At 40.9% G+C, this 72,089-nt stretch overlaps 1 protein-coding gene and 5 pseudogenes across 1 annotated transcript; 3 read left to right on the top strand and 3 right to left on the bottom strand.

The window, feature by feature from the left end:
• Nucleotides 1-3,656: 3,656 nt before the first annotated feature.
• On the bottom strand, nucleotides 3,657-5,125 carry LOC130136603 (structural maintenance of chromosomes protein 4-like). Its single transcript, XM_056306708.1, has 4 exons — nucleotides 4,442-5,125; nucleotides 4,270-4,356; nucleotides 4,100-4,173; nucleotides 3,657-4,009 (listed from the first exon to the last, which is right to left on the bottom strand). Exons 1-4 carry the CDS (start codon nucleotides 4,574-4,576, stop codon nucleotides 3,976-3,978), a joined length of 330 nt encoding a protein of 109 aa, XP_056162683.1. The 5' UTR covers nucleotides 4,577-5,125; the 3' UTR covers nucleotides 3,657-3,975.
• An 11,888-nt stretch (nucleotides 5,126-17,013) lies between these two features.
• Nucleotides 17,014-20,560, bottom strand: LOC115668848 (probable aquaporin PIP2-5; annotated as a pseudogene).
• Nucleotides 20,561-30,756: 10,196 nt separating this feature from the next.
• LOC130136634 (protein kinase PINOID-like) lies at nucleotides 30,757-34,791 on the top strand (annotated as a pseudogene).
• Nucleotides 34,792-35,341: 550 nt separating this feature from the next.
• LOC130136633 (protein kinase PINOID-like) lies at nucleotides 35,342-38,029 on the bottom strand (annotated as a pseudogene).
• A 15,899-nt stretch (nucleotides 38,030-53,928) lies between these two features.
• On the top strand, nucleotides 53,929-55,894 carry LOC130136665 (pentatricopeptide repeat-containing protein At5g03800-like; annotated as a pseudogene).
• Nucleotides 55,895-57,660: 1,766 nt separating this feature from the next.
• LOC130136632 (V-type proton ATPase subunit G 1-like) lies at nucleotides 57,661-60,012 on the top strand (annotated as a pseudogene).
• Nucleotides 60,013-72,089: the final 12,077 nt, after the last annotated feature.

The raw sequence follows: 72,089 nt of genomic DNA, 5'->3' as shown, positions 1-72,089 counted from the left end.
GATCAAATCTGGCCGTTATTTAGACCCCGAACTTGGCAGTCGATTTTTGGGAGTTTCAGGACGAAATAAATTGGACGGTGTCAATATTATCGTAGCCAGCGTTGAGATTGTCAGGAATAATGGAAAAAGGGGAGTTTTTGACCGGGTGCGAATTTGGACTAGTAAACCTCCCTCGCTATAGTTTGATTTAATTAATTCAGCTTTTGTCCCTTTTTATATGCGAGGCTTATTTTGGACCGGTAGATCGCTTTCGATTTTGAATTTGAGTCATCGGATCGCATTTAATATTTGATTGAAGTTAATTTTTTTATTATTTTTCTCTCTCCTCTCTCCTTTCTCCTCCGCGCGCACGTTCTCTCTCTCTCTCTCTCTCTCTCTCCTTTCTCTTCTCTCCTCTCTGACCGCACGCAACCCCCCATGCAGAAGTCCACTCACGCCCTTGATTGTACGCACGACGTTTCGCCGCAAAATCGTGTGGAGGCCATGTGACTTGCATGTGATGCATGACCTAAATGAAATGCAAATGCGAACTATGGAAAAAAAGATTTTTTTTTAGGGGTCGATTCCTTATGCATTAAATGACTAAATAGATCAATATTAGGTGTCAATAGGGGTCGATCCCTAATTATTCTATGCAATGAAAGCCTAAATGAGTCGCCAAAATTTAGGTGTCGACACGAGTTTATATAAAAAAAAATTTACGTTCACATAGTAACATTAACACAGCACCGAGTTGTAATATAGTTTTTTAGCATGTACACAACTTGGAAAATAGCAAGAGCCTGTACCCACTTTGATATCTGTAAAAGCTATTTTAATTTGATATCCGTAACTATTTTGAATTAATATATGTAAAAACTAAATTCATTATCATCGACATTAAAATTATAATTGTAAAGTAGTTCAGTTCATATTTCTAAATTTATCATTTAATTATTATTTTTGTAATCGATAATAGTGTGAGCCTTGTATTTATAATTACAGAAAATAGAAATCAAATCATGATTCCATTTATTAAAGGAATGATCATTTTTCTTTGGACTGTTCAAAAGGCAAAAGAAACGGGCATTTCTGGTACCAAACATGAAGCAAGAGTTCGGTCTTGAGATTATTCATATGTGGAGTAGATCGATGTGAACGAATGAAATGAAAATCAATTCCGAGTTAGGGCTAAAGATGAAAGTCAAAAGGTCACTCACCTGAGTAGAAAGTATTGAGATTCTCTTATTTTATGAAGTGGAACAACATGCTTTAATTTACTTCCTTGAGAGGTTGAGACATTAGACACGAATAAATTGGGATTATCAGTGTCTATTTGGTGTGATCCTAAGTTGGAAAAATTGTCCAAAAAGTTCTAAATCAATTGCGTTTTTACCAATTCGGTCCAAAATCTTTCAATATTGTCAATTGAGTCATAAACTTTTTTACTTTTTTTTCAATTGAGTCCATACAGCTAATTTTGGCTGGAAATTACTAATGTGGACACATGCTGTTTACGTGGCACAGCCGGCGCACACGTGGACAATTTTTAATAATATATTAATATTTGTTGAATTTTTTCTTTTCTTTTTCCTTTTTCTCTTTTTCTTTTCTTTTCTTTATTTTTTTTTACAATTATGGCCGGCAAGGGTCACCGGGCCCTCGCCGGCAGCGGGCGAGGGCCATCGAGCCCTCAACAGCTGTGGGCGAGGGCTAGGATGCCCTTTCCTAGATCTCGGCGAGGTGGCCTCGCCCGCAGTCATGATGGTCTAGGCAAGGGCTTTGCGGCCTGCACGCATGCCTAGGCAAACTCATCGTTTGTCTTCATCGTCGTTGGACTCATCGTTTGTCTTCATCATTGTCAAACTCATTGTTTGTCTTCGTCGATGTCATTCAGCTTGCCTTGAGTTGTAGAAGAAAAGCTGAAGCGGTAGCTGGTCGGACTGACCCTCGCCAGGTTTAGGCAAGGGCCCCGACCCTTGCCTACGGTCGACGAGGGCTGCAAAGCCCTCGCCCATGGCCGCTATGGCCTCGCCTGCTACTGGCGAGGGCTCGGCGGCCCTCGCCCACCGTAGTTGTAAAAAAAAAAATGAGAAAAAAGAAAAAGAAAAGAAAAAATTAATTAATAAAACTTTTTGAGAAATGTTAAAATATTATTAAAAATTGTCAATGTCAATGCCGGCCGTGCCACGTAGAACGGTCGGCATCCACGTTAGTGATTTCCGGCCAAAATTGACCAAATAGACTTAATTAGCAAAAAGTGAAAAGGTTCAGGACTCAGTTGGCAAAATTAAAAGGTTTAGAACTGAATTGATAAAAGTGCAATAGGTTTATGACTTTTTGGATAATTTTCCAATCCTAAGTTGTATGGGCTAAACCAAATAAATATGGAGTTTGTAACATTTCTAAGTTCCACATCAAGTTAGAGAGAAATTATGACTTTACATAAGTAGAGACCCATTCTAAAGATGACCATACAAAACCATTCAAATCGGACAAAATGCATGCATAAGGTCTTGGGCCTCGAAAATAAGCGCGGTCGTGTGAGTAGTCTTTTTATGCTCTAGTCTCATTAATTAGGGAAAATGACGCAAACAATCTCCTAACTTTGGTTCAGTGTATAATTTGGTTCCTGAACTTTTAATTTGTCCAATGTAATCCCTGAACTTTAACTCAATGTACAATATGGTTCCTGAATTTTTAATTTATTCAATGTCATCCATAAACTTTTGGTATATGTTTAATTCAGTCCCTGAATTATATGAAAATGTTCAATGCAGTCATTTCCATTAATTCAAATTTAGGGACTATATTGAACATTTTCATATAGTTTAGGGATGACATTGAACAGATTAAAAGTTCAAGGACCACGTTGAACATTAACCTAAAGTTCAGGGACTATATTGAATAAATTAAAAGTTCATGGACCGAATTGCACATTGGGAAAAAGTTGAGGGACTGTTTGTGTTAATCCCCATTAATTAGTATACAACTTTTGAAAGGTGCATAACGCACACTTCTCTTTCCTCTGTAGTGGCAGGCGGTCATTTTTACTTAGCATAGGGCCTGTTTGTTATTTTTCGAAAAGCAAAAAACTTATCCCTTATTCCAAAATACCGTATAAATCTTGTAAAAATTAAATGTGAATGTATGTGTCAATATTTATATATTGTGAAAATTTCAGTTACTTTGGGTTAAGAAAATGTTAAAGAGTGTCATTCGCAAGATATAAATTATATACACACATAAACATGCTCATAATTTCAAGGCCACTCACTTGGATATTCGCTCGGGTCTTACTTGGTCATGAGATTAGTAATTTGGGATCGTGCACCAACTAGGACAACATATTAGTGAGCTAATAACCTCGCCCAAACCTTAATTTAAAATCTTACAAGTACGCCAACCCTCCCAATTCATCCCGAAATCTAACATCATTAACTTCTCAAAAATTGGCATTTCAACTTCTGGTTCCTAGCAAAAAAAAAAAAACAAAATCCCTGGAAGAACCCAAAATAGGAAAAGATCTCTTGAGAGATTGATGACCAGGTAAATAGCAGGGTAAGAGAATGGCATCTCCATCATTAATGAGTTGATGCGAAGATTTCGTTGGAATTATTATGCAGGAAAACAAAAATCCCTGCCAACACCAATGGATACTACAGCTTGCAGCTACTTAACAACTATGACAATAGAGAGAGAGAGAGAGAGAGAGAGAGAGAGAGAGATTCAAAACCTCAGCTCTTACATTAGGGACAACCAATCTTGTACTATACGTAAGTAGCAAGCAAATTCATCACATTATAGGCCACTGAGGATGGCAAGCTACGCAAGTTAGCAAGAACTTTATTGAAAAAAGCAGTCATGAAAGAGAACATCATGCTTACTCAAAATATTTTAACTGACGAATCAGGCAAAATCTTCACGCACCACTAAACTCCCACGATTGATTGTAATGCTCTTAGTGCAGTTCTCAGTTTTGTATATTCCCAGAAGTCAATCCGCAAGCTCAAACATGTTTTTTCTGAGGCTGCACATTGCATAGAGAAAACATGAATATGGTGAGTTGGGAGAACATTGTCATCTGAAATATATTTAGACTATTTCCTACACAATGTACCTTATAATAATGAATTGGGCGTCCTTTGTTCGATCTTTCACATAGTGTCCCACAAATAGAAACATTTTTGAAGTCTGAGAAATTATAGCACAAACAACTAAGCTTGGAACAGAGGTAAAATCAACAGCATGCCCAAAAAAGAAATGAACTCTGGAATGGGCACTGAGTACCTCGAGTGGCATCGATTTCATCCATCGCATAAGCGGAGTGGGTTTGGGGTGATGAAGGGCACAGACAAGAGCTAATGAGCTGGGAGTCTGAAGATTCAGAAGGGCAATTGTCATTCCAACACATAAAGCTTCACAAAATAAGAGGGGCAGAACTGCTATGTCCTCAAGTTACCTTTTCACCGCCAGATAAGTTAGCAATATTCTTCCAGCTTTTCTTTGGTGGCCTGACACTGAAGACCACACCTTCAGAGAAGGGATCCAAAGAGTCGACCAATTCAAGTTCTGCATCACCTCCTAGTGTGAACATCTGTTTACTCTAAGATAAGGATCAGAAGGAAAAGTACTACAGGCGCTCAGCACCGGATATAGTTTGGAAGCTAGTTTTTTACAAGCGCACAAAAAGCAGAGCCCAGTGATTGAAAAGTCAAGGTAATTGGAAGATGGACTAGTCAAGGCAAGAGATGTGGGAGCACTGTCATCATCCAGAACGGTTAGGGCTAACCATGCATCAAGAAGAAGTTTATTAATATGGAAAGATCAAATCACCTATTAAAGAGAAACAAAGAGAGTTGAGTATATTGTCATGAACCTATGCAGACATGTGCAGGCAGACAAGTTGTGTCGATATACAATTACTCAAATAGGGGAGAAAAATAAGAACCCGATACATCTCTTTTAATTTCAGAAATATTGTATTGAATCCTACCATGAACTCATCCAGCCTAATATGAAAATACCAGTTAGAACTATTTCTATGTCATTATGCAAGATAAAAGATAATTATTCTTACCTCTTCTTTCTCCACACATCATACTGTTTCTTTATGTTATCTCGTTGTTGAGTGATGTGATTAAGATCATCAACTTGTTCACTATATAATGCAACTTTTTTCCTGCACCTGTACATACAAAGATAATTTATATAGAAACTCTTCCGATGCATCTTAAGGTGCAGACGATATTGAGAGCAAGGAGAAAATGTTCCTACTCTGAGATTTATCGAGATTTGGACTTATTTCCTTGAGTTGTGCTTCTAGTAGTACTACCATCTCACTCAAGTGCCCTCCTCAAGTCACAAGTCTCGATCAGAGACTTATCAGTCAATGTAGCTTGAAGCTTTGCAGGATCCACTGAATCTTTGTGAATTCTACAAGAGACAAAATAGGACTTCAAAAACTATGCACTGCTCTGCCAACATCGAATTTCCGATCCTAGAATGAAACCTAACCACTCAACTATGAAAATAAATCACAACACAAAAAATGATATAAAAGCAATCATAACAAACGCATCAAAAATAGTAATGAAGAACAAGTAAAAAAAGATACAGTGCACTAAAGTAACATGGCCTTGTTATTAAGCCTCGGGATAGTAACCCAATGACGTTAGTTGAAATTGAGTTCAATTTCTTTTCTAAACGATTTAACCATCTAAAACTAGATTAAATCAGAGCTGTCCACTAAAACCCAAAGCCATGTGAAGATTAACAAAAATGAAACTAAGTTAAATATGATACTAAAGCCACCAATTTTCAGTTTTTTTTTTCGGATTTTTTTATGAAATTTATGTTTTAATTTTTTATTATCTGGAAAACAGGGACTCGGGCCGGGCCTTTAAGCCCAATCAGATATGAACTGGTCAAATCTTACGGTCTGGACCATGGAAACAAAATTGGGCCATTATATCAGGCCCCTCTCAACCCAAAAAAAATTTATTAAAATTCGAACTCGGCCCAAACCCCTATTAAATAAATCAAGCCCGAACTCATTTAAAACAGTAACAAGCCCATATCAACGAACAGCTGGTGTGCAATGAAAATTTGTCACCTTAAATCAGAGAATTAGAACGATAAGGTCGTCGTCACAAGTCATTAAGAGAAGACTCAGATCAACTCAGATTCTCACGCAAGCAACGTTTGCGCAACTCAACATAATATTACGCTCAAAGCAAGAAGAGGGATAAACGTTACCCTGGTTTATCGGCGATGTGAAGATTGCAACAAGTGTTTGAGACGGCGAAAGATGTCTCGAACGGGAGGACTCTTCTTCGTACCTGTTCAGCCAAAAACAGAGCCGCTTTTGAATCTCGATTGACCAAGCACAGATGTCGGATCTCCGATATGAGTATTACAGAACGAAAAAGCTTCGAAACTCCACAGCTCAACTAATCCGATCGCTCCAATCCAAAAAGTTTTTAGCACGGCAAAGAGGAAGGATGATCGCTTCGTCCAAGGATCAAAACATGCTCTCCTTTACGTGTATATCCCTTTGACGATGAAAACTGATTCTGCTCAGCAGGTTCTAGAAGCAATTGTGCGAGTCACCTTCTTCGTATGCGCATGAACTTTCGGGTTTCTTTTTTTCATTTCTTTTTTAACCTTTTTCCAGAAAACTGGATAGGGAGAATAATAGAGAGATAAACTGGGCTCGCGGATTGATGGGCTCTTTACGAATCGGGCTTGTACAAATTGGATCCAAGTTCATGGGCTGAAATGAATTTCAAATTAAACCGGGCTTATGGGCAAAAGTGATGCAAATTGGTTTCCATGAATTGGGCCAACGCGAATACATAAATGGATAAATTGGGCTGTCTTTTTACTTATTATTATCTATTTTTCTTATTTTAGTGCTTTTACAAGAACGAAAATTTGAATTATTATTGACTAAAATTCAGGTGTCAACCGCCGTCTTTCCTTGAAAGAAAACTTAAAGAGAGGTTCCTTTTAAAGACAAAACGACACCTGAATTTTGCGTGAAGATATACCTTTAAACCTTACTTCAAGCTTTGAGCATCTGCGTCTATTATGAGACCTATTCTTATTTTTTGGGTGAAATTGATTTTTTTTAATTGATTTTTTTAAGGAAAACTAGAAAGAATTGAATAGTTATCCGACATTACCTAAGAGGCAAAAGAAGATTTATAGCTCGGAGGCGAAGGGACTAAAACCCCAAAGAAATGCCCAGGGACTAAAACACGATAAACAGCAAAGAAGATAACACCCTACAGAAAGGCCTAGGGGCTAAAACCTATGAGAGACCGAGGGCATAAAACCCTCAAGAAATGCCTTGGGGCTAAGAACCTATGAACGGCAAAAGGGGACAAAACAGTATAGAAAGGCGCAGGGTCTAAAGCGGCCGGAGGGATAAAACCCTAAAGAAATGCCTAGGGGCTAAAGAAATGCTTATCTGACTGCAGAACGGGCGCGACCACGTTGTCTCTGGTGAAGGCAACGTTCTTGGCGGCGAAATCTGGCGACAACTCAGTAGCTTTGGAGAGGTAATAAAGAAATCGATGAAGAACGAAGCAATGGCCTCATTGTTGAAGGATTGCGGCTGAAACGAGAGGTCGAAAGAGGAGGGAATCAAGTGCAGGAGCTCGATAATGACTAAGTATGGCCATTTATCGAGCACAACTTCAGACTTGGAGGGGAAACGAGCGACGACGAGAACTGCATTGAGTTGTGAACGCGAAACCCTACGAGATCCGGTGAGGATGGACTCGGATTGGGGACATCTGCCAAAAATCCATGCTAGTTTATTGGCGAATTGACTCGGATTCTGTGCGATGAGGTTACAGCGCCCAATCAATGCCTCCACTGCCATCAAACTCCCGCAACTCAGGGAAAGTCTTCGACCTAGAGACCTACGCTACGCCAAGTGCCTCACATAGAGTTTCAAAGCTCGATCAGGTCATAGAAGCACAGAGGCTGAATGCGCAATGCAATTATACAGTACGACACGAGCATGCAAATGGAGGATGGAGGATGGAGAGGATGGTTTGCGAAGAAGAACGAAGCTCGACACTGATGGCGATCGGAAGTGACAATTTGGATGGTTTCCGTTCTCTGTCGCAAATAACAGCTTTCGCGACCTCACTCTTTTCGTTCCTCTGTCTATTAGGAATATTGATGACACTTTCGTTTTGCTCTAGGCGCATCTTTCCCTTTTTTCTTTTCTTGATTCTCCGGTTATGGGTCGAGCCCTGCTTGTCTCGGACCCAAATCGTTTTTTTTTATTTGCAACAAAAAGAGAACTCCTATCTCTAGGCAATTGAGCCTAACAAAAATCAGGGTCAACAAGCATCGTCATTCATCGATGACGATCTCCAGCATTTGGAGGAGATAAAAAATCTGATCGGAAAATTATTATCAATGAAAAGGAATAAAAGGTTATGTGAAATTAAAGGCACCATAGAAGTTTATGAATCTATCTTAGCTACATCTCCAGTGGTAATCTCTTATTCATTTATGTTAATACAATGTTGTTAATAATTGCCACAGTCAACCAATTAAGGAAATTTTAGAGTTTCCAATGCATTGGCAATTCTTATGTCGTACGATTAGTATCTTGACAATTAAATTATTCCAAATAAAGTACACTCGACCAATGCCCCATTGTGTATTAGCATTTCGGATCCTAACAAAGTGATGTACCAATACTTAGACCCATCTCGATTTTCTTCATTGATATTTTATAATTAGATTGAACATCCCATAATTGTTTAGTTTGATTGCGACTATCCTCCTAAAAAAGGATAGCGGTTCAGAAAGAAAAATCTGCTTAAAGATTAACTAGTTAGCTCAAAAAGGCCCAGGTAATTGTTGAAACCATGGAACTAAGATTATCAGAGGGAACAACTTTATCAGAATCAGGAGCATCTATTTCTTATATTGATTTTCAAATCTTTTCCAATCTCATTTAAGGTAAATAAGCTGAGTGGACCTAACCTAGTTAGGCTTCACAGTGTCATCCCCTCCATTCCCCAACCTTCCGTGCGGTTTTCGGCCAAAAATGGCGATTTCCAATGGCAATTGAATCATACTTTGTTGGCTAGTCTGGCGCTCAGTTCGGCGGGATTGATCGAGGCACGCAAAAACTGGTGAGGTCATATTTTACCCCATCACTGGTTTCTTCAATCAGTCTTCTGATCGGTGGATTTCAAATACGGGCAAAGTCACGTGCAAACTTCATTAAAGATAATTGTGAATGATGTCTATTACGCAACTTCTTGAACAAATGTGTTCTTCTTCGGGATATATAATCTGTTCGAAACAAACGCGGAAAAACAATAATTTACGTGGTTCGATCACAAGGTGTTTTACGTCCATGGGCGAGGCAAAACAAGATTGCACTATAAGCAAAGAGAGTACAGTTTTCAAAAGTATCGACTTAACAAAACCTCACGGCTCACCAATCTCTCCCAAAACGAAAATCTCTCTTAATCAATGAAAAAACCTAGACGCAGTATAAATAGGGCTCCCAAAAAAATTTCCTCGGGGGCCTAGCCCCCGAACCCCTCGAGACATTTGTTCGCTTACTCCAGCTTAGGCGGACCGCCATAGAAATTTGTCCGCTTACTTCGAATTGGGCCTGTCGGCCCAACCCTCCGTGTCACAAACTAAATCTCAATTTTTTCTCCACTTTTGGGTCGTACAAAAAATATGTCGGGTCAGGTGATTAACCGGACTGAGTACATAAAATTCAAGACATATTTAACATAATCCATGTGGATAGGTCTTAAATAAGAGAATCAATGAAGATGCCACCGAATGAAATCACGTCCTACCTAATTATCTTTCTTACTTTGAGTGTAATTAACAGAGCATTAGATATTAATTATTGGCCTAAGTGTCTCGGCTCCAAGAATGAGTGGAGATGAAGGAGTTTGAGGTGATTTATGGTTTGTATGACATGGTTTTGGGGGTGGGGCAAGTTGGTGTACTTACACGAGAAGGACTAAGCAAATTAGCCTTTGAAAGAGAATCCCACTTAATGGACGCCCCTACATGTCAAATGACTGAGATCACTTATGCTCTCATGTGCCGGGGCCAATAAATAAATAAGGTTTATATGTCACCAGATTAAAAAGCGTAGATAGATTTAATTTGGTACATGCAATAATTGCTCTAAAATGTTTGTGTCCGGGTTACAAAGATGGAGAAGAAAATCTTTGGGAAGCATTCGATGGCCTATGCACCTTATGAAGCGATATAGTAACGATTCATCTATCACTTACATGTATTTTCTTTGTTTATAGTGTTACTTACGTGTACCATTCTATTTCATACCAGATAATCACAATTCAATTTGTTAGAAAGACAACTATTTCATACCATTCTATTGCATGCGGACGGAGCCCAGGAACTCGGCCCACCCCGTGTCCCTTTTTATCATAATAAATAAATAAATAATAAATAGAAATAACCACACACAAAAAGAACAGAGAGAGAATTGGACTTGCATTGCAGATTGGGTTTGAGCGTAATAATTAAAAAATAAAAGAATAAATGAAATATCTAAAATCGAAAAAAAGAAGAAGAAAAAAACTGGAAAATGGTTAAAAATTAGGTCTTGATTAGATTGTTAGATCTTAGTATTAGATTTAGATTAATTTTGTTTAGTTAGTATTCACAAAGTTTAGGGAACTACGTGGTTTTCTTTAGGTTAGTTTCATGATTTAAATTATAAATTAGGTTTAGTCATGACTTAGTGTTTAATTGGAATAATTCCAGGGATTTTAATAGTTTAATATCACATAGATATAGATTCAATTCATAGTTCAATTATCACTCTCAAGATAAAAACTATATATTATAGCTTAGGCTAGAAATCACTTTAAATAATTGTATATGTGATGTGGGAAGAGCCGCAACTTAGCACAGGCTTGAAAATGATTAATGAGCGTTAGCTATTCTAAAGTCGGATTGGGGCCCCGACTTAGGATAACAAGGCACCACCTTGGGATTCTTGTCAAAGACAACAAGACATTGATTTTCTGGTTGGCTCATTGTGACGAGCAATAGTAACATTGAGGCTTGGATAGAGGCTCCCTTCTTCATGAGGTGTTTTCACCCTCCTTTCGAACATTCCGATGTAGAATAATTCTTTGTCAAAAGTTGGCCATAGTGATTTTTGAGATTCACTTGCTTCAGCTGTTCTTGATGTACTTTTTGAAGGAAAATACCATGCAGGCTTTGTTCCCTTCTCATTATTCGTGTAATGTTTATGAGACTTGGACATTAGCGTCATGCTGCTCGTTTTGCCCACTCTCATTGTTTGTTTCCTGGCACTAATTTGGTTCACTTATGATTGCTAGTGTGGATGTATTGATGCCGAGCTTGCTTCAAATGATATGTGGATTTTGAACGGAAATGGTCCGGTATCGTGGCTCGTTTCATGGTGGTACCGACGTGTAAGTTCACCTCATTTTCAGTTTACTATATTGTTAAGGCACTTTTTTTGGAGTCATTGTTAAAGCGTGATGGTTATTCATCAAACTCGGCTCCATGTAAGCCAACTCGAGGTACTTAAACCCTAAAAAAAATCGAAATTACCTTTTCTTCCACCTATCTTGATTGTGATAATTCCATCATCAATCCTCTTAACACTGACGACATCGTCCTTAAGGACCTCTCGATGAGATTTCGACACCGTTTCTAATATGCTTGTGCAAAGAACCTACTTTAGAGAACGTTTTTCCTTAGCAGCATCGATCCACGTAGCTTCTTGCAGACACGTACCACCATTCACTCTTTTGCCATAGTGTGTACCGCATCCATTGAGTTACTTGACAAGGTTTCAATAACTCCAAATTCTCAAACAAAGCCCACGAGAGTATAATAATAATAATAATTTTTAACTGAAATTCGATGGAGCATTGCGGAAAATTGGATTTGTAGTAAAGATTTGATTCAAATGCTTTAGGTGTCACGATAGATCACGTGAAAAAGTGTTGTAACATTTCTTACAATCAATTAATTCAGATTATGGTTATATTTATATAAGCCCCCTTTTTAATTGACCACTTGCTAATCTCCAAGAGTTGCCATTTTCTATCAGATGACGGGCAAAATGCAATGTATAACACGTAAGTCGGGGTACATTTTTCTTCTTACTAGGGTTTCGATTAGTGTGTGCATGAGAGTTGGGAGAGGCCCATGCACGCTGCGGAACAATAGCAAGCCATGGATCGCGTGAGAGGAGGACATTGACATGCCATCAAACACATAGATATTAAAGAAATTGCAAGTCTTAGATATGGATATCATGTGTTAGTGTTCCTAGGTGATATCGATTTACTTTCTGTGGTACGCACAGGCTTTGTAAAAGATATGTATTGTTTACATATACATTGATGTTGTTGGACCTTGAGCCTGCGTTTGGTCGACTGGATAAAAGTCTGGATATGATATGTTTTATCCTATCCTGTGTTTGGTAGTGGTCCAGGATAAGATAAGGTCGGATATAGACCGGATATAGTTCGGATAAAAAATCCGAGGGGAGGAGGTGGGATAAAACCGGAAAGGATTTCTAATGCCTATTTTTCCAGATACCCTACGCTCCGCTCGCCGTCATCTTCATCCCCACAGCTTGTGCGCTTTCACCAAAAAAATTTCTCGACTTTTTTTCCTTCACCGACTCCTCCGGACCCGTGAATAGCAACAAAAAAAAAATTATCCTATCCGACTTTAAATCTGTAGTCCACCAAACAGTGGATAGGATATAAAGAAATCTTAGGATTTCTTATCCTATCCTATTCAGTCCTATCCTGTTTAGAAATCCCGACGACCAAACATAGCCTGAGGGTGCAAATCGAGCAAGTTCATAATCCACCACAAGCATGCGTTTTTGCGAAGTGGTTCTATTTATTTCGTTTTATATTTTACTCTTTTCAATTTACGAATGAATATCCACTATGTCCTTCGCACACCCGATTAATCCCAATCAAGTGTGATTACCAACCCAGGGATTCTTGGATCAAATTGGAGTATCTAGGTTTCTTTGAGTAGCCAGCTAATTTTCACTAAATGTGGGAGTCGTTTGTTCTGCACACACTAGATAATTACCAAAGAACATAGATCAATTCCTGGAGGCTTGTGGAATATCCTGCAAGTCCCATAAATTGATTAAATCAAGCCATTTGCTTTATGCAGGTGGTCCCGTCGGAATTCAGTTTGCATGCACACAGTTTGTGAAATTTGAATATGTGACATCCAATTCTTGAGCTGAACATTCCCTCGACACCTAATCAACTACACTAATCCAAGGTTAAATTAATTTTGTCTAAAGTATTCATGTAATAGTGGTAAACACATTGAGAACGGTCGAAAGGTCATTGAAAAAGAAGAAGATTTTTTTTTGTGTTTATCTTGTCAAATAGTTGCCCCATATATGAAAGTTGATTGTTCAGTCAGTAAAGCATTTCCGATAATCAAATAACACGCATGGCCTCAAACCGGCATACATTACAAGATGATGATGTGAGAATGACCAAGCTTTGAGGAATTATATTTTCTTATGTAACATATACATATCAACGGCTAGTTATATGTCATACATGACGAAGAATAAAATAATTTTTGATCATTTAACATGCAACGCAAATGTGCTGTATGTCTTCATCATTCGTTATATTAGTTGTGTGACTCAATCTTAGTATAGAAAAAATATATATATACACCTCTCTCAGCGATTATGAGCTCGATGACTTGGTCCAATAAACTTTTCTAGTAAAAAACGCTGCCAATCACCTAAAACACTACTCAGAATATAAAGAAATTATTTCATATTTCAATTCGTTGGAAAAAATTATTTACTTGACTATTGATGTTTCATTAGTCGTGTTTTGTTGTTTGTATTTAGTTATAATCTTGTATCATAAAAGCATGACGGCAAAATAGTGCTTGAGTAGGTTTCGAGAAGCTACAAATCACTTATTAATATTTTTATTGAAATTTAATTAATATAAATATTGATTTATCTAAGTCAGCTTTTTTAGTATTAATTTATATAATTAGATTATTCAAATCACAGCATGACCATCCCTGAATATTAATTATTAATTCCGACCCAAATCGATCCAATTAACCCGTTTTGATCCATTTATAGCCGACATAAATTTTAGTAACCCATACTTGATCCAATCCGTATCCAGTCCATACTCGACTCAACCCACGTTACTAAAACACATAGATATTAAAAAAACAAGAACTTTTGTGCTATGCACGTAGTGTGTGAACAATGTGTTTAATAGTTTTACAAAGTTCTAAATAGGGTTAATATTACGAAAAACCCCAAACTGGTACATTTATGACAATTTTATCCCAATCTAATTTTTGACCATCAAAAACCCCAAACTAGTACACCTATGACAAATTTATCCCAAACTATTTTTTTAACTACCAAAAATCCCACATTGGTACACTTGTGACAATTTTATCCTGAACTAATTTTTTAACTACCAAAAACGTCAAATTGGTACACCTGTGATAATTTTACCCCATACTCGTACATCTGTGACAATTTTACTTTAAATTAATTTTTTTATCACTAAAAATCCCAAACTGGTACATTTGTGACAAATTTACCTTCCATTAATATCACAAAAAATCACAAATTGGTAAACTTGTGACAAACAAAGGGGTAAAATGCCAAATTGGTACACCCATCAACTGCCACGTGTCATCAAACTTAACAATTTGACAGTAAAATTTAACAGAAACAGAGGGTAAATTTGTCACACGTATACTAGTTTTAGGTTTTTGGTGGTCAAAATTGTCACAAGTGTACCAGTTTGAGGTTTTTTGTGATAAAAAAAAATTCTGGGTAAATTTGTCACAGGTGTACCAGTTTGGGTTTTTGATGGTATTAACCTTTCTAAATAACATTTTCGGCTTGTTTACGGCTTTTTCTTTATTGCAAAATTTTCAATTTTCATAATGAAGTATCCGATATATCTCCTGAAAATCAATAAGTCTATAGTAAAATCATATATTAATTTTCACGGTTTTCAAAAGCCGAAAAGATTACGAATCTCTCACTATTTTTAAATTTTGAAAGAAAAACAAATATATATCAATGAGCTGCTCTCTTCATCAATTAGGTTAAAAGTCAGAAGAAGAGGCCATGGCAGCATCAGAGAAGAAGCACACCATCTCTTCTTCTCTTTTCTCATCGGGACATCATCAAACTCACTCTCCCACCATTTCACTTTCTCCCCCACAAGACAAGACAAGACAAATAATACAAGCTCCAGCCCGCATGTCTATTCTTTTAGACCCACACACTACCAGCTCCTCTAATTGCAAAAGCTGAAGGTGTTGTTGGGGATCATAAATCGCCCATCTCCTTCGACCCACCACCATAAGAGAACCACCAAGCATTCCTTCCCGAAACTCCACCTTCATCCTCTTCTTGCTCTCGCCTCTCCATTCCTCTCCTCAACCCCTCACCCCGCCCCTTGTCAAGTCCCGGACCTGACCCGACCCAACCCGACCCGCCCCTTGCCAAGACCCAGACCCGCCCCGCCCCGCCCCAAGATTCTCTCTTTCACGCAACCAGCTGTTGTTTTCATTGTCGTTCGAATGTAGAGGCAATGAACAAACTCGACATGCACACTCACTCTCACTTTCTATTGTGACTTCACTTGAATCTCACTGTCGAAAGCCTTCAACCTTCTTGGGGAAGAATAGACTATCGCACAGTATTAATTATCCAAAAAGGCCTAAATTTATTGTATGACGGATAATTCAGTTCTAAACTTTTCAATTTGGCTAATTTAGTGCTAAACTTTTTAACGAGCTAATGTGGACGCCGGCTAGCCATCCTATGTCAAACAATCGATGGCGCTAAGTGGACGGTTTTTGCAATTCTTTTGAATGTTTTCTTTTTTTCCCTTTTCTTTTCTTTTCTTTTTTTTCCTTTCCTCTTCTTTCTTTTCTTTTCTTTTTATTTTTTTCCCTTAATCTTTTCCTTTTCACCTGCGGCCGGTCATCGGCCATCGCCAAGACCGGCCTCGACGATTAGCCACATGTGAGGGTTGCGACACCCTCACCTAGCACAATTTAAAAAAAAAAACAATAAAATGAGAAAAAGAAAAGATCTCAGGAAAGTTTTTTAAACATTGCAAAAATTCACCACATCAAAACTAATCATGCTACATAGGACAGTTAATGCTGACTGACCATCACGGCAGCAATTTCCAATCAAAATTGGCGGAATGACTATATTGGAAAATCGTCAAAAAATTTATGATTTAATTCTGACTGTCATACAATAGATTTAGAATTTTTTGGACAATTTTTTCCACGCAGCACATCCATGTCCTCCATCTTCAGCCCCTCAACAAGTAGCTCAAGCAACTCGAGGCACCACCAATTCGATGGCAGAATTAACAGCGCCATCGTTTTGGGCGTTTCGAGGTTGAGATCTTCCTTAGTGAAGAAGCCGCTCGAGCCGCTAAGGCAAGCGGTCGCCGATTGCCTCTCTTCCATCTCGGTCCACCACGGGGTCCTATACACCACGGTTGCTTTCAAAGCTTCCAGAACCTTACGGGTGCACTTGAATTTCGTTTTTGTTTTTTTTTTTGTATGTTTGCTAGATTCTTGAATTTTTTGGAGTTCCTGATTTTGTTGTGTCTTTGCTAGATCTTGCAAAGTTTTTATTTTGGTCCTAGAGGTTACTCTTTGGAATCCTAAAGAAACGATGGAAATGTGAAAAAAAATTTGAAACCGATCAAATCATTCTCCCATTTTCCTCTATTAAAGATTGTGGCTGGCAATTTATTGTTACGGCTTCGTAATGCTAACCGGGCCCCTAGACAATTTCAGCTGATTTCTCGACATTGAAGACAACCTAAAAGAGAAAATCCTTCTGAGGGTTTTGAACTACTCTCTCTTGACATTTGAACAGAACAAAGAAGAGTTGCACCCAAAAGGAGATTTAACAAGAAGGTGAAGAATAAGGGAGAGAGGACCAACAGAAGATAACCACGAAACAAAAGAGCGAATTCACATATGAATGTAGTGCACAGCATACAAAGAACAAAGACACAAATACATGTTCCCCACCTCATCATAACACAAGGATTTTCCATCTCTCTACAGATTCCACATTCCATGAACTTTCGAACACACGCATGACAAAAGCAAATCCTCCACCACCATGTGACTTTATCACAATCTCCTTCCAAATCTCTCTCTCTCTCTCTCTTCTTTTTGTTTTCTCTCAGCAGAGAACAAATAGAAGGAGGGCATTAATAAATTATGAAAATAGACTAAGGGTTGCTCCTGAATGATCCGAGGGCTTTAACTGCTCCTGCCCTCAATATGAACTGGTGGTAGAAAGCTGCAATGGCTGCCCCAATGAATGGTCCTACCCAGAAGATCCACAGAAACCCAACAAAAACAAAAGGGGCATTATCAGTGAACTGTAGTGATATGGGGAAAAATAGTAAATCTGTTTTTCTTTCTGAAAAATAAAAGAAAGAGGTAATTGAGCAATGAATTAATTAACTTGATCATCCAGCCTTATCCTTATTGTACATAACAGCAGCACCGATACTTCTCACCGGGTCGATACCGGTTCTAGTGATGCAAATGGTGGCCAAGTGAACCATAAACACCGTGCATTCGATTGGCAGAGAAGCCAAAACCCTTTCCAAGATTCATCCCATATAATAGACACACATCATAAGAAACAATTGTTCATGTTTGGGACAATCTTCAGATCCTCAGGTGCCTTTGTACTTTGCATCTCCTCCTGAATTAGTTCCTTCTTACGACGCACCTACAATAGCATGTTGCAGACAGCTCCTGTATACCCATAGCTGTCTGCGACATGCTATGGCAGGTGCTTGTAAGGAGGAGCTAATACGGAGGAGGTGCAAAGTATGAAGGCATCCGATGAGCTGATGAGCCAAAGAAGCTACATATGGTGGTGCGGATGGTGCACAGCTCTCTCCCAATTTCTACAACAGCACAAGCACAGCATTGTTCAGAATCCACTACAGAATGATCACGGTAAATGCTCGTGATGATATTCTATACTAAACGAATTTGGTACTTACCACATTTGTGTAATGTAATATCAAGCGTGCTTCTCCAGCATATCTAGAATCAGAGAAAAAAAAGGCACTTTAATCAAGACAATCAAAACCTTTCTTTCTAGAGGGTAGCAATGCAAATGCTAAGTGACAGCTGTCCTACTTCACAATTTGATGCCACGGAGATAGACTGGGGGTATCTGATTGGTAGATATGTTATACACGTATAAAGGACTAGCGAAGGAGAGGAGAATATGTTAGAAAATCCATCATATGCATCAGAACTTGTATGGAAGAAAGAATGAGACAGAAGAATCCCCCAACACTTTCATGTTTATCCAGGAGAGTGTTACTCAGATTAGCATTGTTGTGTGCCTAGTCATACCATTCTGCACGTGTTTTGCCTCAGCGGGAGGCTAAGTGGTCAGTTTGCCTATATCGTTCTACGAAACAAAACATGTGAACAGTACTACCAAGAAACTCACATTATATTGCTGGGAACCCAAGTGAATTAAAAGAAATCACACCACTATTCTTACAAGAAGGTCATCTTATATACTACATCTGCGACATTTTTTTTTTTTTGTATTTTGCTTTTAAACCCGATACATAATTCTACGAGCACAAGAAAAGAGGAATAAACTCAACGGATCGCATCTGCCCGTTTTTAGTCTGAAAAGGCCAGGCCGTATGATCGACGCTCTGGGAAAGAACCTTAATGGAGCCGAACCCTGGAGACCATGGAAAACACAACTAAGATAAGGAACACTAGCCATTCGCACAGTTTTCTCAATTAGCTCAACGCCAGAAACTACACCCATCAAAACCCTAAAACAAAACTCCATATCTGATCTCCATATCCAGATCTGAACAGGGAAAGAGGTGATTGCGCAAACATTTGGCGGGAAATATAAGATTACCACTTACCAGAGCGCAAGTTCCGGTGCGAAACTTGGTGCTGCTGGAGGGCGACGGCGGAGGCAGCAGCAATGCGCCGGAGAATGCAGCAGATCCGAGCTCGTCGGACAAAAACAACGAATCGGAGCCGCCGCCGACGAGCCTCCCGGAGGCCACGGCGGAGGCGACGGGCCGGAGAATGCAGCAGATTGGGAGCGAAGGCGAGAGAGACCGAGCGTCTTCTTCGTTCTTGACGAGAGGGGGGAAACCCAAGAATTTTGAAATATTATCCGTCCCCGTGGGATCCACCGCTGACGGCTCCACGTGTCAGGGCTCCACCGTGAGCGTCTTCTTCATTCTTGATGGTTTATCTTGTCGGTATTACAAAAGATTTCGACTTTTTTCATTTACCATACCAGCAAGAAACTAAATAGAGGGAAAAAAAAATTGCAAATTTCTGCTGTACGATTTTCAACTTCAAAACTTTTCTCTATAATTCGTCTGAAATGAGCATATCCTTTGTAAAATTGTATTAATTAATAAATAATTGAGCAAATAAAATGTCATCCCAAACTTCTCCGTCAGCCATAGATAGTAAAAACTTAGCCTATTAACATATATTGAGTACTAATTAAAGCTGATAGTATAACATATTCCGCAATTCTTCTCAATTAGAGATACCTTTCTCAACTCTTTACCTACAGTGGTAGTACTCCGACGAGAACGTATTTTATGTATCTATTGAATTAGCGGTGTGGAGGATTTAGTGAAACATAATTTACTACAGTGATTAAATGTTACAGCAATTTACAAATTCCTCTCTAAATCTTATATTGTGTCAACTCTTCTCAGTGATGCGCAAGATAGCAATTGCCTACAACATACTCATATAAAGGGACATACATACTACAGCATTAGTTATGATGTCATGGAAGTGGCTGAGAAGATGGTGTAGACTATCACGAATGTGCCGATGATCTCCGTGCCCAGCCCATCGAGAGTCTTGTACATGGCGGCAAGCACATTGGCTTCGCCGCCGTACTGTTCGTAGCATAACTTCTGGAAGAGCTTGACTAGGGCGAAACCACATATGGCCCCCAAGCGCTGAGCCAACATGCACATTATGGCTCGCACCATTGATATCTTCTGCGCTAAGAGCAGCCCGAATGTCACCATCAGGTTGATGTGACCACCTAAGTCATTCATCAATCAAATCAAAGTAGAAATTTAAAAGAAAACGATCGGCTAATTTGAAAGGTCGAAATATATCACTTGATTATGAAAAATAGACTGATGGATCACTTAAGATTCCGACGGTGCAGTAGACAAGGATGAAGATCATGCCGCCGAAGGCCTGGGAGATCCATGCATCGAGTCGACACCAACCTTTTTGGGGTCGGTCTGGCTATTGTACCCGATCACCGTCAGCACCGTGATATAGAGGAAGAGGAGGGTGGTGATGACCTCGGCGATGAGCGCTTGCCCAGCTCCACCGGGTCTATTAGTGGTGCCGGAGGCAGGTCAGGGTATTCCTTGGCCGAGAATGAGCCATGCTTTGCCACTTCCTTCATCATGCTCGTGTTCATGGCGACTGAGAGAGAGAGAAGAGAGATTTGATAGGGGTGTGTAGAGTTTTTCTTTTTTCTTTTGATTCTATTTGAGTAATGTTAATTTCATCGAAATTTATATGTCAAGTAAAACAACAAATGATGTTGAATACTTAAAGCTTATTCATAATATAACATATTATCGTTCAATGAATTAATCTTTTATACCATTCTCAATACGCCTACCCTTAACCCTCATTTAGTTGATTACTTTCTGCGTAAATCAGTTTTGTGATCTCATAGAGTTTGTTAGAAATATACTCATAATCAAAATAACGAGATTATGATATGAGTGATTCAGAATTAAACAATATATTTCTAATAGAATTATTCAATTATGCCTGCGTGAAATATTTGACACATATTTTTCTTTGAGTTTAATCATGATATTCTCCTTTGCATTCATCTGCAAGTGTTATTACATTTAGAACAATTTGTAGAATCATTTGATTGCGCGTTTCAGAAATGTAATAAATGACAATTAAATTATCTAACTTTGTTTGTATAAATAACAATCAAATTCTCTCTCTCTCTCTCTCTCTCTCTCTCTCTCTCTCTCTCTCTCTCTCTCTCTCTCTCTCTCTCTCTTATTTTGCTGCCGTGATCTTGATCCGTTAAGTCATTAGACAGCATTATTAAGCTTAATTTGTAATTGCCTGCGCATAGATGTTAAAGATGGACAATAGGATCGAGTTCCGTAACCTTTTTCCGTGTAGTTTTCTCGCAAAATTTGGGAAGCACCATGAAAAGAAACGAAAAAACCGGTCAATTCGGCGCGAGATCGCTTTTATCTTGCGAGTGATTTTCACTTGTTTCATCAAACTTCAGGTTGCCATCACCCGATCCATCAATCAAATTTGCTAATTGCGTGGGTTCTTTGTTAGTTTTCGTGCGCGACGCCTTTGCCAACGGGAGCTAGGCAGCTCGGAAGAAGCTAAACGTTCGTCTTCTGATAAAATAACAAGGTTCATGCATGTAGTGAAAATCGATTTCTTATGTGTACGTGCCACGTTATCTTTTGTCTTGGGGCAACTTCTGTGTATATTCAGATTCGTGAGCAGATGTGTAAATGCTATCGGCTGTGAATATCTTTAGCAGGCTTTAACGATCTGTGTTGCTCGTGAAGTCTCAACTTTGAGTTCAGGCTAGAAATCTGTCGTCACCGGCTCCATAAATAGCAAAATCTATGATGTTCCTCCTCTAGTGATGGTGAATACAACGTCCCTAATTAAACCACACGATCAAGGGTACCAAGTTACATGTCGAGCTCACTCATTTTGCAGTCTTGAATATTAAAGCACCAATGTAGAATGTATCATCTTATCGAGCTAGGGAAAAAAACTAATCTCTCTAGTACCCCTTCGCCCAAAGACATTATTGATGCAACAACATGTAATAAATCCAATTTCCATAACTTTCCTTAATGCTCAAATCATGCATTCGCATTTCTTTATATAGTGTCCGACCACATATTCTAGTAGGTGTCACCCTAATTGATGCATCCCTAAGTGATCAATTAGACTCAAATTTTTGCTGAAGAGGTGCATGCAGAGCTGCAGGAGGCTAGCAATTCCATTAACAAGTTGTTAGATCTCAACATGGAGATATCATCTTTTCCATAATTCTTTAGGTAATGTCACTGTGTTTTTACACAATATCTAGATGTTAAACATAACTAATGAGTCTTTTTCTTCCCTGGTTTTGAACCGAACATCTATATCGACTTAAATCGTAAAAAAAAAAAATGAATAGCTTGATGCGATCATAGAAATAAACTGATCTAACAAAGTTGAACAGAAACCACGCCTAAGCATGCAGATAAATCATGTTCATCCATGGGCCGGTCCATTGCAATTTTTTTTTTTTGTTTTAGGGCAAGCATAAACACTTTTGCTCCGGTGTTAGTACCGTCGTGATTAATAAAGGCCGCCAATTTTAGATTTCTCTATAGTTTTATTTTGGAAGCGAAATGGTTTATGTGGGTCAAATTGTGCTAACAAAGCCTTTAACTTCGTGAAAAAAAAAAAAAAGAAAAGAAAAATAAAAAGTTCAGCCCCGAGTTGATCGTACATGTGGATAAGTCTCCGGGTCGATTATTATTTACACTGATGATCTGCCGACGACATTGACAAAGATGCATGCCTCGATCACCCGAAACACGCACACGATTTCAACACCTCGAGCGGGCAAACATAACGAATCTCTCCAACTTCTTCCACGTTCGGAAAGGAAAATGGGGAGTGAAGCTTATTCGAATGGACTTGTCAGATAATTGGGATGGGATATGTGCACTGAAAGTCCTAAAATTTATCACAAAAGTACAATTGAGTCTTAAAACTCACAAAAAGTGCAATCAAAAACTAAAATTTGTTAGAATGGTGCAATCGAATCCTTCCGTTAACTCTGTTTTATTTGGCTAATGGTAAATATTGACGTAACTTTTTTTTAATATTTTCTCTCTTCCACATGGCAATGACATGCTTAAAACATGGTATACAAAGCTAAACAATGTCATTTTGGTCCAAATCTAATTTTTAATATAGGCGATGGTGGGGCAACGACGGCAAGGGCTGCAAAGCCCTCGCCACCTAGTTCTCTTTCTCCTTATTTATTTATTTATTTAAAATTTAATTTAAATAAAAATTGTATAAAAAGTCAGATTTGGACCAAAATGACATTGTTTTAGCCGTGTCATCACCACGTAGAAGAGAGAAAAGAAAAAAAAGTCACATCAGCATTTTCTGTCAATCAAGTTAGACGGAGTTAATAAAAGGATTTAATTGCACAAATTTTACAAGTTTTAGGACTTAATTGCACTTTTTTCAAGTTTTATGACTTGATTGCAATTTCGTGATAAGTTTTAGAATTTCCAGTGAATATATCACTTCCTTCTTGTTTTTTTTAGCTGAGCTGTGAGTGATATGTATGGGGTGGACGTCACGAGATTCTTTCTGAGTGTGTTTGGGATCATGCTGGAGTTGAGGATTCCGTGTTACCCTGCTCTCGGATCGCGTAAATCTCATACGAGGTATGTGAAATTTGATGATTGAAATGTGCCAAATCATGTTGTTATTCGCATGCATTCGAAACACCAGATGGAGTTCTTGTTGAGCTCGAATAACTTAAAAGAGTTCGATACACTTTGCAGTTATGAGTTGGTTGCTTGTTTTCTCTTATATAAAGGCCGTGGGGTTTGGGGGGTCCATAAACCCAGAAAGTTATGTGAAAGGTTCATCAGGAAATCCTATCCCCGCCCCCCAAAAGAATAAATTAAATAACAAGATAAAACAAAGACAATTGAGAACTGTACTTCGTAGCACAATCCTGTACTTCCTTGTAACGCAATTGAGAACTGCTTCTCTCCCTAATTTTAAGGTAAAGCACATCGGAACACTTTCAATAAAAAGTAGCAGTATCATATACCCACAACTTCAGACTTGCTAATGGCAACACTCAAATCTGGTAGTAAGCGTATTAGGTTAAGTTGCACAATAGGAACTGCCTGCTTCTGAAATTAGTATATACTACATACACATATAAGCAAATATAGTCGAAATTGAAGAAAGAAAATTTCCAGCAGTTAAGGACGCAGAAGAACTCGTAAGGCCAGCTGCTCCAGCATGTATCTCACTAACATATCACCATCTGACTGCAGAACCGGCGCGACCACATTATCTCTGGTGAAGGCAGTGACCTCGGCGGTGAAATCTGGCGACAACTTCATAGATTTCGAGAGGTAATAAAGAAATTGGTGAAGAACGAAGCAATGGTATCATTGTTGAAGCACTGGCCAAAATGAGATGTCGAAAGAGGTTCCTAACTATGACGGAGCATTCCAAGGATAACAGACCTTGAACTGTTTCATCGAGCCTACAAGGACCATCCAGCGAAATCTTCCAAGTACACTGGGTGCATATATCCTGGTCTCTGCTTTGCACATATATATCAAACCATACAATTTGACCAGGCCATGCAAAGCTGCAAAAGAACAATGTCCTCCCGAAGAATCTGGGTACAAATTGAGAATTCCCAACTACCCTTTATATGATGGATTCCGAGATCATCGTTCTTGGATTCACAATGAACCGTTAGAGTTCCAGCCGGCACGTTGTTTTCGATTTTAACGTATGTCTTCATCCAAATACTTCCGACACAACTACTTACGAATAAAGAACAAAGAAATATGATAGCTGATGTCTTCATCATCGTAGCGTACATTGCTCCGATTAAAACCTGGTCATGGCAAAATCATGAGTCATTTCAGAAAATGTCTTAGAGGCATTTCAACAAACAGCATGTGCGCATTGAGACTACTAAGATCTGGTCATGACAAAATCATGAGCTATTTCAGAAATATGTCCTAGAGGCATTTCAACAATCAACATGCATGCATTAAGACTACTAACATCTGGTCATGACAAAATCATGAGCTATTTCAGAAATATGTCATAGAGGCATTTCAACAAACAGCATGCGTGCATTGAGATTACTAAGATCTGGGTCATGACAAAATCATGAGCTATTTCAGAAATTGTCCTAGAGGCGTTTCAACAGACAGCATTCATGCATTGAGACTACTAAGTTCTGGTCTTGACAAAATCATGAGCTATTTCAGAAATATTGCCTAGAGGCATTTCAACAAACAGCGTGCGTGTGCATTGAGACTACTAATATCTGGTCATGGCATTGAAACCGTTTCTCATCTAAGATCAGTATTAGAACAACAATGTGTCACGAGTCATTTAGAGAAGACTAAGATAAACTCAGATTCTCAGTGATAATATATTCGAGCAACATGAACACATCTCGGTTTTGGTATATCACCGAAACAGGGGAGAGAGAACAGCAACGAAATAAATCACAAGAGTGTGATGAAGCCACGATTACTGACCGAATCAAGGAAGAGAACTTGGGAGTTCGTCCACAAAAGCTGCGATCCACGGTTCTCCGGGGTATCTCCGATGCCCCTTCAAATCTGGGGCTCGCTTGTGTCTCTCGAGCTCTCTTCCTCCAACCAAACGCGGTGTCAGAATGCTCTTAAGTGTCTTGCCGGTACAAGAGATGGGCGCTCCAAAGGAAATCTCCATTCCTCTTTGAGTTCAATTCTCACCTCAAGCTCTCAGTCTAACTTTTAGATGCCCATTTTTGGGACTTCAAAGACTGTATCAGACCTCTGCAGACCTATCGGTCTCTGAAGTCCAAAAATGGCATCTAAACGTTAGGATTTGAATTGGGCTAATTCGATCAGCCCTGCCCGCTCATCCATAGCGAACCAGAAAGAACGGGGGGTTGGAGAAGATGGAGTTGACAGACTCTAAAAACAGGACGGGACGGAGAGACACTGAGAGCGGAAAGCGGGAACCATAAAATGAAATGCCAACTGTGCACCGCAGTCAAATAATAAACTAATAAATCAATGCTCGTGAAGTTCTCTGTCATGTCGTGCCCCTCCCCTCAGCACACCACAGTCACAGAAGTAAATTTCTTGCAAAGTGGGTTTGCTTCCAATAACAAAGGCTATGGTTAGAATAAGTTACATTAAATAAGCTGTAAAATTTAAATACAAACCTGCATATTTTAGTCTAGTTTAAAAAGGTTTGCGAAACTCTTTCATTCTTAGTTAGATAGAATCGGTTAAATTAAAAATTAATAACCATTTAGAAGTGCTTTTAGATGTTATATCCTCTTTTTGATGTTCGACGAAATGATACTTGTTGATGAACGCGAAACGCATGGCAAAGTCTTGTCAGGTTGCCTCTGCCACGTAACAAGCATAGATGTGAAGCAAGATGCAGACGTGGCGCGCACAGAATAAAAATTATCCATTTTGTGCATTTGCCTTTAGACCATTTATAATATAGGCTGAGTTCATTTCACGGAAAATAATTATCAGGATAACGTTTTTTCAAATTTTTCGGTGTTCAATGCTTCATGGCCCTTTTTGAGAGTCTTGAGCTAGCCTACTGTCCTTGAGATTCAAATAAATTAGCAGATTTGATTGTAAATGTCTCGAGATTTAAGGCCCTTCCACGTTATTGAGTTTTTTACCCACCATCCCCTCTATGGGAGATCTTGTGTTTTGATGTCCCTTACTTTAGAGGGCTAGTTGTTAAATGAAATGACAAGTCTCTGTTATATCCCAAAAAAAAAAAAAAAAGACCCTCCAGCCCTACTCAAGTCTCTCCTCCTCATTTTTGTTCACCGTCTCAACTTCTCCATGAAGCCTTCACAATCGCAAGAATTTGAGCTCGAAAATTTCAGGAGGCCTTTGAAATTCTCTTTCCTCTTTGTAATGGCACACGATGAAGGAGACACTCTAGCTCTACTCAAGCCTCTCTTCCTCATCCTTCTTCGTCGACTCAACCTCTCGACAAAAGGCCTCGGTATCGCAAGAATTTGAGCTCAGAAATCTTAGGAAGCCTCCAAAATCGTCAGCTTAGCGCCTTCAAAGCTCCTTCTCTTCATAGGAACATTGCTTGTATGTCCGAATTTCATAAGCTAATTGTGCCCTAATTCCTCGATTTGGAGGTTAGGTTTAACGAACATAGCCATTTTGCCACGTCAGACATTATATAATAAATTAATGGCACATCATAATGCCACATCGGATTTTTGGGCCACACCTGTATTTGGAATTATACGGGGCCTTTGGGCTTTCTTTGCATTTAGCTCTTTTCTCGGGGTAAAAAAAAAACTATTGAGGTCATACCATTCATAGCCTAAAAGATGACAGTCGAATATACAGAGAATGTTAATCTATATGTCTATAATAGGTACCATAATTGTTTGAGTGGCATTAGTTGAGCACCAATCAAACATACAGCACTATCGTCCCCAGCGATTATCTCTTATCAATTTGCAAAACAAAGAAATCTCAAGCAACACTAGTCCACGATCTTTCTTTTCCCTAAAATCAGTCGATTTGGTCGAGGTTGTTGCTCATTAGAGACCCTTTTTCCTTTAAAAGGCTTATTACCTACTATTGATATTAATTATAGGATTTAGTACATGACCCGAGTAAATGAGTTCACTGTTTTAGTTTGCATAAACAACCATTCCTTTCATATGCCTATAAACCCTCGGTTATGTTAGGTTTCAAAACCTCGAATCTACCCATTCTAATCATGCAATGCTCACTCTAGATCTCTAAAGACTCCTTGGTTTTGACAAGCTAGGTATTGAGCTCAATAATAATAGGCTTGGAAAGAGGAAATAGCTTTAAATTGAGTGCCAAAATAAAAATGATTGTGAAGCATAGAAAAATCACTTAATATTTCTGGACGGTAGAGTAATGTAAGGATACTAAAAGAAAATTTAAGGGGAATTAGAGTGGACTATTGACATGAGTAAATCAGAGTCTTGAAATTGAATGTTAACCTTACATTGTCCCACAGGATTAAATACAATTCAAAATGCGGCTGTAATTTGATCCACAGCATCATAAGCCCTGTATGAGCAATGTAGCTGCAATGTCAAGAATATGAGTCAATAAAATTTCCTCTTTTTTTTTCAAGACAATTCAAAACGAAGTTGCACGAAGAAGATTGTAGAGGAGAAGCTAAGCGGTATGCAGACAATAGAGTTGCTACAAAGCATGTCTAAGATGTGTGGTAAGTTAGGGGTCCACAACTTCAATGTACCCCTAACCGATTATATGGCTTCCGTAAAGTCACCCTAGAGTTCTTGAAACCTCTAAACTAAACAATTCTGTTGTAGACAACTGTGGCAAGAGTCGACTTACAAATTCCTAAAAATCCCGATATGTCGACCACACATTTTCCTGTCAGAATTTGCCCTTCAACCGCTTGTCCATTCTCATGGTGAACACCAAGTTTCTTAACCATGGAAATGACCTCGCTTATGAGTTCATCATCCCCGCAAAACAGGAAAAGAAGGAAAGAGGAAGATGTGAAAAGGAACAACTGGTCGGATAATGCACCTGGAAAAAGAACAGATGCATTGACTCTCTTCTTTATTTAATTTCATACTAGATCACTAGTGTTGGAGTAATCAAAAGAAGCATCAACGTCTTGGTTTCGAGTTACCCGTTTTGGAATTTCTCCAATTCGCATCCTTGTATTCTTGAAACACTTTGCAGAGCCTTCTTCCACTTGTTTATAGTCACTGATTCCAACCCCCCGGCCGCATAGTTCCAGTCCCTGTCGCCACCGCCGCCTCCTCCTCCTCCGCCCGATCGCCGCCGCCGCCGCCTTTTCCTTCGCTGGATCGCCGTTGTCTTCTAGTTGTAAGTTTCTCCCTCTCATCTCCCGAGGAGATTGCTGCGTCCTGTCATTCCCGCTCTTTTCATGATCTCTCCTTCTCTGCTTGCTCCAGTCCCTGTCGCCGTCGCCCCCTCCTCCTCCTCCCGATCGCTGCCGCCGCCTCCTCCTCCGTTAGGTCGCCGCCATCTCCTTAGCATAAGTTTCTCCTTCTCATCTCCCGAGGAGGTTGCTGTGTCCTGTCTTTTTTCATGATTTCTCCTTATTTGCTTGCACCAATCCCTGTCATCGCCGCCGCCTCCTCCTCCGCCTGACCGTCGCCGCTGCCGCCGCCTCTTCCTCCGCTAGGTCACCACGGAGTGTAAGTTTCTCCCTCTCATCTCTCGAGGAGGTTGCCGCGTCCTGTTATTCCTGCTCTTTTCATGATCTCTCCTTCTCTGCTTACTCCCTGTCGCCGCCGCTGTCTCCTCAGCGTAAGTTTCTCCCTCTCATCTTCGAGGAGGTTGCTGTGTCCTGTCTCATTTCATGATTTCTCCTTCTCTGCTTGCTCCAGTCCCTGTCGCCGCCACCGCCTCCTCTTCCGCCTGATCGCCGCCGCCGTCACCGCCTCCTCCTCCGCTAGGTCGCTACTGTCTGCCCAGCATAAGTTTCTCCCTCTCATCTCTCGAGGAGGTTGCTGCGTCCTGTCATTTTTGCTCTTTTCATGATCTCTCCTTCTCTGCTTGCTCAAGTCCTTGTCGCCGCCGCCACCTCCTCCTCCGTTAGGTCACCGCCGTCTCCTCAGCATAAGTTTCTCCCTCTCATCTCCGAGGAGGTTGCTGCGTCCTGTCTCTTTTCATGATTTCTTTTTCTCTGCTTGGTCCAGTCCCTATTGCCATTGTCACCTCCTCCTTTACCCGATCGCCACCGCTGCCTCCTCCTCCACTAGGTCGCCGCCGTCTCCTTAGGGTAAGTTTCTCCCTCTTATCTCCTAAGAAGGTTGCTGCGTCCTGTCATCTTTTCATGATCTCTCCTTCTTTGCTTCTCCAGTCCCTATCGCCACCGTCTCCTCAGCATAAGTTTCTCCCTCTCATCTCTGAGGAGGTTTTTGTGTCCTGTCTCTTTTTATGATTTCTCTTTCTTTGCTTACTCTAGTCTCTATCGTCGTCGCCGCCTCCTCCTCTGCCCGATCGCCGCCACCACCTCCTCCTCCACTAGGTCGCCGCCATCTCCTCAGTGTAAGTTTCTCTCTCTCATCTCCCGAGGAAGTTGTTGCGTCCTGTCATTCCTGCTCTTTTCATGATCTCCCCTTCTCTACTTACTCCAGTCCCTGTCGTCGTCGCCGCCGCCGCCGCCTCCTCCTCCGCCCGATCGCTGCCATCTCCTCACCGTAAGTTTCTCCCTCTCATCTCTGAGGAGGTTGCTGCATCCTGTCTCTCTTCATGATTTTTCCTTCTCTGCTTGCTCTAGTCCCTGTCGCTGCCGCCGCCTCCTTTGCCGTCCAATCGCCGAAAAATGAGTGAAATCACGTTTGGTAATTTTCAAGGTTTTATCAACATAGTGTCCCGAATAAAGAAAGAGATTGAGATCTCAGTTGGTGCATCAGCTCATTGTCTCATCAGATTGAAGGTAGCTGCATTTATTAATGAGGGCTTTAGAGTATTCAATTGTGAATGTTATTTGGTGATTTTCCTTAATTCGTGTAGGGATACGAAACAATATTGAAGTTGGTCATCCCAAGTGCTAAGATGATGGACAACAAAATAGAGCGAGTAGGGCCTGAGGATTATGGAGCATCCTTTTGACCTAGACGGTAAGAGCAGCTTTGGCAGCAGCTACAACACCTTTAGCCGCCTCTCCTTCGACACGTGGCAGCTCGACCGCTACCATGGCCACGGCTCTGCCTACAACACCGAGGCTCACCGGTCCTCCTCCCCCGCCGTGGCCCACCGGCCCTCCTCCGCCTTAATCCACCGCAGCCCGAGGCTTGGATTTCGTGACTACCGGCTCCACAGCTGCATATGATCCGGTGCCATCAGCACCATCTACCTCTATAACCGCAATGGGGCCTCTGATGACGGAGAGCCATTTTACGCGATGAAAATGGTTGACAAGCAGGCGGCGGAGAAGAAGAAGGAGAGCCGGAGGGTGGAGATAGAGTGGAGGATCCTCAAGATGGTGCACCACCCGTTTCTGCCCACGCTCTACGCTGAGTTTGAGGTCTCCCACTTCTCGTGCATTGTCATGGAGCTATGCTCTGGTGGCGACCTCCACTCCCTCCTCCACAAGCAGCCCAACAAGCGCTTCTCTCTCGCCGCCGCGAGGTACCCCACATTCCCTCTCCAGTCACTGTGTTTGTCCTTTTCTTTCTTTTTTTATTTCAAGAATGTTTTCTCTCTGGTTAACTTCTGCAGTTTTCTCAACGGGTGACCATGGAGTTCTTTCTTCATTTCACGAACCCTTTACATTTTTTCACGTTATGTTGTTTCTAGATCTGTCAAATGGGTGGGTCGGGTCAGGTCGGATAATAAATGGTCTAACTCAAATTGACCCATTAACCCGTTTATGATCCATTTATGTACAATGCAATTTTCTTAACCCATACCCGACCCGACCTGACCCATACCCAACCCATACCCGATCATACCCATATTGCTAAAACACTTTCATTTTTAATTAAATTTAGGAAAATTCATACCCAAACTGAGATGTGAGCGCGGAGTGAGTGAACGCAAGATTGAGCAAGGGCGAGAGAGATGAGTTGAGTTTAAATAAATTGTAAACTCATTTATGACCAATTTACGACCCATTTAACACCAATATTAGACTTATACCCATTTATAACCCATTTACTAAATATAACTAACACATTTATGACCTATTTACTAATATATGGGTTAAGAAATGAGTTTATGACCCATTTTGATAGGTCTAGTTGTTTCGCTTCTCTACATGGTGTGATTCTATATGTTTTGTTCTCATATGCTTTTTTCCCTTTGAGAGGTTACCATATTTTCGCGAGGTACCCCACATTCCCTCTCCAGTCACTGTGTTTGTCCTTTTCTTTCTTTTTTATTGCAAGAATGTTTTCTCTCTAGTTAACTTCTTCAGTTTTCTCAACGGGTGACCATAGAGTTCTTTCAAGAGTGTTTTTTATTTCAAGAATGTTTTTTCTCTTTGGTTAACTTTCTCAATTTTCTCAATGGGTGACCATGGAGTTCTTTATCCAACCAAAAAAAAAAAAACCATGGAGTTCTTTCTTCATTCCACGAACCCTTTACATTTTTTCATGTTATGTTTCGCTTCTCTGCATGGTGTGATTCTCCATGTTTTGTTCTCATCTGCTTTTTTCCCTTTGAGAGGTTACCATATTTTCTGCTTCTGCTGCAATTAGTGATCTTCCATGGATCCTTTTCTTTTAATCGGGTTTTAATTATAATTTCAAAAACAGAAAAAAAAAGAAGAAGGAAAATGAGCCTCGCTTTCAGTGTTTCTTTTTTGTGGTTTGAAGCTAAACCTGTTAAATGGGTGGGACGGGTCGGGTTTGGATCGGGTCATAAATGGTTCGACCCAAATTGACCCATTAACCCATTTATAACCTATTTATGCGTAATGCAATTTTCTTAACCCATACCTGACTCGACCCATAGTTAACCCATACCCAATCAGACCCATATTGCTAAAATACTTCCATATTTAATTAAATCTAGGAAAATTCATACCCAAACTGAGATGAGAGTGCGAAGTGAGTGAGCGCAAGGTTGAGTAAGGGTGAGAGAGGTGAGTTGAGTTTAAATCAGTTGTAAACTCGTTTATGACCCATTTACGACCCATTTATGACCCATTTAATACTAATATTAGATTTCTATCCATTTATAACCCATTTAATAAATATAACTAATCAATTTATGACTCATTTACTAATATATGGGTTAAGAAATGAGTTTTATGACCCATTTTGACAGGTCTATTTGAAGCTCAGACATTCACGAATTTTTTTTTTTAGTTAGAAGATATTCCCGGATTATATACCTGACAATAGCAAGATTATGGTCAGAAGATATTCCCGGATTACCTTTTCGGAAAAAATAATGTAATTCATTTTACTGTAAATAAATTAATAAGAGATTAAGTAGTGAGAAAATAAAAAAAAAGATTATTTTGGGGGGGGGGGGGGGGTGGGGTGGGGTTTTGGTTTTTTCAGGTTTTATGCGGCGGAAGTGCTGGTGGTGCTAGAGTACCTCCACATGCTTGGGGTCATCCACAGGGACCTAAAGCTCGAGAACGTGTTAGTCAGATCGGACGGTCATATGATGCTCTCTGACTTTGACCTCTCCCTATGCTCCGCCGTTATATCCCCATCGACGAATCTGGACCCCTCCTTCGCCTTGCCTACGCCCTCCCAGTACGACCCGCGTCCGCAGACGATCCCTCCTTCCCCTTCACCGTTCTCCTATCTTCCCAGCCTCAACCATCCCTTTTGGTTGTGCAAGAACCAGAACCTCGCCCCGAGCAATCTGGTGTTCGTGGCCGAGCCGGTCGATGCCCGGTCGTAGTCCTTCGTCGGGACCCACGAGTACATGGCACCAGAGATGGCCTCCGGCGGGTCCCAGGCAACGCCGTCAACTGTTGGGCTCTTGGGATCTTCATCTACGAGATGGTCTACGGCCGCACACCTTTCGCTGACACGTCGAATGAGGTCACGCTCCGCAACATCATCCAGAAGCCCCTCGCCTTCCCCGACCGCGACGCGCCCGTCACGACCCATGAGCTCCACACCCGCAACCTCATCGCCGGGCTGCTCTGCAAGGACCCGGCCTGTAGGCTCGGGTCGAGGCGCAGGTCCGCCGACCTCAAGAAGCATCCCTTCTACGAGGGCCTGAATTTCGCCCTCGTCCGGTCATTGACGCTACCTCGGCTTGAGGCTGAGGCGGCGGTGATTTTCAAACAGCCTTCGATTTCTGAGCAGGAAGGAAGAGCGGTTGAATTTCGGCCACGTGTCCAGCTAGACCTGGCAGTTTGGGAGCGTACATTTGTTTTCCTTATTATTAATACTATCTTGAGAAAATACTAGATACTACTATGATTCCACCGTGGCAAAATAAGAGTGCCCTCCGTGCGACACATGTCAGAGGATCCCACCCGGTCAGACACTTCTAATTTTGAAAATATAACGCCTCTTGATCAACCCTCGGGACTCTCGTGCCCCAACTCCTCTCTTTCTCCTCCCGACTCAGAACGTGTGCTCCCTCCAACTCATAGGATAAAGGGAAACTAGCATTTTTGTACTCCTCCGAACCAAACCTCATAGGATAAAGGGAATATTTAAACCCTACAAATCCACATGCACCAAAATTGCACGAAACGAAAATGCGGTCTCAAACCGGCATAAGAGAGAAGGTCATGCATTTAGACCTATGAACGCCGCACTCGCAATCCTTTAAACATCCAAAAAATTCAACACCCACGCCACTTTACCCAAGCACAACCTAGCAAAAATAACCATAGATTTACATCGGCGCAAACCAAAACAGCGAACAGAGAAATAGGAGACTTTTCAAGTACCGGCAATAGAGAGAAGGCCAGAGGAGGTTGTGGTTGGCTAGCCAGTCGTAGAAGACGGGGACGAGGGACTTCCACCGGGCGTACTTCTCGTCGACCACGTACTACTGCCGCGACCTTTTCTCCTTGGCCACCATTGACGACGACGACAAAGACTTCGCCGCCGCCGCCAGCTGAGGCTGTTGGTGGTCTTTGGCTACGGCTTCGCCTTCTGCCATCGCTTCTTCAGGGCTTGTGGCATACAAAGCGTCGAGGCGGAGGCTAGGGCTAAGGCATGGCAGACGCGGAGGCGTCGGCAAGGGTTGGGAGGAGGCGTCGGCTTTGGCGTCGATGTCGGCATCGGAGGGGGTGTCGAAGGAGTCAGAGGGAGTGCAAGTTCTCAGAGTACAGAAGGAGTCGGCGTCGGAGGCAGCGCGTCTTGGAGGAGAGAGAGGTTGAGAGCACGAGCGCGTAGAGGAGCGTTGGCGTCGATGTCGGCATCGGAGGCGGAGGCATCAAAGGAGTCGAAGGGAGCGCACGTTTTGAGTCGGGAGGAGAGAGAGAGGGGTTGGGGCGCAAGAGTGTTGAGGGTTAATCAAGAGGCGCTATATTTTCAAAATTAGAGGTGTTTGACCGGGTGGGACCCTCCGACATGTGTCGCACGGAGGGGCACTCTTATTTTGCCACTCTTATTTTGCCACGGTGAAATCAGAGTGGTACCCAATATTTTCTCATGCATAGGACTTTCTCTCATGTTCGCTTGGTCTAAAGTTAGTTAGGCACGTATTTCGTACACATGATAACCCCTATAAGACATGGACAACCTACTTTCTAAGGCTAAGATAATATTAACAATGAGGAAAACAAATGTACGCTACCAAACTGCCAGGTCTAGCTGGACACATGGCCGAAATTCAACTGCTCTTCATTCCTGCTCAGAAATCGAAGGATGTTTGAAAGTTGCTGCCGCCGTCATTCACCGCCGCCTTAACCTCAAGCCGGGGCGGCTTCAACGACCGGACGAGGGTTTCAGGTCCTCGAAGAAGGGATGCTTCTTGACGTCGGCGGACCGGCCACGAAACCCGAGCCTACAGGCCGAGTCCTTGTAGAGTAGCCTGGCGATGAGGTTGCGGGTTTGGAGCTCATGGGCTGTGGCGGGCGCGTTGGGGCTGGGGAAGGCGAGGGGCTTATGGACGATGTTGCGGAGCGTGACCTCATTCAATACGCCGGCGAAGGGCATGCGGCCGTAGACCATCTCATAGATGAAGATCCCAAGAGCCTACTAGTCAACGGCATTGCTATGGGACCCGCCGGAGGCCATCTTTTGCGCCATGTACTCATGGGTCCCGACGAAGGAATGCGACCGGGCGCTGACCGGCTCGGCCACAAACACCCGATTGCTCGGGGCGAGGTTCTGGTTCTTGCACAATCGGAAGGGTTGGTTGAGGCAAGAAAGACAAGAGAACGGCAAAGGGGAAGGAGGGATCATCTGCGGACGCGGGTCGTATCGGGAGGGTGTGGGCAAGGTTGAGGGGGGGTCCGAAGTCGTCGATGGGGATACAATGGTGGAGCATAAGGAGAGGTCAAAGTCAGAGAGCATCATATGATCGTCCGATCTCACTAACACATTCTCGAGCTTTAGGTCCCTGTGGATGACCCCGAGCATGTGGAGGTACTCTAGCGCCACCAGCACTTCCGCCACATAAAACCTGGAAAAACCAAAACCCCACCCTCCCAAAAAGAAATTAATCTTTTTATTTTCTCACTACTTAATCTCTTATTAATTTATTTACAGTAAAATGAATTATATTATTTTTTCCAAAAAGGAAATAATCCGGGAATATCTTCTTACCATAATCCGGCTATTGTCAAGTACATAATCCAGGAATATCTGCTGACTAAAAAAAAAAGATCCATGAATGTCTGAGCTTCAAACCACAAAAATGAAACACTTAAAGCGAGGCTTCTTTTGCTTTTTTTTGCCGTTTTTAAAATTATAAATAAAACCCGATTAAAAGAAAAGAATCCATGGAAGGTCGCTAATTGCAGCAGAAGTAGAAAATATGGTAACCTCTCAAAGGGAAAAAAAACAGATGAGAACAAAACATGAAGAATCACACCATGCAGAGAAGCGAAACAACATAACGTGAAAAAATGTAAAGGGTTCGTGGAATGAAGAAAGAACTCCATGATTTTTTTTTTTTGGTCGGATAAAGAACATCATGGTCACCCGTTGAAAAAACTGAGGAAGTTAACCAGAGAGAAAAAATATTCTTAAAATAAAAACATTCTTGAAAGAACTCCATGGTCAGCCGTTGAGAAAACTGAGGAAGTTAACCAGAGAGAAAACATTCTTGCAATAAAAAAGAAAGAAAAGGACAAACACAGTGACTGGAGAGAGAATATAGGGTACCTCGTGAAAATATGGTAACCTCTCAAAGGGAAAAAAGCATATGAGAACAAAACATGGAGAATCACACCATGCAGAGAAGCGAAACAACTAGACCTGTCAAAATGGATCATAAACTCATTTCTTAACCCATATATTAGTAAATGGGTCATAAATAGGTTAGTTATATTTAGTAAATGAGTCATAAATTGGTTAGTTATATTTAGTAAATGGGTCATAAATGGGTATAAGTCTAATATTGGTGTTAAATGGGTCGTAAATGGGTCATAAATGAGTCATAAATGAGTTTACAACTGATTAAAACTCAACTCATCTCTCTCGCCCTCACTCAATCTTGCACTCACTCAATCTTGCGCTCTCATATCAGTTTGGGTATGAATTTTCCTAGATTTAATTAAAAATGAAAGTGTTTTAGCAATATGGGTATAATCGGGTATGGGTTGGATATGGGCCGGATCGGGTATGGGTCAAGAAAATTGCATTGCACATAAATGGATCATAAACCGGTTAATGAGTCAATTTGAGTCGGACCATTTATGACCTGATCCAAATCCGACCCGACCTGACCCATCCATTTGACAGGTCTAGTAACAACATAACGTGAAAAAATGTAAAGGGTTCGTGGAATGAAGAAAGAACTCCATGGTCACCCGTTGAGAAAACTAAGGAAGTTAACTAGAGAGAAAACATTCTCGAAATAAAAAAGAAAGAAAAAGACAAACACAGTGACTGGAGAGGGGATGTGGGGTACCTCGTGGGGGCGAGAGAGAAGCGCTTGTTGGGCTGCTTGTGGAGGAGGGAGTGGAGGTCGCCGCCGGAGCAAAACTCCATGACAATGCACAAGAAATGGGAAACCTTGAACTCGGCGTAGAGCATGAGCAGAAACGGGTGGCCTACGATCTTGAGGATCCTTCGCTCCATCTCCACCCTTCGGCTCTTCTTCTTCTTCTCCGCCGCTTGCTTGTCAACCATTTTCATCGCATAAAATGGCTCTCCGTTGTCGGAGGCCCCGTCACGGCTACAGATGTGGATGGTGCTGACGGTGCCGGATCATATGCAGTGGAGGAGCCGGTAGTCGCGGAATCCAAGCCTCGGGTTGCGGCGAATCATGGCGGAGGAGGGCCGGTGGGCCACGGCAGCGGAGGAGGACCGGTGGGCCTCGGTGGCGGAGGCAGAGCCATGGCCGTGGTGGTGGTCGAGCTGCCACGCATTGAAGGAGAGGCGGCTAAAGGTGTTGTAGCTGCTGCCAAAGCTGCTCTCACTGTCCGGGTCAAAAGGCTGCTCCATAATCCTCAGGCCCTACTTGCTCTATTTTGTTGTCCACCGTCTCAGCACTTGGGATGACCAACTTCAGTCTTGTCTCGTATCCCTACACGATTAAGGAAAATTACCAAATAACATTCACAATTGAATACTCTAATGCCCTCATTAATAAATGCAGCTACCTTCAATCTGATGAGAGAAAGAGCTGATGTACCAGCTGAGATCTCAATCTCTTTCTTTATTCGGGACACTATGTTGATAAAACCCTAAAAATTACCAAATGTGCTTTCACTCATTTTTCGGTGATCGAACAAAGAAGGAGGCGGTGGCAGCGATAGGGACTGGAGCAAGCAGAGAAGAAGAAATCATGAAAAGAGATAGGACGCAACAACCTCCTTGGAGATGAAAGGGAGAAACTTATGTTGAAGAGACGGCGGCAACCTAGCGGAGGAGGAGGTGGTGGCGGCAATTGGGCGAAGGAGGAGGCGACAGCGGCGATAGGGACTGGAGCAAGCAGAGAAGAAGAAATCATGAAAAGTGAAAAGACGCAGCAACCTCCTCCGGATATGAGAAGGAGAAACTTACGCTGAGGAGACGACGGCCACCTAATAGTGGAGGAAGCGGCGGCGGCGATCGGGCGGAGAAGGAGGTGGCGACGACGATAAGGACGGGAGCAAGTAGAGAAGGAGAGATCATGAAAAGAGCGGGAATGACAAAATGCAGCAACCTCCTCAGGAGATGAGAGGGAGAAACTTACGCTGAGGAGACGGCGACGACCTAGTGAAGGAGGAGGCGGCGGCGGTGATCGGGCGGAGGAGGAGGCGGCAGCGGCAATAGGGACTGAAGCAAGCAGAGAATGATTTAAGAGCGGGAATGACAGGACGCAGCAACCTCGGAAGATCGGAGGGAGAAGGCCGGCGCCGGTCTGGGTCGGCCGGCGAGAGGCTGATTTTTGGCTCCGCCGGCATCCCCGTGTGCCTGTGCACGCGGGATCAACCCGACCCGGATCAGCCGATCCGACCCGAGTCAACGCCCTCGGTCAGATCCGTTGACCAGGGTCGGTTCCGACCGACTCGGATCAACCGATCCTACCCGAGTCAACGCCTTGGGTTGGATCCATTGACCCGGGTCGGATTCGACCGACCCGGATCCGCCGACCAGACCCGATTTTTAATATAATATTATTATTTTATTTAAAAATATTTTTTAAAAAAAGTCGAAATTTTTTTATTTTCTTTTAAAATTAGGATATAATTTAGACATAGTATTGTATGATATTTTTTTTAAATTATGTGATATATCTGAATGTTTTAAATTATTATTGTATTATTATTATGCATGTTTTTAATTAGAATATAATTGCATAAATTGTTATGTTTTGAATGTTGTCTGCCTTAGTTAGGGCTAGAACCTTAGGCTGCATATCTGTCTTGATTGCTAATTAGTTATAATTGTGTACTCGTTTGATCACCTTACATGTTAGGAGAAAGGTCCTAAAATCAATCCAAATTGCTTGACAAATATTTTCAGAAATGAACAAGGTAAAAAGGTACCGAAAGGGCATTAGTTATCCAACTAGTATAACCAAGTCCCCGAACTCATTTAATTTCTAGTTCGTAGGAGTAGGGTGATTCTTCCATCACCTTACTTAGGTTTCTAATTGACCTACCCCAAATTGATTAGTGGCGACTTCAAGATAAAAATTACATGCAGGTTAAAAACTTAAACCCTAAGTCGCGATATGATATGGGCTTGGGAGAGCCCGAGTTAAGTCTCAAACATAAACTTAGCGCGTACCAGGCAAGACACTTTTTTTGATGATGCCAAAAAAAAAAAAGTCGGAAGTCGGTTGCGACAATTTTATTTTCTTTCTCTCCATCTCTCTTCTCTCAAGAACTCTCCATACTTCGGAGTACTACTAATTAATCTGCGCGGGAATGTGCTTTTTTAGGGCTTAGACAGGCGATGTTGATGCACTTAAATAGAAGTGACTTTTGATCGTGATAAATAAATGGATACCTCGCCAAAACTCTATCTGAAATTATTGAAGAGATAAGATTAGAACCGATCACAGGTTATCGTTGGTTTTATGCACTTAAATCTTGGTTTTTCTATATGCCAGTAGCATAATGTAATTGACACACCAATATCCTGCACATCCTTAATAAAGGATGCCCACGTGGACATTCTTTGTTTTCATGTATGTGGAACTTTAATGAAGGTTTATGCAACATTGTTTATTATTCCTCGATCTTTCATATTTATAGATACACTGTACACTTCGGTCAACCTATTTTAGAGATTTCATGAGCGAAGAGAATAAAGAACAGCTCGCGCTTTTTTCACCCAAATATAGCTTGAGACACTCCCTGCCACTCTGAATGGACGGTATTACCCCAAATAAGAACATTAGGATAAGTAAGGAAACTCCTTTGAATATGGAAATTCGGATGCATTTAGAATTGTCAAAGAAATGTATTTGCAAATGGTTTGAATGTGTTTTCTTATAATGTGATTTCAATTGCCACAATTTTCTTGTCAATAACTATTATTACATGTAATCAAGGCAAAGATAATACTCTATGTACTAATGTTTTAGGGAAAATGGTGTTGAAATAGCACGGCCTTATATTTATTTTGCACTATGAAACCATTATTCTAAATATAAACTAAGCACAAGTATGAGTGAAACCATTATTCTAAATATCAATTATTATCATGCAAATGCAAAGTTCCCTAAACCATTATTCTAAATATAATCTAAGTCGGTAAATTTGTTAGCAAAATTGAAACGTAGTGAGTTGATTTTTTGGGGATGGCCGAACGGTCGAGCAGTGCTAGAGGCAGATGGACCCCTTGTTCAACGATGGGGATGGTCCATCCACGCACAACTTTGGGGATATAATAAAATGCATTGTCTCCTACTGCAATTAGGTCTCCTCATCATCTATTTAGTTAATTTTATTTGGTTAGTTAGCCAAAACAAATGGATCCCAACATGAAAATAACTTGACTTAACTACTAAATTAAACACGGACTTTAATAACTTAAACATAAAGATTGCTTTCACGTATCTGAGGATCATTTAGATTTGATCCGATCTAGCTGTAAAGGATTTGGACAGTGCACTCGTAAAGCTCATAACTATCTCTTCACTCTTATATATATTATAAATGTACAATTGCCCCAGCTTAAAAAAGAAAAGTCATTTAGAGAGCAATATGAGATCATTGTCATGAATTAAAGAGTCTCGAATAGTTCTTGAGAGAGAAGAGAGAGAGAGAGAGAGGAAGAACGGAGGATACGCTTCCCATCGGATATCGATTTTGTCCGTCTGATGAACAACTCTTCACCTATTGCCTTGCGCGGAGGGTGTAAAGGGATTTAGTGTTTTCTGAATTCATCCACGAGTTCGATGTGTATGAAAAGGAACCACAGGAATACATCGACAAGAACGTGGAAAAAAGCTTGTATGTCTTCACCAAGCTCAAGATGAAGAAGTCTAGCGTGGAAAGAATGGCGGGTTCAAGATACTTGAAGGGGGCAAAAACCACCGCACATCAAAGATCGCCATGGCAATGTTGCTGGTCACAAGAAACACTTCAATTTTTTTGTGAAAGATGGCTCCGCTTCTGACAGACAAAACGCCGAGAAAGGATCTTGGATTACGCACGAATGCTCCATGCTTGATCAAGAAGTGAGTCGAACTCTCTTGTTCTAGCTTTGTTAACTTATTGCAATGTGCGTCTAGCTTAGGCTTTGTAATTAATTTTTTACCGTTGGAGATGATAGTATATGTACTGTGTGAGTGCCTCTAATAAACCTTTGAAATGTGGTGGTACTTTTCTCATTATAACAAACCCGTTATTTTACGTAGTGTATTATAGGCTTCATCATGTTAATAAATCTGGAAAGCTAATTTATTTCTTTTCAAATTAAATGTGAAAGTTATGGAAACCGCAATATATTAAGGGTGCATTCGTTTTGTGGAAAATGATTGATTTACAAAATATTTTCTGAAAAATATTGCTTATATCATTTAAAAAAATTAGTCAACAGAAAATGTTTTCATCATATGCCTAACTATTTTCGTGGGCAATAAAAAAAATTTCCATTCATATATATTTGAAAGCGATACAAGTGATTATTTTTCGAATCACTTATTTTCTGCTAAACAAATACACCATTATGATAAATGTATTCTAGCGTTTTTCATGGTAGAGTTTTTCTCATAATATTGCGTCCACCATCGTGCCCTTAGCGATCTGAATAGTGCCACCTTTATATTCTAGGTATTCATCATGTGAGTAATTCTTCAAAGCCAAACTAGTTGTCTTTTTTTTTTTCTCATTTTAAATTCTTTCAAAGCCATGTTAACTACAATGCATTCATATAATCAATATAGGTTCTATCTACACAGCTTTATTTGATAAAACATCATAAATTTCTTAACGCCTTAGGTATGTAAATTGCATATTGTTCTGTGCAAAATCCGATTTAAGAAAGAAGAAAGCGGCAGAGGCACTACACTGATTCTAAGCGAGGCAATCAGAATTGGAGAAAATCATCTACTTAAGGATTCTTCCGACTTCAACAACAAAATCGATGTGCCTCACCAAGACATCAACACGGAACCATCGAAGACATTGTCCCTCTTTTTGGGTCCTCATGTTGAGTGGCAACCATTGTATTGCACAGGTTCAAAAGGGGACGTTTTGGCTTCAGCATCTCACCCGTGCTTAGCGATCTCCGCACAAACAGTGTCAGATATTAAATATTTCGTCAGCATAAGAAGGCCAATCGAGTAAAGCTTCATGGACAATGTGACATCCAACGGAATTGCGAATTTACTTGTATCCCTGATCATGAAAGAGAATACCGATGATGATGGCTCTCAATGGATAGAAGACAACATTAATTTCGATTGGAAAATCGGCTAGAAGGACTCTAAAGATGACATCGTACTAGGTGGCTCGCCTCCAACAAGTGACGCTACTACATAATAGTTTGTCCCCACGATAGTGGAAGCACTCGAGCGACCGTATAACAAGGATCTACAAGAATATATAAACAATGCATTGGATGTAATGGATTGTCTTTTAAAATCGATGATGTGATTTTGCCACATCATCTAAGATAAGAAGGTCGCACCCCACAAATTTACCGTTCCTGCACATTAAATTCCAGCATTGGCACTTTACTTTCCTTTAATTCCAATCTATACACTTTCCTGTCCAAGATGGACAAAGAGCTTTTTTTCACAAAAAAATCCAAATCAATCTTTTCAGTGAAAGATTTTTCACCATCTAGGTGAAACAATAACAAAAAAAAAAGCATCTGAGTTACTAATCGAGTGAAGCTGAAAATTGCCTGGCACAAAATATAGGCTGCGTTTGGTCGACCGGATCCTATCCTGTGTTTGGTGGTGGTCCAGGATAGGATAAGGTCGGATATAGACCGGATATAGCCCAGATAAAAAAATCCGAGGGAAGGGGTGGGATAGACCTGGATAGGATTTCTAATGCCTATTTTTCCGGAAACCCTACGCTCCACTCGCTGTCATCTTCATCCCCACACCTTGTGCGCTTTCACCAAAAAAATTTCTCGGCTTTTTTTCCTTCACCGACTCCTCCGGACCCGTGAATAGCAAAAAAAAAAAATTTATCCTATCCGACTTTAAATCCGTAGTCCACCAAACAGTGGATAGGATATGAAGAAATCCCAGGATTTCTTATCCTATCCTATCCAGTCCTATCTTGTTTAGAAATCCGGACAACCAAACGCAGTCTAGTGAATTTGAACCTCGAAACTTGGTAATTAGATGTGGAAGACAATTCGAGTAAGTGTCTTGCTTCTGATTTATTCTTGTTATTTGTGTTAATTTGATATATATTTGTACCTTTTATCAAGCATAAAACAGGTAGTCTTATTTTAAAAAACATGATCTATTAACATATTGTCGCCATATGCATAAAATTAGGTTAAATAAGAAATTTCTCTCTTTAATTTAGTGTTTTTTAATCGTAATATCGACAAAGATCTTACAAGGTAGGGAAATGCTAACGTGACATAAAACATGAATGAAATAATTATTAGATCGGCAATATAATAAAGGATTGATGGTAATGGAGTAATTTTCTGTAGCTTGATTTGCAGAATGAAAAAGTCTCTCACAATTGTATTTATTTAGTTTACAGCTACTACCTATGGAATAAACAAAGTATAAGAACAAATGTGCAAAATACCCCTTTATCGATTTTAATCATTACCATAATAGATATAATAATAAAAAGAAATACTACAATTTATTTTCCATGCATCATATAACTCATTTCCCTTGTGGTTATAAGTTCCGATATACAGTTTGACATCTTTAGAATCATAATTCTATTATAGCAGATCATATGTTTTTATTATAATATTTTAGAAACATATTTTATTTAAATTACTTTTATAATATTTTGCACTAGTCGTCAGTACATTAAAACAACATAGTTATATTAACTATGTTTATTCGATACTAATGATTGAAATCTCTTTTGTGTAAATTGTTGATATAGTGGTGGTAGTGTTATTTATTATGATGATTAAAAATGTGAAAATTAATGATATAACAATTATAATTCCGTTAATAAAAAGGCCTTATGTTTTAACTATTATAAGATCATTTCTGCATTACAAAAAAGAAAATCAAGTCTATTCCTAATTACTCAAGATAGCCACTTTTCTAGCTCTAGGTTAGGAAAGGGTTAAGGAACAACTTTTCTTGCTATGGGATTTGCATGTGTGGATCTCCGCCCTCTTTCCCCCCGCCACCCTCCACGCCTCGAATCCTCCGTCGACCTCCCTCGCCGCCAAGGCTCGAACTTATGTTGCCGTCACTTGTCATACTTCGCTTTCCTTCCTGTATGCATGATGGGATTCGTCAATAGTCGGAGTCATATGTTCATCAAGTTTTGAATTGGAGAATGGGTTGAATCTTCCTCAAAAGTTGTGATATTACATACTAATCGATTAATGAATGTTGCTTTCCAGCAAGGTTCATGATTTTTCTGGAGCAGTGAATTTTTTCCTTATGATAGAGGACTTGGGCAAAATCTTTAGTGATTCCGGAGTCAAACAACAGCCACGGGTAAACTGAGCACCTTTCTCGAGTGCCATCTCATTGAATGGAGGCAGTCTTCCAAAGTTGTCCCGGTTTAATAATGGAATAATTGACAAGCAGCTTTTCCACCTGCTGCGCGTACTTCCAGATGTTTGAGTCTTGACATTCCAAAGTAGATTGCATTTGTTGCTCCAGAAGTCCTTGCACCTATCAACAGCATCAATCTCTCTCTTCTAATTCTCTATTTGCTATTCTGTTTTTTGTTAATTTTTTATGTGTGCCCCCTTCATTTCTTTCCTTGCTGAATCCCATCTCCCTCCATAGTCACCATGTCAAGTTGGGCAAAACATTATCACTCCATGCTTAGATCAGAGAACTAAAAGATATTATCTGATTGCGTTCTTCTTCCCTCATTATGACTCGATTTTGTTTTTCTTTATTTTAATTAAACGACTAAGACAACAGCCGCCAGCTGAAGTTAGCTAGCTAGGCTAGCGCATGATGGCTTTCATGATGGCTTTCTTAAGGGGCTTGAAATATGTTCTTGAGATTACCGTGTAGTCGTTATAGTTGCTACGTGATTGTTGCTGGGGTTTACGATTCATTTTTGGCATTTTCTATTATGTTCCATATTTACAGGGTACCAAATTGAGTGACTGCTGAATGAAGCTTGGACCATGTCATTTTTGCCACCTGAAACTGATTGGATAGTTGTTCTAGTTGACCCAATAACACACATATGCTACATCAGAACACAATCACCAAAAGGGTGAAATAGATGTTTCATGCTTTATCTAAACTTCCCATCGTCGTGGTAATAGTTGATGTCTATCATTATCAGCAATATTGGTATCATGAAGAGATTTTTATCATAATCTGAATCGATGTGCTGGGTCTCTGTTGTCTTTTAATTTTAGTTTCTATTTAAATTTTGATTGGGATAGTTACTGGTTACGGGTTTAGTAGAGAATGAGGGTTAAAGTATATGATTTTCGTATCTTTGTTGGCCTGGGGAACGACAGATGGAGTTTTTTGTTATGCGTCTTGATTTCTTAGACAAATATGCAAATATATACAGGCCTTGAAAACTGCTGGTCAAGTATGGCTCCTATCGAACTTTGACTCTCAGAAAGATATTGCCTACCCGAATGATCCGAAAGTGCCCATAAAAGTAGATGACGATCTGAAGCAACTCTTTCAGAGTATTGAATTACCTCGGGACATGATCGACATCGAGAAGGATCTCCAGAAGAATGGGGGATGAAACCATTGACGAACACCATGCAGAGAAGGCTTGCGGCCTAAATCCAAGAGGACGAAGCTAACCAACGTTCGTCTTCCAGAACTCTTCGAGAATCTCAGAGCTTGATGAAGGATGCAGACGTAGAGGCTGTCCGCAACAAACTAATCACAGAGAACTGCATGGGCGGTGATCTTTTTCCCCGTGTCTTCTATTGTTGTACTTATCGCGTGCTTGTTTTGGATCATCGGCGTCAACCATAATCTTAAGTATACAGTCGCAGAGTTCTTGAAGTCAGGTTCATCCAAGTTTGGAGCAGGCAAAGAACTAGTACTAGAGAAGTCTTCACGTACAAGATCTACCAGCAGGGCGTGAACCTCGTCTGAAAGACGTCCTTGGCAACTTCTTGCTCAAACTCAAACCTACTGTTACAGGCCGGCCTACCAAGTCTGGTCCTACCAATCAGCAAACCCCATTAGATCAACAAAAGATCAATGACAAATATATCAGCCGAATCTGTCTCCTAAAAAACTTTATCCTTCTTTCGATTCCTGATGGATATATGAGTGGTATACGCACTAGTCCTATCTCTCGGCGTTATTAATATGGACAATCCAGGTTTCCCAACATCCTTGTTTGACTGACGTTCTGTTCACAAGCCACTGCGACTTCATCTTACAAATTGTATGACATGTGAGGGACATTCCCCTATCTCATTACTGCTCAAAGAACTGAAAACACTGCCATTTGTTGTATAAGAATTCAAAATATAATGTTCTAAATTAAGAGTGTGCAAAACGGACCACCCAAGCCGGAAAACCGCCTGGACCGGACCGGACCGGACCGGCCTATTTGGTCTCGTTCCTCGGAGTGTCAGTTCAGTTCCCGGTTCCTAAAAGTGGAACCGGTGTTTGGGCGGTCCGATTCCCGGTTCCAAAGGGAATCATACCGGAACTGGACAGAACCAATCGGACCGGACCAATTACCTATACTTTTTTTTAACTTTTTTATTTCTTCAAAAAAATTAGTAAAATGTAAATTAAACCTTAAGTGAAGCACATTTTTTTATTCGTCTTTTCAATTTGAGGATCATTGCATGCATACCACTTAATTCAACGCGAAAAGATGGCATCAAGTAGTGTGAAAAAAAAAGTAATCGATTCCATTGGACAGGACCGGTGGTCCGGTCTAGTTCCCAGTTCTAGGACCAACCAGATGGGTCCCCGGTTCCCAATTTTGGGAACCGATTCTCCCGGTCTAGTTCCCGCTTCCACCTTGGAACCGGACCGGACTGGACCGGAAACCGATCATCCCTACTCTAAATGCACGCCGCAATAATCTCTAAATTTGAAAAATATTGATTGTCATTACGAAAATGACATGTGATGAGCTTGTTCTTACTCCTCAGTACAAGTCATCAAGAACACAAACCCAGTTTCTTGAATCTTAAGTAATTACATAATGTTCTAGCCACTAGTCGCAAGCAATTTTGAAGCTCCATATGCCACCAGCTCGCGCCTCAGCCTCTTGTTCGACGCTTGAGTCCTTCGATCCGCTTCACCGATTTGGAAATCTCGGCATTTTGTAGTGGCCAGTTCCCGCGAGCAAGTCATAGTCGCAAGCAATTTTGTAGGAGATGAGAGGCACCAGACCAAGAAGTGACGCAACAATACATGTTCATCGACACATACTTTATAACTTGTCACTTTTGTCCTCTATATATTTTTCTTATTAAATGGGGTTTTGGCAAATAATAAAATCAATTCGATTTATCTTTTGAAATATATATATTGCTCAACACTAAAATGGAAAGGACCCGGGCTTTGTTGATAAAAAAAAAAAAGACATCATAATTCATTTGGCATAGAAATAACACCAACCATCGTAATTCATCTAACTTGCACGATTTGATTAATTCGGCATAAGAGCTTGTGGATCTATGAACGATCATGAAGTAGAGGATATAAGCCATGTAACTCCTATTCGAACGAGAGCAAAATGTTTGTTCATCATGCATCGGAGTCAATTATATATAATATAAATTTCTGAAAGATTTTGCATTCTTTTTTTCCAAAGACACGTATTCATAAAAACCTTGTAATCAGTGATCAATGGAATAAACTTATTGATTAAGAAAATTATTTTCTTTGTGAAAAACCACTAAACTTATTACAGAGTTTGCCTCATTGTCCTTCGATCACAATTTTTTGTTTTGTTTTGACCAGCAGATCTTTTAATATCCATAAAATCTTTTTAACAATTATCTACTTTGACTTTGGACAAGTGGACATAAAATGAGAATTAATTCCACTCACTTGGAAGGTTTGATTGTATCGGAGTAAGATCAAGGTAAGATAAGTTGAGTTGTGCTTCAATTTCCAGAATTTATTTGTCCGGAAAAATTAAGGCACAACATTTTGACTGAATTTGATGAGGTAGTTGATATGCTCAAATCCAACTCCACTTGATAATTAATGATAAAAGAGAGTATAAGCATTATCATTGTGGGGCTTGAATTGGAATTTTGAAGCCGACATCAAATTCACGCAGTGATCAAAATTGACAAATAACATGACATTTCATGTGTTTTAGCATATGTGCGTAAATGAGTTAGCTACTCAGGCCAAAACGAATTAAATATCATAGAGTTTGAGTCACTCGGGTACTTTGGAATTTGACTTGATTTGATACTCAAATGGTTAGCTAGACTTAGAGTGACCCCTCGATAAGTATCAAAAGCCGGGATTCAAGTTCGAGTAACAAGAGTAGTTTGATGGATTTATGCCGTGCAATGAGGAAAGTTGCTTCTTGCAATGTTGCCCTTGAACAAAACAAAACAAGTCAATAGTAGCGTTGGCATGACATGAAACTTTCTAGCCATTCCCAACCCAAATTGCACTATGCAGTAACATTTTCTTTCAATCATAGTTCGGTTCGTCTTTGGAATCGTACTCAGATGAATGTGAGATTTTCCATTTAAGGATGGCCTCGATACCTCGAAAAACGAAGCTTTCCCATTTGAAGTAATTCGATTCTGATGTGAGCCAAAAGACCTTAGACGGGGGCATTTCCACGGGCAATTATGATGGTGTGTAGGCAATGGACATTGGAATCATCGGCTGAAGTTGGTAAACAATGAATAAATCCGGTGGGTACCAAACAAAGGCAGGATTTCCTTCCGAAGGGGGTATTATTGATGAACGAGCTGGTGCAATCAATGAATGATCTTCTTTGCGGAAATTCTAGCTCTATTGTTGCATTTGGCGGGATCTCCTGAACCCCTTTGCTTCCATAGGCTAGCTCGGGGCGGAACTATTAGTAGCCTCTGAGTTCAAGAAGAACAGCTGGGATTCAAATTGGATGCAAGCAAAAGTAAATCTAGCTACTGCTATTTACTCCATAAGATCTGCATATCATTTCATGTACTCTCATGCTCGCTATCGCACTTCACTAATATTCTTAGGCAAAAGTGATGTAGCAGCTCTTCCGCCAGTTAATACAGGAACCACTTGCTTAGGCAATACCTCCTTAGTTGGTTCCTTACAAGGAACAGTAGACAGAGCAGCTCAAGAATTGTTTCCCATAGCAGATAAAAGAATATGTGCATTTTGAAATAATAGAAAGGCAATTTTCTGAGTCAGTCAAAGTTGACAAAGACGTGATATAGTACCTGGCTTCCTACTCGAACACCCAAGTCCAAACCCTTAAGTATTGTGCCCCTCTCTGATGGGCCAACATTTAATCCATATGGTTGCAGCAATTAAGAAATGTTATTATTAACCAAGCTAAGGTCATAGGATGAAATGCCATAGGAACCATAGAAACTGGAAACACAAAATTCACCTTATAAAGATGGAACTAAAAGTTCAGATCTTTATCAACAAATCTAGTAGTTGTATGTTATTTACGAATCCTTAGAACAGAGGTTCGTGGCAGCATCCTAAAACACCATATAAGATGTGTTCAAGTACATTGTACTTGATTAGATGAGCAGATCCAGAATTTATGGGCATCTAGCAAAAACCATTACCTGCTACCTTGACTTGAATTTGTTAACAGGAGCTTAGGATGAACTACCTTATTGGGGATTCATTCTGATGCTATTTTCAATCAGGCGAATGAGCTTGTAACACTTCCAATTTGTTCACCGTGCCTTTGGAATAACCTCAAACAAGCCACTTTGTCAACCGTCCATGGCAAAGTAATGAAATGTCGATGTTGCATGATATGTTGAACACACGATTCACTTGATCTTCCTAATCGGCATGAGCATCCTCTGTATCGATATCTGGGAGATCTCCCAAGCATTGAAACGCTTTCTGAACGAGAATATTTATCTCATGTTGTTTGTTGTCTTCATAATCCTTGTCAGTCAACTCCCATAACTTCTTTTCAAAGGTGTCATAAACCTTTTGCACCATGAAACCAGGATTTTATTTTCGATTAGGGAGTTGCTTGTGAATTGGAACAAAGTGTACCCTACACTTGTGCATCACATATTCTGCGGGAACCTCGTCTTGATGGAAACTATAAAAGAGCTCTCTATTGTCACGAGACTGCCATTGCACAGTAATCATCATGTTTTCATTTTTGGTTCGTGCAATATCCTATATAATCAAAAGTACCTAGCTGAATACAACAAAATATGATAGAAACCAAGAGTAGAAACAAAGTTTTCTGATACATAGAAGAGCGATATGTTTGACATTGTTCAAGATTCCGTGTTATTGTTCAACAAGGTATCGTTCATTAGAACTTCCCATGCTAACTCATGATGATAACCATTCAGAAGGAAAGTGGTGAAAATTTAAATTGGATTAGCATGATCCCTAATACTTTTCACATAACTCGGTTTCTGAGCCCACTCGGTGAGATAAGGAGGCACCGAACAAAAATGGAGACACCAAATAGTTACCTTGATAATAGCCACATATGGTTTATGATCTGTTTCAACGGGGTCGACAAGTATAGTATCCTCTTGAACGATAGCCACAAACAGATAAACAAATGCTACCAGGTATTTTGAAGTGGAAACCAAAATCAACGTGAAACGAAAAACAAGAACAATAACACAAGAGAGAGAAAATGAATGACCCCATCCAACGTAGGGGTAAGCAAGATGGACTGTCCAAATCGGGATCGGACCGGACTGGACCGGACCGACCGGTTTGGTCAGGCTCTTGGGAATATCGGTCCGGTTCCCGGTTCCTAAAAGTAGAACCGGTTTCTAGACGGTCCGATTCCCGGTTCTAGGGTCGGAACCGGATCGACTGGACCGAACCAGACCGGATCGACCGGGCAGAATCGATAAATATATATTTTTCTAATTTTTTCATATATATATTTATTTACTTTTTAAATATATATATTTAAATAACAAAAAAAAAGCATTTGATAGTTCATTTTTATTCGGTTCCAATGGGACCAATCCAAAAATGCTTTCATATATTGGTCTCGAAAATGTTTTCCGGTTCCCTCTTGCCTTTACCAATCGGTCCCATTGGAACCGAACCGGACCAAACGGTCCCAAGATTAGCCGGTTTGGTCTCTGGTCCTAGAAACTGGGAACCAGCCCTCTCGATTTGGTTTCCGGTTCTTGAATTGGACCGAATCGGATCGGGAACCGCTCACCCCTAATCCAACGTACAATCTCCGAGGGAAAATCGATAAAAAAAAAGAAAAGAAGAAGAAGCAAGTACGCACCAGCTTGTAGTAATCTCCATGGTATTCGAATGCCAGGTAATGCCTCCTCCGCCCGCTCCCCTCGCCAGAAAACCTGTCCGGAAAGCCCACCGCTTTCGCATCCTTATAAGCGTGCTCCTCCTCCTCCTCCTCCTCCTCCTCTTCCTTCTCCCTCTTCCTCTTCACATTCTTTGCACTCTTCTCCTCTCGCCCGCCCTCCTGATCAGCCTCAGGTTCGCCTCCGTATCCGTCCTCATCCATGTCGTCATCCACGAGCTTCGCCGACTTCCGGCGCTTGCTCCTGGGCTTGGCCTCGCCCTCCACGGGATTCTTCGAGGGGCGAGTGACTCGCTTCCGAGGATGCGGCTCGTCCTCCTCGTCATCGCTCGTCGGGAACTGCCGGAACCTCCGATTCCCCATCGTGTGCTGTCCACCGGATGGATTACGAAAATGGAACGCCTGCATGCATCTGGAGAGAAATTGTGAAAATGGAGCACCTGAATACACGTGGAGAGAAAGATGGGAGTCAATTTGAGAGACCGAGTCCAGCGGCACATCTCTCGTTGAGGAGGAAGGAGAAGAAGAGGAAGATGAATAAGTGAAAATCCAGCGTGGCAAAATCGTCTCTCTCCACTTCCCCGATAACCGGCCATACTCGGGGTCATCATCGAGTTCCTGCATCCATGGCCGACGGCGTCTTCGATGGGCTGTCGCATCCCAATTTGTTTCCTTATACGGCCGTCGTCTCTGGTCTCGGTAAGGCGGACCCACGACTCGAAGCAGCGGTGGAGGCTTTCTTCAGATTGATGAGTTCAGGTAGTCAGCCAAGTGAAGTATGGCTTCGTTGCGATACTGACCGCTTGTATACGGCTGACTGAATTGGAGCTAGGTTTGTCAGTCCATTCTTTTGGTGGCTAAAACGGGTTATCTAGAAAGCGTCTCGTTTCGAATGCACTCATGGGTATGTACAATAAATGCGAGTGTCTGGATTCTGCTCTTGAATTGTTTGACGATATGCCCAAGAGAGACATTGCTTCCCGGAATACTGTGGTTTTCGGGATGGGTGAAGGCCCAACTGCACGGAAGAGCGTTCGAATCTTTTTGGCAAATGGACCAAATCGATGGTTTTAGAGCCAATCATATGACTCTTTCTGCTATGCTGACTGCCTTTACTGATACTAGCAGTTTAATTAGAGAAAAGAAATTCATGCTCATGCCGTCATAATTGGTTTGGAGACTGACTTGAGTGTGAACGATGCACTTATTGGATTTTACATAAATTGTGGAACCGTAGATGGTGTGGAGGCCTTGTTTGAGAATAAGGACACGAGGGGTGACCACTTGGACTGAGATGATTAGAGCCTATGCGGAGTTTGGGTTGATTCATACGGCTATGGAGTTGTTTCATATAATGCCAGAGAAGAATTGTGTTTCTTGCAATGCCCTTTTGTCAGGGCTTTGTGAAAATTGCAAAGCTTTTGAAGTGCTAGATTTATTTATTAGGATGGTAGGTGAGGGCTTGGAGTTGCCTGACCACACCTTAACTACTGTTGCTAAGGCGTGTGGGTTGCATGGGGCAGGGAAACTTTGTGAGCAGTCGCAAGGGTTTATTATCGAGTTTGGTCTCCTGGCAAATGCTTGTGTGGAAGCAGCTTTGCTTGATATGCGCACTCATTGTGGGAGGACGGTGGATGCTGGAAAGATGTTCAAACGGTGGCCTTTGAGTGGGATAACTCTATCATTTGTACTTCTATGATATGTGGGTATCAACAGAATGGGCTGCTGGATGAGGCAATATTGCTATTTTGCCGTTGTAAAGTAGGAGGGAGCATAATTCTTGATGAAGTTGCATCAACTTCAATACTTGGTGTTGGTGGAACTTTAGGGTCTGATTAGATGGGTGAGCAGATTCGTCATCTTGTTCTTTAATCTGGATTATTTTCAGATTTAGAGGTAGCAAATGCATTGATCAGTATGTACTCAAAGTGTTGGAATATGGATGCGGCTAAAAAGTCTTTAATAATATGCCTGCACATGATGTAGTTTCATGGAATGGCTTGATTGCGGGGTTCATTATACATAGGCGGGGAGATGATGCCCTCGCTGTCTGGTCAAACTTGCACGATGCAGGGATTAAGCCTGACAAGATCAGCATCCTTTTAGTTATATCATCTTATAAATATACTAAAAAGTGCCTAGTTGATGAATGTTGTAGATTCCTTTCATCCATGCAAACAGAATTTGATATAGAACCTTCACAGGAGCATTTGCATCATTTGTTGGTGTCTTAGGATTCTGGGGATTTTTTTAGTTTGCAGAGAAAACAATGAGCAACATGCCTTTTGAACCAGAGGCTTCAGTCTGGCGAGCTTGGCTTGATGGATGTAGAATCCATTCCAATGCAATTCTCGGTAAAAGAGTTACAAAGCATTTACTTCTGATGGAACAGCGAGATCCTTCCACCTATGTGCTTGTCACAAATCTGTACTCTGCATCTGGAAGATGGCATTGCTCCGAGACAGTGAGGAAATAAATGAGAGTGAAAGGGTGTCAGAAACAGCCTTCACGGATTTGGGTCATCTATCTGAACAAGACTATATCATTTTATACGAGAGATAAGTCCCAGTCCCAGGCCAAGGACATCTACAGCAGGTTGGAAATCCTATTTTCAGAATGCCGAAGAGCTGGGTATGTGCCTGACACAAGTTTTGTTCTTCATGAAGTTGGAGAACGAAAGAAAGAGGATTCTTGTTCTATCATGGTGCAAAACTTGCTGAAGCATTCAGGCTTTTGATTAATAGACCAGGAAAACCCATCAAAATTGTAAAGAACATCAGCCTTTGTGGACTGCCATCAGTTTTTGAGATACCTTCAGCCATCACAAATAGACAAACACTCTTGAGGGATGCTTCAGGATTTCACTACTTCTCAAGTGGGCATTGCACATGCAACGATCGATGGTAAAGCTCTTGCAGGTTATTCTCCCCATGTTTTTTGATCAAGTGTCTGGTTATCTTAAAGATGCTTGTATCATAGAATTTGTTTAAGCTTTTCCAAGAAAGAGTAGATGTAAATTGTGTACCAATTTTGTACTCCCTCCCAATAAAGTAGGGATGGCCGACAGCAAAAAACATCAGATCAGCTTTCAAGAAGGGAAGTCTTCGACAATATTTGTAGTGTTAAGCGGCTATTAGCTAATTGTATTACTGGAGTTGAAATTATGAGAAAACTTCAATGTACAAAAGCTACTTCTTTAGCGAGGTAATGTTTTAAACTTTTAGTTGGTTTATTTCGAAGAGGTAAACTTCTTCACCCCAATGTTCTTGCATCCCCTAAAATTACCTACACTAAATAAAAAAGAACCCCTATCATTTCAAATTGTGCTACTTTGGTTAGTTGTAAGGTGATATTTATTCTGGCTATATAGCTTATGGCTGAATCATTAACCAATACATTACAAAAAAATATATATAATTAGCACTTCGACACAAAAACCGTTATGTATTAATGACGATGATGTTAAACAAACCTTACTATTTGGCATAAGCAAACATCGTTTTTAATTGAGAAACATCTAATAAATTAAAAACAAGTTAAGCGATTTTATGATTTATAGATAAAAAAAAAAGAATCCATACCGCACCTTATAAGCGAAGTAAGTGTACTTATATTGTTGGACATATAGAGAGTGATCTATAATTAATTTATAAAAATTCTTTGGTGATGAGTGTCCTTATCACATAATAGTTTTTTTTTTGTCAAACCTTACATAATAGTTAACGAATTATTGAACTTTTTCGTGTAATGATGTAAGTGGGTTTGAATTCACTCTTTTTAGGTTAAATTCCTTATTTACTTTTCACCGGACTATATAATATATTTAATCTATATAATCTATACTGTCATAGAAAACAAAAAGTACTTCCTATTTTTACATGACATCGATTAATTTTTTTTTCTCAAATATCCTCATTTCACTTATTTCATAAATATTATATTCATGGACAAATGCATAAATTTATCGTATTATGTTATCACCCACATGTATAAATTTCAAATTCTATAATTTCTTTATTATAAATACCTTCCAAAAAAATTTCGAATCCCAAAACAATTTTCTCTTTTTATATATGTGTAGAATTTCAACTTTTCAGTATGTGTTTTTATCAATTTCTTTGATTCAAATTTCTCAATAAAGGTGGTTTAACGTAAGTTTGGAATGTCTCTTTCTTGGATAAACGTAATAGTGCATCTTTGTGGCAATATTTTAAAAGACATCGGGAAGCTCACATTAAATAAAAATCATTTCACGGCTAGTAATATTCAAAAAAAAATTGAAAAACAAAAAAAGTAGAAGTCATTATTAAGGATTTTTTTTAGCTGAAATAATTAAGGAATTGAATATACAAATTTTTTTCTAGTGCCGTATCTGTTTTCAGAGTTAACAAGTGCTCTTTGAAGTTTCTCAAAGCGTCGCAATCACTATCAGTGGCTAAATTGAATCTAGACCGAACCCGATTCTTAAGGTACTCTCTCTCTCTCTCTTTCTCCCTCTGGATCTTCCGTTTCTCAGTTGCGTCCAATCTTAGATCTTTGGTAAACTCTGGATCAGGGGTCACTTCATGCTTGAACACACGGTTCACATCGAAGTATCGCTGTTTTAAGCTGATTTTATCTGTTGGGTTTGCTATTTTCTAGTTGGAAAAGTGATTATTTTAACTCTTTTTGCATAATATTAGTCAGAATATGTTGGTAATTGAAGTCGGTGCTTCGCGATAGCTTATTGAAGGCTTTGGGGTTGGATCCGTGCTTGTGATCAGTCACGTAGGAGGTGCTCAACGCTTTAGAGGTTTTTCAATTATGTGTCAGCAAAAATTTCCTGGCCTTTTCACGTGGATCCATCCCATTGCAATTGTGTAGATGTTTCCTGTCTTATTTATTGGTTCGAGTGGTGTCAATCAGCAATTCCAGTATATGGCGGCTTGAGGACATTTACAGGAATTAAATGATGATTTCGCGCTGGAAAAAGCAAACTGATAACTTTTTCCTTTTTTGGGCCCCCCCGGTCATTGGTTCGAGTCCCCCTGGCCGCTCCTTGGCCTCAAAGAAGCCTTGGTTTGTCTGATGTAGGTTGGGCAGTGCCATGGCGTAGGATAATCCTGAGTCTACTCCCACTAGCATCGTGCTAGGGCGACGGTGTCAAGCTTGCTCAAAAAAGGTAGTAGGCTCATTCTGTAATAGTTGTGGAGCTCCTATAGTAATGCCCAGAGAGTCACCCCTTTCCACTGTTTTTAATGATAAAAAAGATTTGGGTTTTGAGCGAGACAATATCAAAGAGATTCATGAATGGAGAGACAATTTGTCTGGTCATTGTGTCAATCGTCATGTGTCTTCGATTGTTCTCGTCCTTTTTATTATATTTCTTTGCCTCTCTTGTAATTATTTCGTTTTGGTGTCCTAAATTATAATATTGCTATTTGTATTTGCTTTTTCAGTCATAGTGACTAGTAGTTTTTTCTCAACAGTATCCAAGTTTTCGTTTCTGAGTGGGCATTTTCAATTCATTGTTTGCTGCCACTAGTATGTTGCAGAGTTTACTCGTTTCAAATTCTCCTAATAAGTGATACAATGTTCTTTTCGATCCCTATTGTCTCATCAAGCTTCCCCCAAAACTATGTGCTTGCTGGAATCTTCAAATACCCTTTCAACTTCATTTTTTTGTATGGCTTACTGAAGTCCCGAGTTTGCCGCAGTAAGAAGCAAAATCCTTTTATTAACAGTGAGTGCTAATTCACAGTTATTTGTAGCTGTTCCTTTTGACTTACTTTTCGTGAATACGTCAGCACCTGTGGAAGCCAACAGGGGACAACAAAATGGAATTCAATAGCTGCTTGCTGCAGAACAAGAGGCACAGTGCATTGCCAATGCTGCCAGAGAGGGTAACATGTCTCTAAATCTACTTATTGGTTTATTAGTTTCATACCATTTCCATTTGTTTACTGGAATGGAGTTTGTCTACATACTATTATTACATGTTAGATCTACCATCTATCACAGACTTATACCAGTGCATTTACTTTAGTCTTAACTAGCATGATCTCAGTACTAGTTGTTCTCTCTGGAGAATTAGTACTCTAAGGTTGTGTATGGTCGTTAAGATCTTGAGAGTAAACATAATAGGAGATGGCAGGATAAGATATATCATGGTTAACCAGATAAAAGACTAATTATAGACACATCTAATCCCTTTCTTTATAAAGAGGAAGCCTAGTTTAGGTAGGTAAACCATTGGGCCAAAAAATGCCCCACTAACCTCTTGGACAAGGGGAAACACGAGCAAATCCCAAGTGGTGGCCCAAATATGGAATTTTGTGACTTTGTGGTGTGAGGATTCAAACCTATCTTGTGCTCTTAATTGACACTCACCAACTCGTTGTTAAACATGTAGTCAACCCAGTGGGATTAAGCATCTCCAGTCCTTGTATGATTCTTATTTTTTTTTTGTCGAACGCTCCTTGTATGATTCATTTGGCCTTGGCCTGTGTTTTCTTGCAGAAAACTTAAAAGGAAAAAAAAAAGCTAACGATGGAAAAAGGATGAAGCGCACGTGTCCTTACATCCGAGTGAGGTGACAGTATCTGGGTACAATTCCCTGGTGCCACACCATGATTGTCTGTGGAGCAGTAAAACTAGTATTAGTATATTTTGAATGTTACTTATTATTGTGCACTGGACTTTGGTTTAACATAATGAACGTACAACATCACTTCATAAGCTGTTACTTGCTTCTAGTAAATTGCTTGTTGCTGGATTGGTATAAATAGATTCTCAACTGGTTCTTTACAGCAAAAATGGCTCAGCTAAGGCAAGCCAAAGAAGAGGCACAGAAGGAGATCGTTGCATTTCGTGCTCAAATGGAGGGTGAGTTTCAGAGAAAGGTTGCAGAGGTAAGAATAGGAAAATATAGTCGTTTTGACTCCATCTAGTATCCTAATATGGTATTTCCGTTTGTGAAGGAAAAATGCATGTAATTGGAAGTTCAAAATGACAAAGCTTTGCAGCTCTGTAATACTTGAAAAGCGAAGCTCAATTGGGATTGGTTGCTTTCTTTAAATTCAGTGAGTCTTTGTACTTGATAAATTTATGATGGTAGTCATGTGGTTCTATCTTATGACCATTCTGTGGCCGCAAGGACTCTGGATGTACAGTACTTATGTAAACATGCATCAATAAAAGATGGGATTGCGATAATATTTACTGATGAGAGCAGTAGTTAGGTTGATTTTGCGGAATCTGTTCACTAGAACTTGTTAAGCACTTAGTGTTGTTGTCTTGGAGAGAACTTCAAGTTGCTTTCTTGGGTCATGAAAATTTAGGATAAAGGAATGTCTGTTGGAACCAAATAATAGCGGCGAACTGCTGCTTGTGTACTCATGCTTGCGCAGATCTCATGCCCTGCACTTGTTCAAATCAGCGTATATAAAGTCTTAGTTTGACAAGCTCTGCAGCTTTGCCGAAGCACATTACAACCATCGTAATGCGACATGAATTAAATTTCAGAATTTTATCATCTTTAAATTTAGGAGCTTTTACTGTCTTCTCTTTATAATTGCTTGGCGTAGGCTGGTTCGTACTGGTTAATGAGTCTGTCTCCATTTCCATGTGGTGCCAATCAAGCAGAGTAGTGGAGATTCTGGCGCTAATGTCAAGTGGCTCGAGCAACAAACGGAAGCGAAAGTTGCACACCTGAAGACGGAGGCCACAAGAATATCTCGGGACGTCGTGTAGATGCTGTTGAAGCATGTGACCACTGCGAAGAACTAGGGGCGTCATGTTAAGTGAAAGGCACGAAATTGCTTGAGGGCGCCTTTTTGGCGTTTGCGTGTTTTGATCGGTGCTTTCTTGCTGGGTATTACGATTTCTTTTTTTTTCCCTGATGGGTGTAACTAGTCCTATGTGCGGCTGTGAATCTATATATTATGAATGTGATTTGTAAAATCGTGTCCTTTTTAAGAAGTCATTGCTCTTTGTTTGTCGTCTGTCCAAAGAGGTTGTTTCATATGCCTATGTGGAGATGTCAGTTTTGAAGATTCGGTTGCCATGTCCTTTCTCCGATCTACACGAGCTCGGTCCAGTGTTGGTGCAACTTCACTAAAAGCATATCAAAGATGTCTTTGGGGGCCAATCTCTATCCAATACTACAAATGATCACTGCTTATGCTCGCATTTGAACAAATTCAGGGCCATTATGAATCAATTTATCAATGTCTTAACTAGAGCCCTCTTATCTGTATAGACCATGCTAGACCAAATCAATGAACGGGCCAAGCCGGGTCACAGTTATTAAGCTCTGACGGTAAGGCAAGGCAGGATCCGGCCCAACATGAGGCTAGTAAACCTTGCCCAAGCCCAAGCTCGCCATCACAGGAGGGATTCGACACATTTCTTTCCTAAGCAAGTTTGAGTTTGGGAGAGTCGCGTCGAGCCAAGCGGAACTCCAGGCGAACATGAACATAGTTTTGGTGCTTGTGAGAAGAAACATTTGTGCAGTCAATGAAACAAATAGTACAGCGGGATATCTATCATGCAAGTGTTCTACAAAGCTTAATCGAGAAGCATTGCGTGATTAATCTTTTCAAATTGATTTTCAAATCGATATTATATCGGCTGCTGATGAAGAATGATACTATGTATTCGCGAAAGTAATTATATCTCAGAAGGTCCATAATAATACAAAACTATCATTTGTACTATGTATATTAATTATTGTTCATCTAGAACTGAAAGAACTCCATTCCTTGTGAATAGAGAACTGTTGTAGATTGTTATAAGTTGAGTTAAGCAATCTAGACTTTAAACTTTCATTTCTTCTATGTGTCCGCAAAGCCATCTATATCTTTACTTGCTCATCTCTATAATTAATCTTAACTACCATCACAAGCACAGAATTCACCAAGAAAACCGGAATTCACAACATTAAATGACATCCTGCAGTCACTGGTATTTTCTTCAATGTCATGCTCCTTGGGCTCAAGTTCTGCCATTGCCAGCCTCATGGTAATCTATTTAAGTTTAGAGGACTTAAATTATTAGAAGACCGAATTTTCAGGTGAACAAATTTTCCTCTACCTTGATATTTCTTTATTAAATTGAAACAGGATTTTTAAGCTGTGCTGTATAAAGTAGGACATTCTAGTCTCTACCTCAAATTACTCTGTGAAGGAGTTGGTTCCATTCCTTCCTTTACGTGCGGTTGTGTGGCTGCATTGATGGAGAGAGGTCCCTGACATGCCATACGCTGATGTGCATCCGTGATGCATCTGTACCTCTACATGAGTGTCTACTTTTGAAGATGATGTCTTACGTGAGTTTGACTTAAGGGTTAGTGGAGGTTTTTATCCATGTCCTTTGCTTGAGCATTGTGATAATATGACCTGTGATTTTCTATGGTTTTACCCAGAAGCGTAAGTATGTGGGTCTATCTACGTGTATACATACATATAGATGAAAACTATATATATTATTTGGTGCATGGTTTGCCTAATTGGGTTGGTTTTTCTTCTCTGAGTACATCTTCTCAAGTTGCAGTAGAAAGTGGACCTTGTTATTTCTTCTAGGGCTCCTTTGGGATGGTTTGCTCATGAGCCTGAATGGTACGAAATGAAGGATATGAATTTTGCCCAGAGTGAGGCTCTCTGTATCCATAATTGTTAACTACTTACATAATGAGCGAGTAGATTCTCCTCAAACTGACTTAACGGAATCGGCACGTGAAAATGGGAACTCTTAATTCGATGAGGTAAGTTACTCTTATTAACACTGTGGAGAATCTTGATAATTGGTCCAACGCAATTTTTATGTTGTTCCCTATTTCCTATTGTTGGAGTTGGGTGGTGATCTGAAAATTATAGAGCATCCAGAATAACAAATATCATCGTGTCTGGGGGTGCCATGGAGAATTACGTTGTTGGAAGAGCGAAGAGGAAGCAGCTCCTTCTGATGTTATCTCGGCATGAGATGAGACTGAAAGGCTTGAAGTTTGGGCGCAGCCCACCAACTCAAAGTATTCCTCTGGTTTTCTTTAGTTAATCCATATTTTGCATATGTTTATAGTAATGTTGCATGCAGTCGGATTTTTTTCTCACTATAGCCATGTTTGCACTTAATGAAAATAAACTCAGCTGATTCAGGTTTTCTTTAGTTATGTTTATAGGACAAACCCTCATTTGAAGGCAGAAGAAACTCAACTGATTCAGGTTTGTGAAGTTTTTTTTACTGAAAATAAGCTACAATCAGACCTTAAATGCGTTGCAAGTCGGTGTTAAACATCGTCTACAATGGACTTACATTTCTCGAATCCTAAGCATGAGATGACTTAAAAGCAAGTTTTCTTGGAGTGAGGGAGCCATGTTGTCGGTGTAGTTACATTAGTTAGCCAGCGCGGTACATCGTGGGACATTGCCCTTAGGGGTGTAACTGGTCCATGATAATCATAATTTAGAAGTCGACTCTAGCTTGACCTAGTATCAGTACATTTGCTTTAACTCAAACTTCAAATGATTTTCGGCATGCTTGAGATTGATCCAACTGTTCTTGGGTTTTCTGTGAATATTGATCTCAAGCTCGAGTTTGAACTTGGGCACAATAATTATCAACTTAAAGGAAAGGTGATAGGCAAAATCACTATCTGAATCCAAGTCATTCATGAATTCAATTTGAAATCGATTGCAAAGTCTTACTAAACCGGATCAACGTCGTGAAGGGACCTCTTATAATGCTCTTGTGAGTGCACATAAATTTGTCATAGATTTCATGACATAGGAAAGCCTAACTACAACCAGACTGTATACAACTGCAATTGCAACTGAACTACACTTAAAGCGTTAAATTCCTTTAGGACTGCAAGCTCATGAGAACCTCAACCTCAACCTCCTTAAACAAATTCTCCTCTGAGGATGTGCAGCCCAATGAGGAAAAGCAAAGAATAATAGAGGTAATATATGACTATTAATTTACAGGAGTCAGGTAATGATGATCTGAACATGATATCCTGAGTATATTAATTTGCTCATTGGAAAAAAGGTTAGTTTATGTTGCAAAAGCATATCCTTGGTAAGAAAACCCAAACAGGCCTGCTAGTGTTGCGTGATCTGACAAAAAAGAATGGTGAGGAATAGAGGGGGGAAATCATGTCATCAGGGGGATTGACAAAGAAGTGACATAGAAGCTCACGCTTTGAGTTGCTACGGCAGCAGAAGAGAGTTACGGCTTGAAGTGAAAAGATAATGGGCAATGGTTAAGTACTGGAGTACAAACCTACACAAGTCATGCATCAGCAAGCTCGACCTTGGCTAATATAGGATGAATCATCGATGAGTCATGTGTTACCTGCCTCGAGTTTTTCGGCTCATTTATAGTGGACGCGACTTATTTGGGCTGCCAACATGGGTCCATTTTTTGTTATTCAAATCCAGTTAGAACATAACTTGTTTGAGGATTGTGTTAGGCAGGTTGTCATTATTTTGACACAAACACGTGTAAAATTAACTCAACATGCTAATTCATGTGTTTTATTGTATCGCTTTAGGAATTGCCGTTCCTAACTCTATTTCAGAAACCCTACTGTGGACATGGGTTCCTGACTATTGAAACATCAAAACACACGCACATAGCAAGGCTTGAGGCAGGGAAGTGGGGTCACTGTTACGATTGATTTTGGTTCAGATGGATATGGTTTATGTAAAAGAAAAAGACTGATGACAGAGAAAACAAAGACCAATAAGCGGTAAAGTCATTCGACACCACACTAAAGCGTATACGCAGTCTATGTGTTTTCGGGATTGGGTAGGAGGCCTAATACTCAGACATGGATGGATTTTAGATCTATAGCTTAGGTATGCAATGACGATGTAACTGCTAATACGTATATCAAGATCTTTACTCTTGAAAGGGACCGTACTAGTGTGAAACCCTAACGCTCAAAGGTTCATTCTTCCACCTAATTTCTAGCCCTAGGTAGTAAAGTGGGATTCTATATTTCTTGCTTCTCCCTTTTGTTTGGGTTGACGTATATGTGTTATACTTAAAAGTTGATGCAACAAAAAACAAAATGTCAACCATAATCTATTATTATTGGAACTTTTACTGTCTCATACCTTTTTTACTTTGGTCAAGTGACGAGGGCTCCCCGTGTTTACTATGCTTGTAGTTAGCTTAATGAATTCCCTTGTTTATTAATCAGTCATCATCTCAAAACTTGACATTTGTCTTCTTTCTTTTAGATTGTGTGTGAAGGGCTATCTTGCCTTTTTGAGCCGGGGTGGCCCCATTGGCAATCTGCGAAGGAGATTTTATCCTGAAACGAGCGAGCGTGAGGCAGCTAATTTCGTGGTCCGCATTTGCATAGACGCGTATAACAAATAGACTACTGCGGGATGTCACCAAATACAGTATCTACATGTCGCGACCGAACTCCCGAGCCCTTTTTTAAACGACATGCAAAGAGAAGGGGGGCTCGCCTAGTACGTGCTAAGTCTAGGTTCGGGACTTAACTCGGGCTCTCCCAAGCCCATACTATATCGCGACTTAGGGTTTAAGTGTTTAACATGCAAGTGGTTTATATCAAGGAGTCGCCACTAATCGATTTGGGGTGGGTCGATTAGAAACCCAAATAGGGTGATGGGAGAATCACCCTATTCCTACGAACCGTAGATTAAATGAGTTCGGGACTTGGTTACACTAGTTGGATAACTAATGCCCTTTCGGTACCTTTTACCCCGTTCATTTATGAAAACATTTGTCGCAATTTGGATTGATTTTAGGACCTTTCTCCTAATATGTGAGGTGATCAAGCGAGTGCATAATCGTGAATGATCGCCAGTCAGAACACAAGCAATTCATGCACCTAAGGTTCTAACCCTAACTAAGTCGATGACATTCAAAAACACAACATTCATGCAATTGTATTAAAACATGCATAACAATACAACGGTAATAAAAACTAACATGCAAATACTACCGCGCAACCTCAGGCTTGTCTAATTTAAATAAGACAAAAACTTACAAAATAATATCACATTAGATTAAAACAACAACAATATATCACATAAAATAAATTTTTTTTTTTTCATAAAATAAAAAAAATAAAATAAAATACGAAATATTTTTTTTAATAAAAAAAACAAATAAAAAAGAAGAAAGAAAAAGAAAGAAAAGAAAAAAAAAAATTTGCAATTTTTTTAATTTTTTTTTTTTAAAAGCAAGAAAATAAAATAAAATAAAATAAAATAAAATAAAAAAGGATCCGCACCGGCCGAACCGACCGGTCAACGGATCCGACCGGTGTTGACCCGGTCGGAATCGTCGAACCGGCCGACCGACCCGAAGTCAACGGATCCGACCCGGGCGCTGACCGGCCTGGTCAACCGAACCGGTCGTGAACCGGTGGGAGCCCCGTCGAAGCCAAAACGGCCTCTCACCGGCCGACCTGCACGGCGCCGCCCCTAAATCGCCTCCCGGGAGTAAAACCAAGCCTCTCCACCCACCGGTCACTGTCCGATCACTGCTCACGGCCACGACCAAAACAAAAACCGGTTTCATTGAGGACTTTGTCGAACGATGGTGCGCGCTTCCAAAACAACAAATCCCGACTTGCTCCGCGAACCGGAGGATTCAGCGACCAACCTACCTTCTAGAGGACACACGGACGGCGGGGATGACGGTATGGGCCTGGATTCGCGCGAAACGGCCGGCGCGAGTCCCGCCATACCGAGCGTAAAAATGAGCAAAACAGAGGCGTTCGGGCCGACCGAGAGCTCACCGTCGACGGCGCGCCTGGGGCTTTCCCGTTGATCGGGGCGACGGCGACGCGGCCGGGAACCCGCAAAACCGACTTTCCCTTCTTTCTCTCTCAATTTTCTCTTTCTCTCTCAATTTTTCTCTCTCTCGTTTCTCTCTCACTTTCGCCGACCGGGCTCTCTCTCCCTTTGGCTATTTATAGCCGGACGACGGTGCCTCTCTCGCTCCGTTACGCCCGTAATGACGACGCCCGCACCGGCCTACTCGCGCGCGACTTTCGCGGCCATTTAGGCCGGCAGAGCAGGGGATCGCCCAGAGGCGCAGAGCGTACAACAGGAGCCGAGAGTGAGGAGAGATAAGTGGAAGCCGGACACGGGAGGACGGATCGGCAATTAATGCTGGCCTCGTCGGCGTGCTCTCTCGGCCTTCCTCCGGCCGATAGCGACGGCGAGGAGCGCGCCGCCGGCGTCGGCGTGACGTCGCGAACGTGGAGAACAGGGCGAGAGCGACCGAGGGAAGAAGAAGAAAGGGCCGGGCCGGCCAGCCCACCATGCGGGGAAGAAAAAGAAAGAAAAGAAAAGAAAAAAAAGAATGGGCCGGGCCCAGGAGGGGGAAGAAAAGGAAAAGAAAGGGCCGGGTCCGGCCCACCCCTACCCGAAAATTTTTTTTTTTTTTTTTTTTTAAAAAATTTTTGTTTAAAATTTAAGAAAATATGCTCTAATAGGCCCTATTAATGCACATATGCCTAATGTCTATATGCAATGCATTTAAATAGAAATATTTTTTTGTTTTAGGAATTAAAGAAAATTAATTCCTAAATTTTGTGCAATTAATTTTGGGCAAATTAAAAATAGGTGTCAACAACCGCTTTCTTTGAAGGTGAGCTCAGCAGAGATTGAGCTCGGCAGAGGTTACGTTCAAAGATAAAATGACACCTAAATTTGGCCCATGCATGTTCAATGAATGTTATTTTTGGCGAGACCGAGTCCCATTTTTATGATGCGATATAAGATGATGCATGCTAAAGCAAGTAAAAACATACCCGGGGCTACTTACCTTGCCGAAGGGTAGAGTAATTCCAGATAGTTGATATTGTGTGTCGAGGACCCGAACCCGTATTCGGTCGCCTTGACGGAAAAAATGGTTTGTCTAGGACCCGAACCCGTCTTTCGCCTTGACGAGAATTGCTTTTGTCTAGGACCCGAACCTTTCTTCTGTCGCCTTGACTCGGGGAAATCGCTTGTCTAGGACCCGAACCTATCTTCTCGCCTTGACCGGATTTCATTTGTCTCGACCCGAATCTACCTTCTTGCCTCGACCGGGAAATCGCTACCTAGGACCCGAACCTTTCTTCGGCCGCCTTGATCGATTTCATTTTGTCTGTCCAGACCCGAACCTTTCTTCTGGCCGCTTTGATCGATCGGATTTTGCCTCGCTAGACCCGAACCTTTCTTCGGCCGCCTTGATCGATCGGATTTTGTATGTCTAGGACCCGAACCTTTCTTCTGGCCGCCTTGATCGATCGGATTTTGCCTCGTCAGGACCCGAACCTTTCTTCTGTCGCCTTGATCGATCGATTTTGCTTTACCAAAGTACCTGCATCATAAGGGGTACCGAAAAGACTTGATGTGAACAGAGGAGTTATTCCCGTGCTCGGGAGGGTGAACAAAGGGGTCAATCCAATGTTCAGCTTGGTGAACAACGGGTCACTCCGATGTTCGAGGGTGAACAACGGGGTGACTCCGATGTTCAAAGGGTACCATAACAATCGTAGGTACATGGATTTTTGAATCAGCATGGGTAAAATGTACTTACCTGGCACGTTCGCTCTTAAGGGCGTGTCTCCCGTCGACAATTTTTTTGTGCAAAGACATACGTATTCATCTGAGAAATAGACAACTGAGGCTATTCTTGAATATCGTATGAAATATCTTGACCAAACCTGGTCAAGATGCTTTTCTTTTCAAAGAAACACCCCGTTTACCTTCCGGGTAGTTTGAAAAGAAATCCGATGAAATACCCGGGATTTCTTACCCGGAGGTTTGATGTATCATCCGCCGAATACCCGACCTTTTCAGGGCATCTCTTTGTGATGATAATCGTGGCTTCTCCAAAGGCCCGAATTTGCGTGTTCTATCACCGAAGATTAGAACTTTGAGCCGCAAAAGCATGCCGTGTCAATTCCACTTGGGGAACAAGAAATTTTTGTGACATCTTTGGAGACGCTCCAAAGGTCATATGTTCTTTGAGTCTTTGAAAATATTTTACCAAAGAGAGTTAGAGTTCAAACATGCATGCATTCATCAAGGATAGACAAGCTATGCTATTCCGTAATGCGCATTTGAAAATTCATGCATGATGATTTCGCCATGTTTGCATCACCAAACATCCACCGAGGGTCAATCAAGACAATATTCACTCGGGAGGTGGACTTCTCAAGATGCCGAACGAGGGATTCTCGCCGAAAGGACTTTCCACTCGCTTCCGTTGAAAAGGGCTATTTGTCCCGTCCATTAATGCGGACCATCGAAAACACTCAATCTCGACCGTTATCACATCCGCAAGGGTCCGAGTTTCTCGCAAGCGACGACGCCGCTAATCTGAAAGGTCTTCTTCAGTGGTCGTAATGTAGGCTTGGTCAATGGCTTAATGAAGGTGACTGCTCAAGTCAATGCCATGAAAGAAAATATTCTCGCAATCATCTCCGGGTTTACAAGTCAAGAACCCCGCAAAACGAGATAGAAATAATCTTGCTCGCACTTCCTCGAGCGTTGTTTATAAACATTTGAAATTCCACGTTAATTCAAGCATCCTAGTCGAAGAGACTTCCCGAGGACGTAACGTGGGCTCCTGGCTCACATGTGCTGAGAAACAAAAGGATCGTTAGGCTCAAAGATGTGTGTAAGGGTGAGAGTTGGTGATCATCTTGGCATTGTCACCAGCCTTTTTCTCCACCGTCGGGACTCTTTTGGAAAACTCCCCGGGTAATCCCTTGTTTTAGCTTCTTTGACAACTTTTTCTTGAGAAGCTTCAGGCCCAAAGATTTTCCCGGATACCATTCTATCTCTCGTGATGCATCTTTGTCAAGACAGAGTTCCTAAAGTAGGAATTTGTATCGAAGAAGAACTCAAGTTTAACCCTTCGGGGTCAGTCTTTTTCATCGTTTTTCTTCTTCTCCTTTTTCTTTTTCTTTGTTTTTTATTCATGGGCATTGGCCTTGCTTTTACCAGGCATACTGCTTTTTCATGCCCCTAGTTTTCAGCATTTTTTTGGCTGCTCTTTTGGTATTGTCAGGACTAGCCTAAACAAGTTTGAGCAGAACAATGTTATTAGGCTCTTGGAGTCTTCATCTTGATTCGGTACTTTAGACCCGATGCTCAAGCCGCGGTGACTTTTGCCTTGCCCCTGTAGGGGATGATCACCAACCGGGTTGGTACGAAATGAAATCGCCGCTCAATCGGGCTAGCAAGGGATATAAGTGTATGGGATAGAAGAAGAACCGCTCTTCGTCATCCTAGGCACTTAAATTATTGTGAGAGTTCATCCGCAATAAAAACACTCAAAGATTAATGCAAATGAAAGCAAGAAAATTTCTATTCATCTTTTCACCTTGTGTGAGCTGATGCAATGATGATCATAGAAAATTTTAGATATTACAAACTCCTCATCCTTCTTGTCTTGCTCATCACCGTTATCAATAAGATGTTGGCATTTTGGACAAGCTTTAGTTTGTCGCTTCTCTTGACAAAGCCCTCTTAGCCTCGAATGTTCAACGCCGATGGTGTGCTTGTCTTGGAGGACTCACGTCGAGGACCGCCGATCCGTAAGGACGACAAGGCCCGAAACCACGGAGTAGTGATCGAAAGGGAGACGCTCCTCTTGCTCCTCCGAATTTGAATTCTCCCCGTGATGCCGATTTATCTCAAGCCGCCCCAATGTGGGGTGGTTCTTGGACAGGGGTGATTTAAAAAGAACCTCCAAGTGTATGGGCTCAAATGGTCAAGCAAAGGATTAATGGTAGTGTAATGGGCGTAGAAATGAACCGCCTCGTCATTTTGGCTACCGTACTTATGCGAGAAATCTCTTTACCTTGTAGAAGTGAAACCTTTTGCTCATCTTGCAAGGGTTTGGTACTTGAGAATGTGTTTAGGCTAAGGATTGCCTCTCATCATCCCGAGACACCTCGCTCAATACATCGGAGCAGCTTCGACACCATTCGTCGAATTGTCAAAATTTTCACAGGGAATTGGTGAATTAAACAGTAAAATTACCATGCGAAATTCTTTCCAAAAGACATGCAATGCACTTGGGGAAGGTTAAGCATTTATTTGCTTTAACATGTTTCCTCCTTCTTTGATTCTTTCAACTCTTAAAGTTTTAAGGGAAAGAAATACTTACCTACGCCGTAGAAGCAAATGACGAGGTAAACCCAGTAAAGCAATAAGAAAGATCGTGTCAATGAACGGCTCTTTGAGGGAATAGAATTGGGAACGATACAACATTACCCTTCGTGATTCCCCTCATTTAAGATTAAATTGACAACTCCTTGAGTTTTCTGATGTCCGATAATTCCCTTCCGACAAAAACAGAGTTTATGTTAGAAATGAGATGATCGAGGTAAATTGAGAACGATACAAATTACCCTTCTTCCATTTTACCCTTGTTCAAATTCCTTTCTCTCGTCTCACCGCTCCTCCATACTCTTGGTCACGGCTCGAATGAGATCCTCTATAATTAGAGGTACTCCCGAATGTAGGTTCTATTGTCACCGCATGTCGTGTCAATGCGGTTCCAAGATGTCGAGGAGTTTCTTGTGGATGCTCGATTCTAGGATCGCAAGGCATGTGCAATTGCTTGCATGGAGAACTTCGCAAAGAAAGCTAATCTCCGCTTTAAAGGTCTTTGACGAACATGGGCATGACTACCATCGATACTTCCGTGGTTGTCGATCCGCCTTGACGCCACTTTGTCATGTGCGAAATCCTTTCCTGCTAGATTTGCCACCAAGATCGCCCTTGTTAATAACTTTTCTCGCTAATTCCCTTGTTATAAGTTGGGACACAAGGTTATTTCAAGGATAGTACTTCTTACAAAGATCCGAGTTGACCGGGCTGAGAATCGGCGCCCATCCATTTCACTCGAATCAAAGCTCCTCCCGGGAGTGTCTTTTTCACTACATAGGACCCTTATAGTTAGGAGCGAACTTACCTCCAAGCTCAGTGGGGTAGTGGTAGCACCTTTCTTAGACAAGATCGCCCTCGCTTCAAAGTGTCCGAGCGTACCTTCCGCTTGAACGATCCGGCTACCCTCCGTTGATAGCATTGTCCATGACAAAGAGCCTTCAATCGCTTTTCATCAATCATATTCAGTGCTCCAATCTTTGTCGCTTCTATCTCCGCATCGACGAGCTTCATTTGGGACAATACCCGCAATGAGGGGATTTCTACCTCAACAGTGTGACCGCTTCCATGCCATATACCAAGGAAAAGGGGGTTGCCCCTGGAAGTCCGAATTGATGTTCTGAGCCATTAATGCGAAAGGCAATCTTTCATGCCAATTTCGGTAGTTCTCAATAGCTTTGGCTAAGATCTTTTTGATGTTTTTGTTGGCAAATTCTCAATAAATTGCTTCATTCGGGGACGATAAGGAGACTAATCGATGGCGGATTTTGAATTCACCGAGTAAATCATCAACAATCTTGTTGTTCGATTTGTCCCATTATCCGTAACTATGGCTCCAGGGGACGCCATAGCGGGCGATTATATCCCGCTTGATGAATTTCATCACATTCCGAGCAAAGGACATTGGCATATGACGTAGCCTCGATCCACTTAGAAAAATAATCAATTGCGACCAAGATAAAGCGATGTCCATTTGATGCTTTCGGATTAATGGGCCGATCACATCGATGCCCCACATTGAAAATGGCCATGGCTCGATAATCGATGTAATTCAGCTGGGCCAGGGCATTTATCTTGTTTCCATGGATCCGACAACGGTAACAATTTCGAACGTGTTGGATGCAATCGCTTTCTAAGGAAAGCCAAATAACCTAGTCTTGTTATTTTCCTAGCCAACATGTGTCCATTCATGTGTGGACCGCATACTCCTTCATGCAATTCCCGATAATTCGTGTTGCTTCAGCTTGTATCGACGCACCTTAGCAAAATAGAATCATGTGACCTCTTGTACAAGCTTTCACCACCATCGACGAAGAACTTCGCCGCCATCTTCATTATGTACCTTCGTCTAGAGCTAAT

This window comes from Syzygium oleosum, unplaced genomic scaffold (assembly GCF_021117445.2).
Source record: "Syzygium oleosum isolate NSW1041296 unplaced genomic scaffold, Sole_v2.1 Sole_v2.47, whole genome shotgun sequence".
In the NCBI taxonomy this organism is placed as follows: Eukaryota; Viridiplantae; Streptophyta; class Magnoliopsida; order Myrtales; family Myrtaceae; genus Syzygium; species Syzygium oleosum.
This window is presented reverse-complemented; position numbering and strand designations above follow the sequence as displayed.

Excerpts from the sequence above, each read along its gene's own strand:
- LOC130136603 (XM_056306708.1), bottom strand. The coding sequence starts at position 4,576 with ATGTTCACACTAGGAGGTGATGCAGAACTTGAATTGGTCGACTCTTTG. Across the intron at positions 4,357-4,441 it reads ACTTATCTGGCGGTGAAAAG|ACTCCCAGCTCATTAGCTCT; the intron begins GTAACTTGAGGA and ends CTGAATCTTCAG. Across the intron at positions 4,010-4,099 it reads GCCCAATTCATTATTATAAG|CCTCAGAAAAAACATGTTTG; the intron begins GTACATTGTGTA and ends TGCAATGTGCAG.